At 41.4% G+C, this 72,089-nt stretch overlaps 2 protein-coding genes across 4 annotated transcripts; one reads left to right on the plus strand and one right to left on the minus strand.

Annotated features, from left to right (window-relative positions):
- Positions 1 to 13,070: 13,070 nt before the first annotated feature.
- On the minus strand, positions 13,071 to 53,992 carry SEL1L3 (SEL1L family member 3). Its single transcript, XM_072861408.1, has 24 exons — positions 53,753 to 53,992; positions 48,912 to 49,479; positions 47,188 to 47,314; positions 44,068 to 44,189; positions 42,524 to 42,639; positions 38,427 to 38,482; positions 37,274 to 37,406; positions 36,538 to 36,670; positions 35,651 to 35,797; positions 35,023 to 35,234; positions 33,277 to 33,456; positions 31,977 to 32,096; positions 31,193 to 31,333; positions 30,024 to 30,086; positions 27,647 to 27,823; positions 24,753 to 24,880; positions 24,020 to 24,103; positions 21,500 to 21,590; positions 21,306 to 21,390; positions 19,050 to 19,159; positions 17,635 to 17,762; positions 15,836 to 15,938; positions 15,670 to 15,742; positions 13,071 to 14,356 (listed from the first exon to the last, which is right to left on the minus strand). Exons 1-24 carry the CDS (start codon positions 53,819 to 53,821, stop codon positions 14,190 to 14,192), a joined length of 3,333 nt encoding a protein of 1,110 aa, XP_072717509.1. The 5' UTR covers positions 53,822 to 53,992; the 3' UTR covers positions 13,071 to 14,189.
- A 480-nt stretch (positions 53,993 to 54,472) lies between these two features.
- On the plus strand, positions 54,473 to 60,578 carry SMIM20 (small integral membrane protein 20). 3 transcript variants are annotated; one of them, XR_012042473.1, is made up of 4 exons: positions 54,473 to 54,760; positions 58,681 to 58,737; positions 58,886 to 59,177; positions 60,054 to 60,578. XR_012042473.1 is itself a non-coding variant. In XM_072861410.1 (3 exons), exons 1-3 carry the CDS (start codon positions 54,652 to 54,654, stop codon positions 60,020 to 60,022), a joined length of 171 nt encoding a protein of 56 aa, XP_072717511.1. In that variant the 5' UTR covers positions 54,474 to 54,651; the 3' UTR covers positions 60,023 to 60,578. The 3 variants fall into 3 exon arrangements, 2 of the variants coding, with proteins under 2 accessions (XP_072717511.1, XP_072717510.1); XM_072861410.1 differs by lacking the exon at positions 58,886 to 59,177 and having other exon boundaries at positions 54,474 to 54,760; positions 60,018 to 60,578; XM_072861409.1 differs by lacking the exon at positions 58,886 to 59,177 and having other exon boundaries at positions 54,509 to 54,760.
- Positions 60,579 to 72,089: the final 11,511 nt, after the last annotated feature.

Consider the following 72,089-nt stretch of genomic DNA (forward strand, 5'->3'; position numbering starts at 1 on the left):
ACCATCGTTGTGTGCCAACTCATTGGCAATACTGACCTGGAAAGATGGAGAGGGACCAACGGTGGATGAATTGGCTGGCCAACTCTGGGAATACGAAGAAAATCTCTCTTCCTCCCCTATTTCGGCTGTCCGGGGAGGTCCAGCAACTCAAGGAGGATAGGTCCTACTCCCCACCTGTACAAACCAGTATCTCTGCTATTAGGAGTCAGTGTTCTTCTGCTCAAGGGAGAGGATATAGAGGGTACACACCATGGGACACCCTATGGCTTTACCTGCATCACTATGGAAATGACATGAGGAAGTGGGATGGAAAACCTACCCATGCCTCTAGAGTCAAGGTATGTGAGTTGCAAGGAAAAAAAATCACCAAAGGGGGTTCTTCCAGGAAAACTGCTGCTCTGGTTACCAGTGGGCCGTTCCCCAGACAGAGTAGAAGGGCTGGTCTTACTCCTGACTTTAATGAAGGAACTCCTGACTCATATTTACAAAAAGTGGGTAACGAATACTGTGACCAGGACTAGAGGGGCCCTGCCTCCAGCCAGGTGGAGGAAAGGGACAACCCGGTTTACTGGACTGTGTGGATTCCATGGCCTGGCACATCAGACCCACAAGAGTATAAGGCTCTAGTGGACACCGGTGCACAGTGTACCCTAATGTCATCAAGCTATATAGGGGCAGAACCCATCTGTATTTCTGGAGTGGCAGGGGGATCCCAACAGCTGACTGTACTGGAGGCCAAAGTGAGCCTAACTGGGAATGAGTGGCAAAAGCACCCCATTGTGACTGGCTCAGAGGCTCCATGCATCCTTGGCATAGACTCCCTCAGGAGAGGGTATTTCAAGGACCCAAAAGGGTACCGGTGGGCTTTTGGTATAGCTGCCTTGGAGATGGAGGAAATTAAAACAGCTGTCCACCTTGCCTGGTCTCTCAGAGGACCCTTCTATTGTGGGGTTGCTGAGGGTCGAAGAACAGGTGCCGATCACTACCACAACGGTGCACCAGAGGCAATCTCACACCGACCAAGACTCCCTGATTCCCATCCATAAACCAATTCATCGACTGGAGAGCCATGGAGTGATCAGCAAGACTTGCTCACCCTTTAACAGTCCTATATGGCCAGTGCAAAAATCTAATGGAGAGCGGAGACTAACAGTAGAGTATCGTGGCCTGAATGAAGTCACACCGCTGCTGAGTGCTGCTGTGCTGGATATGCTGGAACTTCAGTACGAATTGGAGTCAAAGGCAGCCAAATGGTATGCCACAATTGATATTGCTAATGCGTTTTTCTCAATCCCTTTGGCAGCAGAGTGCAGGCCACAGTTTGCTTTCACTTGGAGGGGCATTCAGTACACCTGGAATCGACTGCCCCAGGGGTGGAAACACAGCCCCACCATTTGCCATGGACTGATCCAGACTGCACTGGGACTGGGTGAGGCTCCGGAATATCTGCGATACATTGATGACATCATCGTGTGGGGCAACACAGCAGAAGAAGCCCTTGAGAAAGGGAAGAAAATAGTCCACGTCCTCCTGAAAGCTGGTTTTGCCATAAAACAAAGTAAGGTCAAGGGACCTGCACAGGAGATCCAGTTTTTAGGAATGAAATGGCAAGATGGACGTCATCAGATCACAGTGGATATGATTAACAAAATAACAGCCATGTCTCCACCAACTAGTAAAAAGGAAACACAAGCTTTCTTAGGTGTTGTGGGTTTTTGGAGAATCCATATTCCAAACTACAGTCTGATCGTAAGCCCTCTTTATCAAGTGACCCAGAAGAAGAACGATTCCAAATGGGGCCCTGAGCAATGACAAGCCTTTGAAGAAATTAAACAGGAGATAGTTCATGCAGTAGCCCTTGGGCCCGTCCAGGCAGGACAAGATGTCAAAAACATGCTCTACACCCCAGCCAGGGAGAACGGCCCTACCTGGAGCCTCTGGCAGAAAGCACCAGGGGAAACTGGAGGTGGACCCCCAGGGTTTTGGAGTTGGGGATGCAGAGGACCTGAGGCCCACTACACTCCAACTGAAAAAGAGATATTGGTAGCACATGAAGGGGTTCAAGCTGCTTCAGAAGTGGTTGGTACTGAAGCACAGCTCTTCCTGGCACCCCGACTGCTGGTGCTGGGCTGGATGTTCAAAGGGAGGGTCCTCTCTACACATCATGCAGCTGATGCTACATGGAGTAAGTGGGTTGCACTGATCACACAACGGGCTCAAATAGGAAACCCCAGTCACCCAGGAATCTTGGAAGTGATCATGGATTGGCCGGAAGGCAAAGATTTTGGAATATCACCAGAGAAGGAGGTGATGCGTGCTGAGGAGGCCCCACTGTACAAGAAACTATGAGAAAATGAGAAGCAGTATGCCCTGTTCACTGATGGGTCCTGTTGTATTGTGGGAAAGCATTGGAGGTGGAAGGCTGCTGTATGGAGTCCTGTATGACAAGTGGTAGAAACTGCTGAAGGAGAAGGTGAATCGAGACAATTTGCAGAAGTAAAGGCTATCCAGCTAGCTTTAGAAATTGCTGAAAGAGAAAAGTGGCCAGTGCTCTATCTCTATACTGACTCATGGATGGTGGGAAATGCCTTGTGGGGGTGGTTTCAGCAATGGAAGCAGAGTAACTGGCAGTGCAGAGGCAAACCCATCTGGGTTGCCACATCATGGCAAGATATTGCTGCCCGGGTGGAGAACCTGGTTGTAAAAGTACGTCACGTAGATGCTCGTGTACCCAAGACTCGGGCCACTGAAGAACATCAGAACAGCCAGCAGGTGGATGAGGCTGCTAAGATTGAAGTGGCTCAGGTGGACCTGGACTGGCAACAGAAGGGTGAATTATTTATGGCTCAGTGGGCCCATGACACCTCAGGCCATCAAGGAAGAGATGCAACATATAAATGGGCTCATGACTGAGGCGTGGACTTTGACCATGGACACTATTGCACAGGTTATCCATGAATGTGAAACATGCGCTGCAATCAAGCAAGCCAAGCGGTTAAAGCCTCTCTGGTATGGAGGATGATGGCTAAATATCAGTATGGGGAGGCCTGGCAGATCGATTACATCACACTCCCACAAACCCGCCAAGGCAAGCACCATGTGTTCACCATGGTGGAAGCAACGACCGCATGGCTGGAAACATATCCTGTGCCCCATGCCACTGCCCGGAACACTATCCTGGCCCTTGAAAAGCAAGTCCTGTGGCAACATGGAACCCCAGAGAGAACTGAGTCAGACAATGGGACTCATTTCTGAAACAACCTCAGACACCTGGGCCAAAGAGCACAGCATTGAGTGGGTGTATCACATCCCCTAGCATGCACCAGACTCCAGGAAAATCAAATGATAAAATGGACTGTTAAAGACTGCACTGAGAGCAATGGGTGGTGGGACATCCAAACATTGGGATACACATCTAGCAAAGGCCACCTGGTTAGTCAACACTAGGGGATCTGCCAATTGAGCTGGCCCTGCCCAATTAAAACCCTTATGTACTGTAGAAGGGGATAAAGTCCCTGTAGTGCACATAAAAAATATGCTGGGGAAGACAGTCTGGATTATTCCTGCCTTGGGCAAAGGCAAGCCCATTCGTGGGATTGCTTTTGCTCAAGGACCTGGGTGCACTTGGTGGGTGATGCGGAAGGAAGAAGTCCAATGTGTACCTCAAGGGGATTTGATTTTGGGTGAGAATAGCCAATGAACTGAATGGTATGATGTTAATTGCTATATAATACAGTATGTCATCACTACTATAGTTGCTACATGCCATATCAACGGTATTACAGTGAGAATCACCCAGATTAATGAAGAATGAACTTTGATGAAACTGAGCAAAGTGCAGTGGTGATGGAATCAGAACTGGCTTCAGCATGCAACAATCCAACACCACACACCAGCTCTCCTGCCCTGAAGGACTGTTATGACAGATGGAGCCCAAAGGCACGGACTAAATGAACTCAATGGACACTTTAGAGGGATGGCCCATAGACTCAGGGCCCAATGATATCTGTGTGTATATATCAAAAGACAGGGAAAGTGGTGGTGATTAATTGGAATGTATTGGAAAGAATGGGACCTGGGCATGACGGGGATGGTATAGAATAAGGGGTGGATACTGTCCTGGTTTCAGCTGGGATACAGTTATTTTTCTTCCTAGTAGCTGGTATAGTGCTGTGTTTTGGATTTTACTATGAGAATAATATTGATAACACACTGATGTTTTAGTTATTGCTAAGTGGTGTTTACACTGGTCAAGGACTCTTCAGCTTCCCATGCTCTGCCAGGCGCACAAGAAGCTGGGAGGGGGCACAGCCAAGACAGTTGACCCAAACTGCCCAAAGGGCTATTCCATACCATATGACATCATGCTCAGTATAGAAACTGGGGGGAGTTGGCTGGGGGGTAGCGGTCGCTGCTTGGGGACTGGCTGGGCGTCGGTCAGTGGGTGGTGCGCGGTTGTGTCACTTCATTTTTCCTAGGTTTTGTTTCTCTCTCTTTTGTTGTTTTCCTTTTCATTACAGTTTATTATTATTTTATTTCAATCACAAAACTGTTCTTATCTCCACCCATGAGTTTTTTTACCTTTGCCCTTCTGATTGTCTCCCGCATCCCACCACGGGGGGAGGGTGAGCGAGCAGCCGTGTGGTGCTGGTTGCCGACTGGGGTTAAACCACGAGAACAGATTGCACACCGAGACAAACGTGCAGAAAATATTACTGTAGCACAGGTCTTGACATGCTGGAGGAGCATAACCTGTTATTTACTACCTGAAAGTCTTTCCACTAAAAATGTATGCGGTCTACTGGATTACAGAAACAAAATGGAGTTGACAAACACTACATTATGGTTAACTCAAGTTTGTGAGCCAATACAGTGTGTAATAATGGCAAAAATCCTGCCTGTTTTGGCTTTGCCTTGAGCGGCAGAATTCTTGTCCTGGAAGGAAAGCTGAAGCACGGCAGTTTTTGGCATTACGCTGCCTAGCTTCAGGGATTTGAATGCCTCTGTGCAAAGGAAGAAAAGTTAGGCAGCTGAGAGAGGAACCACCACGTGGCATGGGAAGCCACACATTGGAGAGGATAATAAGGTGAGGGTTAGTGCAATGCGATGCTGAGATCCTCCACCCTCGTGCCAGGTAGGCAGTCCTGGAGCTGCAAGTGGTATAGTCTATATATTGCGTGGCAATACTGTGTGTGTGGATTCTCAGTTCCATGATGTGAGGTGGCAATACTGCTTCAGGGACTTGATCTTACTGTGAGCTAGCCTGCGTGTCTTCAGCCTAGGGCTGGCTCAAAATTCTAAGCAGGAAAGAGATATGAATTGAGATTGCCGAATTTAGGAGCTATTGGTGTAACCAGCAGGTGGTGGCTGCTTTTTTTTCCTGTTAGTCTTTTAGGAAAAGCAGTAGGTGCATGTGTCCCAGATCATGCACCACCAGTAAAGAAAACCCCCAAAAAAACCTCCAACCCAAAAATCAAACCCCAAAAGATGGGAAGTCATCCTGCTGGGGCCATGCGTGAGGTGGCTGCTAGGCTGAGAAGCCTCGCACATCTCTTTGGCACCTTCAGCAAGCTGATGGTTCTGCATATAGCCACCTGTAGAAATCTTAGCCCTGTAGTGGTTTCCACAGGACTAGGTAGCCACTGAGAGAACACTCATGAATACCAGCAGTACCCAAAATGCTGGTTCTGGATTAGAATAGCACTGGAGTGTAAAACAACTCTTGAGAATGCTTATGGAATAGATATGTTATGAAGCCAAGCTCCCATTCTTATCTCCTGTGGCATAAATACAGGTGATGGTGACAGGACTTTCACACTTATCTCTGATGTATCAATACTTTGTAGGAGCAGGGCCGTTTTCTGTGGCATGAGATATGTAGATATGAACCTCCTTGGACTAAGAGGCTGTTGAATGCTGCTTCATCCTGGGTAGGTTCTCCAGTCGCAAAGCTGTTTTTGATAATAAAGCTGCCTTTTTATGCAAAGACAGTAGTATAATCACACAGCCCTATCAGTGCATTAGGTATACATCTTTTATATATATATATAAAATTATATATATAAATAAAAGGCAGCAGTAGAGTAGCAGATTCTTGGACATGCTAGGCATTGGGACACCTTTCACGGACCGTTTTTTGGCACTTACCGTTACCAGAAGCTGTAACCAAAGTTAGTCAAAAAGATGTACCACAAATACCTTGGAGTCTTGCATTTTTTTTATTGCTATTTCTCTGAGTCTTAAAGAGTGTGGAGCAAATTAGGCAAAAGTAAGGACAGGTATTTCAAATGGATTTGGGGGCTTATAATTGCAGACATCAACAAAAATTAGGTGTCTAAAGTCCAGCTTGTAAGGCAGGAAAAGGCTTGTATTGAGAATGTAACTATTCTGAATCCTTAAAAATCAACTGAGTCTTACCTTCATGTGGAAGAAACTGTTAGAAGTATTAATTTTTAATGAAGTTGGACATTCAGCTCCCAAATTTGCCCTTTATCTCCTGAATACTCACTCTTGCCAAGGCCTGTAGGCCTTTCTCCCATGGCCTTTGAATAGGAAAAAGGTTCCTGTAAAGGCTCATATTTACAGTCAGGTCTAGCAGAGTAATTCAGTTTTCTGTCATAAAACACAAGGGCAGTCATGTGATATTTCTTTCTACAGTGAGGGGAACTGCTCAGGAGCACTCTGTTTTATTTGCGTGGTGGTACAAAGTCCAGTCTTTCTGCAACAATAACCTATTTCTATCAGAAACTGTCCTGCTGAATGTGTACAATATTTCATCTGGAAGTCAAATGTCCAAGGGAACAGTCTAATTCATTACTTTGTGTGAGACACAAATCCGGAGGACACACTCTTACGTTTGCTTCTAGCAAGCAGAAGCCTTGAAGGAGGACACTGAGAGTGACTCAATGTTCTTAATCTGATGGAGGTAAAATAAATTTGTCTTGCAGTGTAGATTATGCACCTCACGAGTTTACTTCACCTGTGCCAGTAAACGTACATGGGCGTGGACTAGCCTTGAGTGGTTGAGATGTATGTTTGGGCTGGTGGAACGGAAACTATGGCAAGGCCAACAGTATGGAAAATTTACGGGGTACAAGCCCCAGATCACAGTCTAGCCATGCCCTGGACCAGTTATAGGTGTTCAAATGCTGTGCTGCTAGGTGTGGAATTACCACTCGACATCAGTGATCTAACATGGTTTATAAACTCAAGCAGGGTTCAAGTACTACTGCTGTCTGGACCTTTGCCCAGTACTGTTGGGTGAAAAGGGACAGTTATCTCTGCATTGAAGAGCAAGTAGAGGTTAACTTGCTGATAGCACCTGGGATAGCCCATGCAAGGAACTAACCCGAAGAATCATTATTGACCTACTCTGCCTTGACTAGTGCTACATATGGACTTGCGTGAGAATATTCTAAGCCCTTCTGTGCTGTTGTAAACAAAGTCATTGCATTTATCAGAGAACTGCAGTAAAGGCCCAGAGAACTGCTCTTTTTTTCTGGACAGAAGAGTGATGGAGACTGCAAAAGGCTTTAGAAGACTCTCCGGATTCCAGTGATTGTGGGGTTTGGGGGTTTCTTTGTGTGTCCTTCTCCCTTCTTTTTCCCTTGCTTCAGTTTATTCATAGCCAAGCAAAAATGTCCTTCTCTTTCAACTAGCCTCAATTTAAAGCACAAGACTCTGGCATGATGGTTTTGTGTGTGGAAGAGATCAAGGGTGAGACAAATATCCAAGAGTTTTTAGATGAATGCTGCTTCAGTTAAGTAGCATTGATATTGTGTATCTTCAAAAGTTGCACCTTATAAGCTGAATTTCTCTTTGTCCTAGGAGTGTAGTTGTTAACACTAGCACAATCTTTTAAATGTTTAAAAGAAAATCCATTTACTGGATTCAGTAAAAGAATAGATTGTATGTATCTTTATGTATTTACCGTAGGGGCCTTTATTAAACCCAGCCTCCCATCTTCAGCCCTTCAAATAGTTCTGGAATTGTATAAGGCAGGTACACAAAGTGGCAGGCAGATATCTAAATTTCTGCTTTCATCTGCAAGTGGTGGTGGGGTAGGTGGGTGCCTGGGGAATTTACCTGTTATGTTTTTATAGGCAGACTTACAACCATAAAAATTATCCCAACTGAAAGAGGAATTTTATTTTATGCACGTACCCTTAACAAGCATTTAATGCAGCACAAGAGAATCTAAATATTCCCAGGATAATTGTATTGGGGCACAAGGTATAAATAGGCACAATGTAGGGGTTTGGAGGGTAGCCTGATTTCCGCGCCTGCCCCCCCCTTGAACTAGCACATGGAGTAATAAAGCTTTCTTGGAAAGGTGCATGGGTGTCTTCTACTCAAAATGCCGAACAAGGTGTTTCCTATTCCCAATACCAGCATCAGTGTAACTGACTCTGTTCCTCTGTGCAAACCTGTGTGGTGCTGATAGTACCCAAGCGCCAAGGATCTCTAGCGTATACTCACCGGATACGCAAGATATGGAAGTGAAGCCTTTTATCTCCTTTAATATTGGAAAGGCACAGAGGGTATGTTTGCAGAGCACAATAATACAGTGCCACGTGGGGCAGAAGAGTTTGCCCTAGGAGAGCCCGAGAAACAGGCTGTGCAGCAACACCGCTGCCAGACTGCCTCTGGACCCTGACCCCGAGAGCCTCTGAGGCTGCGTCTGAACTCGCCACAGTTATGTCTGCATGGCTGTCATTTCTGTTGTGGATAGCAGCCTCTCTAAGGACATCTACATGCTTTTAATGAGTGTGAGAGATCACTTTTAATACTGTTAGTCCGAGTTGGGTAGCTGAAGAACTTGGCCAGAATTACTCTAGGCTATGGAAAATTTGGATTCATGTATCTATTTTATGGCAGCTTTCCAGGTCAGTAAATTAACTCATAAATATTGGCCTATTGGTGCTTCTGAAGGCTGCTGGTGATTTTGATATGTAACTTCTTATTGCTTGGGACTAGACACAGCTGAGCAGTAAAGATCTAAAAATAGCTGGAGGAAAGATTTCCGATTCTCCACAATTCCTCATATGTGTTTAATGTAGACAACTCTGCTATTTTCATTACAATAGGTGTACCTGGGTTTCCCCTGTTGGTATTGCAACCAACTGAATTGAAATGGTTAACTTGTTTTCTGGGAATAGCATGCTGTGGTTGACTCAAAAATGAAATTGGAAGAGCTGTCCATGTGCAACTGGAGCTGGCTTGGAAGGGCAATGTACCACCAATGAGCCTTTAAACCGATGAGGGCAATGTCACCCCGATGAGCAGATGTGAGCCTCTAAACCTTGGCAGCTGGGTAGGACAGCAGATGGAGTTGGTAGGGGATGAGGTGGCAGGAACAGCATTGTCGCCACTAACCAACTCTGCAGAGCAGAGGGGAACACTACACTTTGGTCTTCCTGGAATGAGGTAAAGCATGAGTGAAGACTTAGACTTATTTCAGTTGGTCAGTACTGGTGTGTTTTGGAAAGGCTGTCCTGTGGTCTACAAACACCTGCTGAGCACACTGATCCCTGGAAAGCAAGCCTTCAAACCAGCTCTGAACATGTGTGGGCTGCTGGAAGGCACACATTGAGAAACAGGCTGGTGAAATCAGAAGGACTGATCTTAGAGCAGTTGCTTGGGGGATGGGGGTGGAACAGAGCCTCGGAGCCTAAATCAGAGGCCAGCAGTCTCAGTTTGTCTGCACAGCTAATCTAAACAAGGCCTAAAGGTTATGCTGCTTGGGCACTGGCCATGATCTTCTCCACTATTTGGCAGTGTGCTTCCTGGCCCAACTTGAGCCTGTTCAAGTAGTACCCTCGTAGGCAATGGCCTGGCACCATTTGGGGGAATTTATGGGCCAGGACTGGTCCCAACAAGCAGTGCACGAGGCAACTGGATTCTCAGGAAGAGTTTAATTACTCACTGCCAGATAGTGGAGCCTGGCCTTCATTAGTTTATTAATACAATCTAGCCAGGGAGATTTGCTTCTGGCTTGGACAACTAAAAGTACTTGCTGTGCAAATCCATGGCTCAAGGCCATGCCATAATGAACAGACAGAAAATGCTGTGCAGGTTATCTTGGTTCCTACTTTGGCAGACTGTTATAAAATGGTGCTAGGCTCTGCTAATGACTTCTGCTTTTTCCTGTTCACTTGACAGAACTGATGGGTGCCTGATAGCACAAAACAACCCAAGGCACTTAAGTTAATGGGCACATAGGTCTGGAGCAAGTTTGGAACCTCAATGCTTCAGAATATCTTATCTACAGGGAGTGTGGGGTTTTATTTGTTTGTTTGTTTGTTTTTGTTTTCCCAAACACATCTCATGCTTACTGTAACGTAAGCATGTACTGCAATTCTGCAAGTGATCTTTTCCTGTCCGTTTTGGTTAGTCATTACTCCCGGTCTTTTCCGGTTCTGAAGCTGACTTACATGAACCTGTATGCAGCTGCTTTTAACACAGATACCTCGTATTTAGGCAGAGACTTGCTGTTACTTTCTTTACTGTAAATAATAATTTGGCCTTCTGGCACAGGAATTAGGTCTTTTCATAAACATCCAAGCTGCGATGCATTTTCAGCACGTCTATATCCAAGTGACTGCTCTTTGTCCACTTACAATGCTCTGTTGATTATTGAGGAATTGCTCCTTCCACCTAGATCTTAGAAGACAGCATGGCAAATTGCTCCATGCTCAGACTTCCCTCATTGTTCTTTAGCTTACACTTGGGCTTGTTCTTCAAAAATTCCAGCTGTTTCTTTCCCTTCTGTTCTTTTCTAGATCCCAGCTTCTTAATATAGTTCATGCATATATGGGAGGGAGGAGAGGGCATGTGAGTGAAATGCCTCAGCTGAAGCTTATTCAACCTGTTTCATACCTTTGTGCTGCATTTCATCCAAGATAAGGGTCAACAGCCAGTGTTAAATGCCATAGTCCATTAGTCAATGAGGACATCTGACAGACAAGAGTCTGTAATAAAATAAATCTCTTCACAGATAATCCAGGTTTCCCACATGTTTTGAAAGACCATCTATCCTTCCCCTGTAGCTCAAATAGGAATACAAAAGTCCCAATAGGGGATACACTTATAATCATATATATAATCATCATATAGTAATAATCATCAATGTACCAGGACTAATTTCCATGAATTGGGCCCCTTCTTTATCACTGAATAAATTTCTGTTGCAAGGTATGAATTTTCAACATGTATTAATACATAACTTTAAGCATGCACTCATGCCTGTATATGGGGATATAATATTTGTCACTGTATGGACCAGGAAACAGCATCATGCAGTGGTCACAAAATCATCCACATAAGGATGCCCACTTCTTTTTCTGTTTGGTGGTTTGGTTTTGTTTTTTTCTTGTGGCTGTAGTAGAACTGTGTAGCTGCTTTGCTTAACTAGCCATCCTCTCTTTCTCTCCAGGAATTGTTTGATTCTCTAGGCTGTCAAATAATAGCCTCCTAGATCTTATAAGAAGTGAAGGATAGTAATGTAACTATTATTATTTCAGCCTTAAGTATTGCCAGTTTATTGTTAAGAGTTGCTTATCTTAACATACTTTAACTATTCTTTGGTGCAACTTCTGATGTAAGAGATAACAACAAACAAAGACCTAACTATTAACTGCTGGCATCAAGAAATATATTGCAGCTTCAGCAATTGTCTTCTGAAATACAGATGTGAAATCACACTTCCAGCAAACCTTCTCAAATTAGTTAATTACTAAAGTTGAGAACATGGGCTTACTTTTGGAGGGGAAAATGCAGTCAGCGTGACTGCTAACACTTAACTGTGACCCATATGTACACAACCTAAACCACCGCTGCTCTAAGAACCCCAAGATTTCAACACATGGGTTGCAATCATGCCACCACCACCAAACTTCCCTGGGATTAATATTTTGCTAGGGGCTTCAAAAAAAGGAGCACTCTCCATGTAGAGACTGTCACTGATGTAGATATGACATATGTAGTAAAATCCATCTTACATGTGTGGCTTACAATCAAGATTTGCCGTATGCATGTCCCAATAGTTAGGGTTTTTTGCGACCACGCTATGTGCCATGTTGTGCCTAATGTCATGGCTATCTTGTGAAAACTGTCTACTCATCTTCAAAGGATACACTTGACTTTCTGCAATACCTCAGGGTTCACCAGCTGACCCTGCCAGCTTTACTACAAATGCACACTGTTTTGGTTTTTTTTAAGTGATAAATGTAAAGGTGAGAGGATTCTTAAAATATCCATACATTTATGTTAAGGAACTTGATATGATCAAATTTAGCTGCACAAGGTTTTGCAACTCAAAACAGACTCAGAAAATGCTGGTGATCCATTTGCAATGGATGCCAAAAGCACAGCATATAACCTCTGCAAGTCAACAACTGTTTAGGATGTAAAAGTGAAGCTCCTTTGTAACACTTCAAAATACTTAGTAAAAAGGAATACCAAGCTATGCATAAAAAGCACAACAACATGTGCTACGTGGCCTCTATATACAACTGTACTAAGACCAAAAAGTGCTCTATTTGCACTGTTCTTGCTCAAATAATGAAAAAAATCAGTAACATGGCACACTTAATTAACTTGGTCATTATATGTGTGGAGAGGAAAAAAAAGGTTCAATATCTGGATTCCCCCCCCCCTTGCTTACTCAATGGAACTGCTGTCTTGAAGTATCAACTCTTCTCCAAACACTTTTGAATCTTCAGTTTTCTGCAAGAGAAACATACCCTGATGGTATGTGTATACATACATTTATATATATATTTTAATCTCTTGAAAGTGCTGTGTGGTTTTTTTTTTTTCCCTCCTTTTAATTAATTCCTTTCTTACTGAAAAATTCCATGTCTTGATTGAAAAACAAAAGAAAAATTCTTCCAGGTCTGCTCTGTGAAAATGCTGTATTCCCCAAAGAAAGCAGAGGTTGATTGTCCCATCTGAAGCTAAGAAAAACAAACACCTAAATAATGTTCTTGAGAATTTGCAACAGCAAGATATTATGATGAGATAATTTCATCTGACAGGTGCTTTAAAAAACAAATCCTTCACATACAGGCTGAATTAGAAAAATATTTTTATTTACAAGAGTAAATAATGTAGTGCAAGGAGAGTGGATTTAACCCTCAATAATGCATAGATTGATGCAATTTATCATCGGTGATCTACATCATTTTGCAGAGGTACATGCACACCTGCTTTAAAGGTCAGACCTTGCCAGAGCCACTTACCTGACAGCTTTAAATCAGACAGAAGGCATTTGCACTCTATACTTATTATCCATATATCCCATCTAACATTTACCAAATAAACTGTCATTTATACAGGTGTCTTTAAGAGTTACTGAGAACATGAAATAAATCCTTTCCAATGTTATCTATGTAAGAATCCAAAAATAAATTATTCATTCACTTTGTGACACCTGTTCACACTTAAATTTCCTTTTATTTATTCATTAGGGAAGCTACTTTCTTTGGCAGAGCGGGAAACATTAACTGTTGTGTCCAGGGAATTGCTGACACTTGTGAAACTTTGACATTTCAAGGGTTAGCCAGCAGAACTACTGTGTTATGAGCACATTGCAAATCTTCCTGGTGTTTTTCTTTCAAACAAAACACTTTTCACGTCAAAGAGTTTGGTTGGAATACAAAATGCCAAAAAAGTAATTGTTATCATTGCATGTACCGAAGTCCTGGCGGGTGTGCCATGGAACTTGGAAAGTGCTGGTGACTGGGTTTCCCTTTTGTGTCACTTCCATGCTTCCAACTCAGAAAACTCTGGTGACTTCACCAGTAAAATAAGCTGAAATGCAGTAAAGACAATTTAATAAGATATTAGATATGTGAGTAAAATTTATTCTTCATCAAAACTAGTGTGAGGTTTGCTCATTCTTCAATCAGGCAAAGACTTTCATGTTTTCTTCCAGTCCTTCAATGAAATACAGTATGATCATATGTTGGGCATATGAGATAATCTGCATTATCTGTTTGGAGTGTTAAATAAATTGTAGAGGTGGTTTTCCTCTATAGTGGAAAAATTAGATCAGTGAATTCCCCTATGATTTTGGCTGTTGGACTGCATTATTAATGCCACTAATAGGGTGGGTTGCCAGTTCTTAGATTTGTAGTTGTTCATATCCCATCTTCCCGATGGGTGGTCAACCTTAAGAAAACTACACTTCAGCTCGTGGCAAGAGGATTCTGAGGGTTTGAATCCTGCTGTGCTAAATCGTTTGAAAAAGTAGATTCATCTTGCTGTACTAGTCTGGTAGCATCCTCGTTGCTATTCCCTGAGGAAGAAGGTTCATCTGATGATGGTTCTGATCTTGTTCCAGGATAATTACGGGCTTTGGAAAAATATCAAAAGAAATGGTTAAAAAAGACCCCACTGTGTCTAGGAAGTCTATCCAGCAATATTTAAATATTATGTGGATATAAAATCACAATATAAAGATAATACTCAAAGGTTATGAAATATTGAAAGAAGAATATCTGTAACTTTAACTATGTACTTTGTACATATGTAGTATGATTCCCAAGTTATATCAATTATAGCTAGTAAGAAAGGAAAGCGGGGTTTAAGAATTATCTCCATAGTCAGCATATTATTCACAGCTACATGTCTTAAATGCTATCTAGGAATTATAAAATTCAAATAATCTTTTTATATTTAAGGGGGTTTTTTTAAATACTATTCCCTATAGGTGTGGGTTGGCAATGTGGAAAGTAAATTTTTCTGTATTTTATTACAGAAATATGTCAGAAAACAGTATTTTCTGACATAGGCTTAAGCTGCCTCCTGGGATTAAACCACAATGCAAGAAAATGTATTTAGTGGAAGAAATTATTTTCATAACTGGTAATATTAATTTCACGACTTTCCAATCAAGACCCTGTCTTGCAATTTAAAGTGAAACACTTGGTTGAAGCTGGCAATGCTTTTTAAATGATGACTCATTATTTTTGCATGTGATGGTAGGAGGTTTTTTCCCCTTTCCTGAGCAATGTAATTTTGTCTCTGATATCTCTTTCAATACGGTGAGAAAATAATGGGAGTTTTAAGAGACCGAAGTCTGGCATTTGCTTTTCTGTCCCTTAATATTCTGTCCCATCAGAACAAAGAACATACAGCAAACCCTTCTAGTTTAGGACAGGAGGAGTCTGCAAGTGCTGGTTGAATGTATTTACTGATTCTGTTACTGGTCTGAAGAGGCTGAACTGCCTCCAATGTAGCAGCTCTCTGAACCTCACTTTTTGTCCCACCTTGTACCTGAACAGATCCAGTCATATGAAACAGGGAACACAGTCTTATCGCATATTGCAGAGACAACATATGAAATCAAAGTCATATAATTACTCTAACAATACTACATGCTGAGACATGGGAAATAATCTCTTATTTCCAGTCATAATCTCCTGCAGTTAATGTTTTTATTTATTATACCTCCTTTATCAAGGGAAATTCTCCAGAAACCAACAGGTTTAAACTATGCCTCACTTCATCCACCCCTTTACAATGATCAAAAAAATGACTTGTGTGTCAAAGAAGTTGCTGTTCAGAGGTAGCTCTACCAAATCTAGAATTCCTGCTTTTATTTTTGAAGTTTTTACTGAAATAAAAAGATCATTCCTCTTCGGTTTTACTATGACAAATACTTACCAGATAAAGACTGAAAATACTGCACTGCAAATGCAACCAGAATCGATAAAAGAAAGGTTCTCATGAAGTAGATCTGTGACAGTAAGTTTAAAAACATATATTAGAGCAGTGCAAAGCCAAGGTAGTGCTCCAAATAAACTGTGCATACCAAAGGAGCAATACATACCAGAGTAGATTGTAAAATATAGTTCCAGAAAACTCTCATGTAAAAATAAAGCAATGCTAATGAGCATGGACTAATTGATTCTTGGTTACTATTATTCCAGCACCTACAACAAGAAGATTAAAACAACTAATTAGTCCTGCTCTACAATTTTGTGGCATCTGTTGTCTGGGAATCTCAAGTGGGTTTGCAGCAAATCTCAGTAACACAGAAAAACAAGCAGATATTATCATCGCTGTCTCACAGATTGTGAAGTAAACATTCATAGAAATACCAGATTAACCTCATTAAGCACAGAATACCTTACCCTAGGAGTATATTTTTATTTTCTTATTAGTCAACAATGGGTCTAAGCATCCAGGCTACCCTTGCCAAGCAGTCACAGCACAAGGTCATACCCAAGATACTTTGTTCTAACTAATGTGAGTCAACAGCAGTAGGGCTTGATTCAAGATCAGACGTACAAAATCTAGTTGCCTATGCAGAAGACTGGTGCCTAAACCCCCTTTAGAGAAAATGGAGTACTACATAATGCAGTCAGAGCTTAAAGCGCGCTTTAGCTGACTAGCTATGAGGTATCTGTTGTGGGGTGAGCTGAGTTGCTTCTCAGTTCCATCAGTTAGGACTTCACCAACTAGGGGAGTTTGGACAGCTAAATCACAGGCACCTATTTTAAGCTACAATTGATTATTTTCTACCAACCTGAGAAGAGAGGTGGGGGTGTGTGTGTGTATGTAAAAGTATGTGCCCTTCTGGACAAAAGTGTATGATGATGAGAAATCCCTGCAGCACTGTCAGCTCTGGAGTTTTTCTCACTGCAAAGCAGATGGATTCAGCCCAGTGAAGGCAGAATTCAGACTCAAACTTACAGTCCCAGATGGACCAGCTGGTCCAGAAGCCCTATTTATCTGACTGGTACTTTCATGTGGAGTGGAGGTAATTTAGGGTACAAGTTCAGGCTAACTGCAGTGAAGAACAATTTCAGCGGATTGTTGGTGAATTGACAAATGAGGTTTTAATGTTGATATCATCTCCACTTTTTTTGGGTCACAAAACACTCAGTAGCAAAACAGAAGATAAACCACTCATTCTTGGTTCACAGCCTCATGTATTAACCATCAACTCCTCCTTCTTCAAATATCTGAAAGGCAATTCCACAAATCCACCAAATATTGTGTAAGCTTCCCATTCCCACTGTGCTTTTCAACACATGTTGCTTTACCCAGGTAAAGGAAACCTAAGTTCTGTACCAGAACCAGAGGTCTTTAGGTGGTTTGTGCATGAACAGTGCTGGCACAGGCAGTTCAGACATCAGACCTGTAACCTTCTCACATATCTAATATTCTGTGCCCCAACATCTGTGCCCGGATGCTCTGTGTGAGCAGAAACAGGCTGGAACATCTTTGCAGAATAAATAGGAAGGATTGCTATTATCCCAATTACATACTTCTAAATTCCTCATTAAAATTATGCTATATTTATCATTAAAAGATTGTTTTGGACAGTATACAAATTGTCAGTGCCTAACTTAGGAACTGAAATATACAGAATGGGAGAAGACCTCCTGGATCATTAAATCTAGTCCCTGCTATTTCAGGTAACCACATATAATCAGGTCTCTCAAAACAGGCATAAACTTAAACACATTTAGGCAGTTTAAGCATTTCGAGCATGTTGACCTTAACCTGCCTTAAATCATACAAGTGAACAAAGTTAATAATTACAGGAGTTGCTGTTCTCCAGAGTAAATGCTACTTACATGGAAAAACAGAAGATGCTGATTAAGGGGAAAAGAGACTCACCTGTAATAAAGTTCCTGAAGAAGTGAAGTGTTACTAGAATGCAATGCCTGATCAATTTCCAAGTGATCCAGAATGTAGGAAGGTATGGAGTTGCCCTCTTCTAAGACAAGGGCCAAATTAAAGAAACCCTAACAATAAAAAACATATACACACTTTATAACCATTACATTTTCACATGTGTATTTAAGGTCTAATGTAACCATCAAGTATCTAAATAATTATAACTGTCTTCTGTAAATTCATTTAGTATAATGGGATCTTCACTGAATAATTACAAGAGCCTTCTCTCCTAACCATATACCCAGGTAAATACTGAAAATGCAAAAGAATTAGCATTCATTTGTTGTGACACTGTTTTCTTAGAAACCATCTGGAAAAAGATCTGAGCTTTCTCATTTTTAGTTGCTGTTTAAACACAGCCACCGTATCACACTGTAATCTTTTATCTATTAGGGAAATATAGACAGAAAGCAGAAATGTTCCATTACGATTTAATTCCCCTCCACCTAGCTCTATAGATCAATAGCAATCTGAATAGTGAAACTGAGAGCAGAAATTTGCTCCATGCAATTTAAATCCTTAATCTTACATTTTGACAAGTCTTAGGCATCCGTATGTCTTTTGAGAGCCATGAAGATGAACACATAGGAGATGTATTACAGGATTCCCCATCAGTTTAGCTTTCATACTTTAAAGTAACTGTTTTACCCCTCTCCTTTGCTAGTTTAGCAGTAATGTTTTGTCCCAATATCCTCAAAACAGGACCCAACTATGCCACCTCCAATAAATTCACATACAAGATACTGTCTGGGGACATTGTCATAGGCACAGGGAGAACAGAATATTGCACTGAGGACGCTTCAGGAAGGTCTGAAGGCAGGGCACTTAGTGTTGAAAGACTCCATATCTTTGGTAACGTGACATGGTGTATCTTTTCATTATAAAACCTTTTAAGATGAAGCTTTTGTTAGTGGAGTGAACAAAATTCACCCTAGGATTCACTCAATATACGAAGGGAAGCAGACCAGTCTTCTTGATTTTTCCTAAAATAGCAGAGGATAGGACTGGAATAAAACTCAGCAGTCTATTAATTCTTCCCCTTGCAGAGGCACAAATACCAAGGTCACAACAGAATCAACTTTGTCAAGGTAGGGTAGCACTGAATTAGGCCATTCACCTTTAGCTTTCAAAACAGCCTAATTCTAGGACTGTCCATCTATGCTAAGTTTACCTTCTATTATCATGAAACAGCAACTACTGACTCACATGGTATTTTGAAATAATTATACTTTATTCTAGCAGGTCTCTTCAGTGCACAGATGTAGACAAGCAGAATAACCAGTCTCATGTGAATCCTCAGATTGTTCTAAACTCCGATTTTTTTTTTTTAAAACACAATACAACTGCAGACCCACCTGTGAATCTCCCTCTAATGCAGCTTGTGCGTACATCCGCATTGAGAGCTCAAGGTCTTTAGACTGGTTCTGGTAACCATAGTAGTAGAAATCACCCATCTTCAAATAAGCTGTGGAGGAAACCAGTAGCAGATCATTTAGAGTATTTGTAGAGATAGAATTAACCAACTATTAATGTGATGGAGAAGTTAATAGTAATTCTATTTAAAGCAGCATATTAAAAAAAAAAAAAGGTACTCTCTCTCTCTGGTTGTCTCTGTGGCTACTTTACATCAAACTGACTACTGGAAATATTTATCCTGGCTGAAATTTCTCATGGTTTCTCTTTAATGAATTTAGTGAACGATATTGCTACTTTTACAAAAACTAAGACTTAGAGACTTTAATACTGTTTTCCTTCTTCACCTGTTGAATCTGTCTTTGGGCAACCTGTAGCCTTATTATTCAGGTTAGCCCTACTAACTTGATGAGACCTAAAAACATGCTGCCTAAGTGCTTGTTCTGTACCTGTCACTACGGTGGCTGAACCTACCCCAAAAGTTACAGAACTTTGCTGATGATAATTTCATTAGTTTCAAATGCAATCCAACTCAGGACAATGATAGGTATAGAATTTTCCTGGACTAGAAGGAAGCAAAGCCCAGGAAACATTTTACAAACATCTTTCTGTGATATTGCACAGTAATGAAATGTGCCAACAGAGTGGGCATTGACCCAGACACGAGTAAGCATAACATTGCACTAATCTATGCTAAAGAGTTTAAAAACTCCCATGACCATGTCTACACTTATCTGACCTAAGCTTTTCCCAAATGGTTTGAAACACTTCTACACCTTGTCTTGGGTGTCTATGGCAGCTACCTAGAAATCCCACCTGTTTTTACAGTGGACTATAGCAGAGCTCTTCCAGGAAGCAAGTCAGTCACTGACCCAACAGCAAAGGCAGAAAGACTACGTGGACGGGCTGGCACAGATGCAGAGTGGAAGGCCATGAACACTGTAGTGAATCATCAAGAAGAGAGTTCCCCTCAACCATACCAACTGCATCATTCCAGCCCTGACCCAGAGAGCACTCCCGTAACAGGCAGTAGCCCTGAGAATCTCTGCTACCAGGGTTAGACTCTCTGTCCCAGGGCCTACACTGGGGATTTGATCCTCCAGTACTGCAGAGAGGAGTCTGAGATAAAACTCCCCTTATGTTACTCATGTGAGGAAGAGATAAAGTAATAAAATCCTTCCCCTGTTCAAGCCAGCAAGTCATCTCTCCTTTACTTGAATGGAATCACAGTCTCACCCCATGAGTCTGACGTTCAGAAGCTTTTCTAATGCAAGATTGTACCAGTGGATCTACCAAAAGGTCATCCAAACTGCACCTTGCTAAGGCATCTACAAACTCTTCATGAAAGCTAACGGGGTTTGTCAGGTCCTGTAGCTTCAGGCTGCATCAATGTGGTATTCAGTTTCCACGCTGCTGTGTATTTAAATTAATAGCTTGAATTATTTTTACACTCCACTTTTCCACGTGCTTATTACCACGTGCTTATTATTAAAGCACTTAAACCTTCTTGTGAGACAATCAGATCAATGTTTTCAAATACTGAATAACTCTTTCAAAGACACCAAAATGACTTGGTCACTAAAGTCACAGATGTAGTAAAATTTAAGGCCGGAGGAATGTAACTTATATGTAAATAAACCTTCTCTTCCAGAAAGGCTTTTTTTTTAACAGAGAATCCTTTAGTTCCTCAAGGTAAGCTGTGCCAATGTTGATAAACTCTGTACCCTAACAGAAAAACTCATAATAAATTACATAAGGAATCTTTAACCTTCATTAGTTTCTCATGACTCAATTAAGATATGGAATTATATTTGCTTTTGGATTTTCTCTTTGATAAACTAAACAGCATGAACTCCTAAAGTCTACTGCTGTTTTTTTTTTTTCTTAAACCTTGAGTCAATTGCTCAGGCTCCTAAATATCTAGCCCCTTCTCAGGGCTTAGCTTTTTTCTTTTATTCAAATTTTATCCATTTTATGCCATAAAAAGGAAATTCTCAGAAAAGCTGTGCTGAAACACAACACTTAAAATACCTTTTTTCCTGCTGATATTCCTATCAAAACACTAAAAAGGAAATGTATGATAAGCAGGGATTACTCTTCCCTTAACTTGCTCGCTCACATAGAAGTTGTAACAAACGTAGTTTTTGAAATTAAAAAAAAGGTAAAATTAAATTTCAGAAAGAATTCTGTATACATACCAAATGAGGGTGCATTGACTTGAGAAACAGAGAAATTGTAGTATCTCCAAACACAATCAGTTGCTAGGTATTTCCTTGCTAGGTCCTGGAAAGAAAATAATTGATCCATTCATATCACAGATAAGAGATTAGGATCACATTATTATTAACAAGTGTTCCTTTTAGGATAATGAGTTGTGAATACATTTACTTACTGGTCTTTCTTCACAGATGTGTGCTAAATTTGACTGTGACACTTCAATCCCAGTTTCAGCTGCTAAAACGTAATGCAGCAGAGCTTCATGCCTAATGTTAGATAAAATAAATTAGTGAAAAACCTAACAAAAATAACATTAATTTTAGTTCTAGTTAAAAAAACCACTAAATAAATTGATAAAATCACCTAGGAGCAAAATTTTGGTACAAGGTTTAAAAGCAAGAGGCTGGCAAACCCATGCAACAGCTACATCTACTGGCAATGCTTGGTGTAACAAGCCACGCTGGATCTCAAGAATGTGCGGTGTTTTCTCTCTTGCATTGAAGCTAGATTGGCTCCAGTGTGCACTTAGAGTAAGTCCAAGATGGATGATAAAGTTGAATTGATATTAAGCCAAATTATCTATTTAAATGTTTCAGATAAAACATTCTTAAAAGACTCTTACCTCCTCCACTGAAAAAAACCCCGTGATTAACTTAGCTGTGTATATGTCTGTCAAACATCCGAGTACTTCTCTGGTATGCTTTATCCTTTTATCTCTATGACTTGTTTGTCTTATCTTTTTAGACTATGGGCTCTTTGGAACAGGAATTGTCTCTCATTATATTTGAATGTGTGAATAAAATAACAGTCTCAGTCTCTCTATGCACTCTAGGAACCTCACTGACTGTAAAGCAAGTAATAAAGGCTAATTTTACATTTGCAGTATAGCAATTCAGTATTGCAGTACAGTGGTACTGCTCATGATTCCAGAGGAGAGCATCTCTCATGTTCTCTGTCACTCATCTACTCAATATTATGAAGACTAAGCATTCAAAATTAAAAGGAAGTCTTTAAAATTATGTGTTTGGTTTTAAAATTATAAGATAAACTTATACCAAGATAACAAGATAAACACCAAGTACACTTAGTGTACTTTTTTCCTACTAAAGATTCCTATTAAAGGGTCATGCTTCCAGTGGTTTTCTCCACAACACAAAGCTAAAACCATGGCAAGTTTCAGGGTTCAATGATTTGGTTAACTGGAAGCAAATATGGTTAAATACGCATTTGACTTCAAGAGTAGGTGCTTAAGCAAAGAAACTTTAAATGAAATTGTGAAAGCAGTTGCCCTTACAGAATTAGCAGGTGTAACCTCCTGTTTCCCAACTGCTTCTGCAAGATTACAAATTCTTCCTTGTACTCGCCCTGTAAAAACATCTGGGACAATGGAGACGTGGCACCACAGAAGGAATTCAGGGTACCTAAGCTGGGAAGTTAGTTCTTCTGGTCCTTAAGTCTCAAAGGGCAATTCAGAAAAGAAACTACATTTAAGGCCTTTAAATCAGTCTCTGAAGATCAAATTACCATGACTAACAGGTGTGTAGAACACGTGGCTGCTAACACCAATGACTGAGGAACACATATTACTTGGTCTGCTTGGCAGTGTAACAATTTACACCTGTGCAAGATACATGAAGAAGTATTCAGAAGCAAAGATTTCAACATGAACATACTCCTGAAACCAGACATGACTAGGACCAGTATTTATAAGTAACCAGCCATACACTCCCAGTCACTAGCATCTCAAGTGGGACTCCAGCAGATTTTTCCTCCTAGCTGTTGAGACCAGACCTTCTGGGATCTTAATGCTCTACCTGTCATGTCCACAGGACTTTCATGTGACTGTATGCAGAGTGAGCTGGGCAGAGTCACAGGCTCATACATCAGAACATGCTACAAAAATATTAACTGAGAGTTTTTCTGCATTGAAAAGTGAGGTCAAGTCTCAGGAGAAATGTCTGTGACAGACTGAATAAAAAGAAACAACTTCTAGGAATGGGCTACTCCAGAACAGTCCACTGATAGTTGCTTGTAGATCTCCTAAGCCTGAAGCACTAATTAAGTGCTAACAGGGGGAGGCTGCAGGACTAAATGAGCCATTGTCTTAATCACATATGACAGTTTAATGCCTGCACATACAGTACCTGATGCTCATGCCTACAGGTCACTGCAAAAATGGAGCATTAACCTGGAGGCTATTTTGAAACCTCTTGGTTGGCTCATTGGATATTGTAGCCTCCTATTATACTTTACAGAAAAGATAATATTAACCATAAAAAAAAAGAACAAATCTAATCCAGCAGCCTGAGTTTTCATCACATGGAATAATGCAGAAGACAGAAAGCAAAGTATGGGTTTTGGAACAGAAGGAATATTAAAAGCAAAAGGCACTCCTCTGGCTAATCCAGTGCACATTACATGCTACAGTACTGTGGGATGAAAATCATGGACAGCAGATACAACACTATTTCACTCTACAAACTCCCTCTTTTTCACTTGATTCTGTCAGAACTGTTGAATTATGCCTGGGGTCAACTCCTCCTTCCCTTTATGTCAATGAGTGTTTTGCTAATGATTTCAGTGGTGCTGCTATTTGTGGGTTTTTTGAGGTGATGGTCCAATGTTGATTATTTTATCATGCTATGAAGTAAGTGAAAAATAGAAAATGAACTTGAAAAGAACAGAACAAACATACCATGAAAGTTCCAGATAAGCATTGAGAGCTTTTCTGATGACGTGACCTAAGTAGCCATTCTTCTCTGCAATGTGTTTTGCCCAGCTGTAGAAAAGAACAACAACAAAATAATAGAAAAAAATGAACAGCCACGCTCCAGTAATGTTATCCCAGCTCACACTGACTCAAAGGACACAAAAGGATATGAGATCACCTTCTCACTTCTTCCATAAGGCAAACTATGGGATTTCACAGTAATTGCTGCATCAGCCTTGTAACTGTTGACTGAATGAGAACATTTTGTCCATTCATCTCCATAAGCATATCAGAGGCATCCTATGTTTTTTCTTGGCAAAATTACTTACCTTTTTTTTTTTTAAAGAAAACAAACATAAGTTAATAAGTGCTATAACTAATTATCTGTCTTTTTCTTGATGCAAAATACCAGTCCTACCACATCAGGAGCCTGATATTTCTTGAAAATCAAATAAGCATGGCTTTGTTAGATACAACCTCTCCAAGATGTTCCAGAAAAAAAAGTACTAAAAGTACTCAGCATCTCCCAAAATCTACTGGTCATTTAAATAATCCACATATTCATGTGGATCAAACTTTACTACAGAAGAACCTTTTGTCGAGGAGATAAGCACCATGAAGTACAAGATATTTAGACTATGGACTTAAAAAATCACCAATAATCAAAATAATCCCACCAGAAATATATTCTCCTTTAACAAATGGTTTAATTCCTTACATTACAGCTTTTTCTGGATCTCTAGGGAAGTCTTCCATATTTCCTGTGATGTAGTATAGAGAACATCGTAAAGTCCCTTCTATGTGTCCTCCTTGGGCAGCTTTATAGAAATAGCGTGCAGCAACTGTCTGTGAAGAAACAAGACACAGTTAGCAACTCTGCATTATTAATATTTATTGAGTTTTATTTCCCGGGACTCATCAAATGACTTAAAAGAGGCAATTGGCTAATGAGGGCAAGCCAGTTTAACTACTTTTAATGTACTTAAAAAGTTTCTTCTAACTTTTCAATAGTTTAGGCTGGAAAACGGTTTTTGAAAACATAAATTCTGGTAATACATTGAGTGTCAAATAGAAAAGTGTCTAAATGTCTAACTAACATCTGGTAGCATACAAGTCTTGTGTGCACTGACAAAAGTAAAATCAGTTATTCACTAGTAGGGAGATTAATAAGGAATCATGGAGAAGAGACACAGAATGGGACTTTTACACCGGCAATGCCTAAGTGAAGGCTGGGGAGCAGTGGCAACGCTCAGTATGCCCAGCAGTGCACAACCACAGTGCTCAAGCCTCTGAAACTGGCTTATAAATGATAACACAGGCTGAGTAGGCAGGGCCAGGGCCACAGAAGCAGGAGGGCTGTGTGACTCTCCATGTTTTACACTCAGAAACAGTAATCTGTAATGTAAACCAAAGCAGCATACAGCCTGAAATCACGGAATCGTATAGGTTGGAAAAGACCTTTAAGATCATCGAGCCCAACCATAAACCTAACGCTACCAAGACCACCACTACACCATGTCCCTAAGCACCTCATCCAAACGTCTTTTAAATACTTCCAGGGATGGTGACTCAACCACTTCCCTGGGCAGCCTGTTCCAATGCTTGATAACTCTTTCAGTGAAGAAATTTTTCCTAATATCCAGTCTAAGCCTCCCCTGGTGCAACTTGAGGCCATTTCCTCTCGTCCTATGGCTTGTTACCTGGGAGAAGAGACCGACCCCCACCTCTCTACAACCTCCTTTCAGGGAGTTGTAGAGAGCAATAAGGTCTCCCCTCAGCTTCCTTTTCTCCAGGCTAAACAATCACAGTTCCCTCAGCTGCTCCTCATCAGACTTGTGCTCTAGACCCTTCACCAGCTTCGTTGCCCTCCTCTGGACACGCTCCAGCACCTCAATGTCTCTCTTGTAGTGAGGGGCCCAAAACTGAACACAGTATTCGAGGTGCGGCCTCACCAGTGCCGAGTACAGGGGCACGATCACTTCCCTAGTCCTGCTGGCCACACTATTTCTGATACAAGCCAGGATGCCATTGGTTTTCTTGGCCACCTGGGCACACTGCTGGCTCATATTCAGGCGGCTGTCAACCAACACCCCCAGGTCCTTCTCTGCTGGGCAGCTTTCCAGCCACTCTTCCCCAAGCCTGTAGTGTTGCATGGGGTTGCTGTGGCCCAAGTGCAGGACCTTGCACTTGGCCTTGTTGAACCCCATACAATTGGCCCCAGCCCATCGATCCAGCCTGTCCAGGTCCCTCTGCAGAGCCTTCCTACCCTCAAGCAGATCAACAGTCTCGCACAACTTGGTGTTGTCTGCAAATTTAGTGAGGGTGCACTTGATCCCTTTGTCTAGATCATTGATAAAGATATTAAACAGAACTGGCCCCAACACAGAGCCCTGGGGAACACCGCTTGTGACCGGCCGCCAACTGGAGTAAACTCCATTCACCACCACTCTTTGGGCCCGGCCATCCAGCCAGTTCTTTACCCAGTGAAGAGTACACCCGTCCAAGCCATGAGCAGCCAGTTAATAATTTATTTAATAAATTATTAATAAATAAATTTATTTATTAATAAAAAATTATTTATTTCAGGAAATTTTTAACCATCGATATATGTTTTCTGTGAGTGAGCATGGACTTCAGAATATCCATCACAGCCATAACTTCTTTCCCATGGCTTTGGTGAATAAAGAAACCTGGGCACTTTTAGGTGTACTCTTATAATCAGTCCACTCTGAAATGTGTATTTTGGTCCCCGGGGAAGGAAAACGTGTCTGTCAAATGCATGTGTTGGTGGGCGCTGCTGCTGTTGGCAGCAGAAATGCTCGCTGTCTGGAGTATATGCAGATTTCAGAACTTAAATGCCACACTGGAAACATCTTTTAGCTCCAAGCAGAAGGTCTGCTTGCATTTATTACAGCCTACTTCACTATGTTTGTGCTGTCGGTCGTGAACTACCTACACAAAGCATTTTTTGCGAAGTTAATTAAAAAAAACATAACCAAAGTAGACCCTTCCTATTAGGGGAAAATAACTTTTCTCATTGACACATGCAAAATTAAATAAATGGACCATGTCACAGAAAGACAAATCAAAATAGTGCAGTTTATCAGGACTATATTAAAACAGTTATATATGGAAGTGTGGCTTGAAGGTGTTTTACCACAGTTCTGAGGTTCACAGAAGCTATGTGAATGTAGCTGATTACAAGTTCAGTAACAAGGTACTGCTGCTTTCATCTGTTGTGGAAAGCATCCTTTCCCTACATCCTTTCCAATCTAAAACTGAGAGAAACCGAAAGGATCACATGATGTGAGAGTACACACTATCCTGGCTGGCATCACTGGAAGGAGGAAAGCAAAGGCAGTCCCTGGAGCTAAACCTGCACCTGCTTCATTTCTCAATTAAAGGAACACAAACACATGCACATAAGTATGACTGAGATATTTGAGTAACATCTCTCTCTAAGCAATCTGGCTGAATTCTCCATGACACCTTTCTTTGTGATAAAAGGTATCAAAATCCAACTCAGAGTGAACACAGCAGTCTCAAGAATGAAGCAAAAACTTCTAAACTGGGCCCATACATAAGAAATAGTACTATTAAATATTTACTCACTTGATTTCTACCAGGTACTCCAGGGTAAATCCCATCTAAATAAAGGACACCAAGGTTGTACGACGCATCTGGATTTCCCAATTCTTCAGCAATTAACCAGTGTTCGGCTGCTTTTCTGTAGTCTCTTTTAAAATTGTGGTAATACCATCCCAATCCATTCACTGCCTGGGGCAAGCCCTTAGGGAAGGAGAAGAGCAGTCTCAGCTCACACGTTTGATTCTGCTTGGGGTCACTTCGCAATTCCAACCTGCTGCTCGACTTTGGGTGCTCTCGTGAACTTGCCAATCTAGATGCCTGGCACAAGGATGCCGCCAAAATTACACTGGTCTCGGACTAAGGAATATAAAGGTTTGCTGTCTTTTTTCACACTGTTCTTCTTTGTGGCCTCATATCGAGAGCAAGGAGTAAGACCCCAGTGTCGTCTTATTCTCTAGAGTCTCAGCCGTGTCTACATTCAGATTTGTACTTGTTGACAAGAACAAACTACGACTGTTTTTCACCTGTTTCCTCTGCAAAGCCAAAATGGGACACCTATTCTTGTGAACTCCCAGAACCTGGTTGACAGCATAAGCAATCCAAAAAACCACTTCTTTTAAACTAGAACATTTCCCTAAGAATAAATAGGAAGCAATGAACACAGAACTTTGTGATGCTGTTTTCAAAATGTACGTGACCAGCACCATACATATCTGTGTAAGATAGTGCTACATGCTATTACTAAGTTGCATCTTTGCATCAATAATTATGGATCAAGAGGAGAAAATCTTCCTGGGACAGTTTTTATTTTGGTTGCAATGAGTCACCGTCTCCTTGCATAAACTTGTGGATCATACGGTGGCTCTAAGTATGCTAGCAATTCAAATTAATCCATACCAACAAACGTGAACATGCTATTTACTCTTATTTTATAATATATGTTTAATAGCAACCATGCCAGAACAGTGACATAAGGTAAAAGCTACCTAAAAAAATCTCAGTGCACAAATACAAGTTATTTGCTTGCTACTGTTGGCTTCTACACTGCACAGTCTCTTCTGTAATCTCTGTAGAAAGAACTGCATACTACTGGCACTTACAAAGGCCCCCTGGAAAAGGATTCCTCTTCCTTTCAGATTTGAACAGTGTTACTAGCTTACCCATTAAAATGCAAAAGCAGTTAAACTTTTCAATAATTACGGTGTTATTCTTGTATAGAAAATGTGCACCGGAGCATAAAAACGTAAGTATCTGGGTTCAGGGAGAGTAAGGAAATTGTTGTCTCTAGGATGCTTCCTGGAATCTGTTCCTCAGATCCTGAGTCAAGGGAATTTTGATCACACTGTGAAAACCACTCACTTTATTCAAGCCTTTCCCAAACAGTAGAACAGGTAGTCTCTCCTGTTTCAAAGGAATTATAGAACTGGCATAATTCTTTTCTGATGGTGGTCAGCAGTGAAGTCCTATTGCATTGTCAGTAATTAAACTAGTTCTGGTTCTAGAACTAGGAAGGTACTCAAGGTCTAGGTACTCTCTTATTTTTATACTAAGGACCAGATCATGGCCTGGGTAATCTGACTGTACTAGATCATTAAATGGAGTGAGGCTCCTCTTCTCTGTGGTGCCTGTCAATGTTTCCCCCTGCTATGGAAAAAATCAGAAGGCTTTGGGACATCCAGGTCTTCTCCCCAAAAGTAGAAGAGCTGGCCAGAGAGAGCACATACAGTCTTTTTCCAGTCACCAGCATACCCTGGCAGACTTCTAACTCTAAGCAGAGAGAACTAGCTATAAACCACCACAGCTCAGGGGTGGTGGGACAGGAAGCCGCCATTCTTCTGCATTCAGCTCCTGTGCTGCAGGAATGCACCATCACTCAGTGCAGACTGCAGAAGTACAATCCAGACCTCGGTCTTTACTCTTTTTCATTCACATTACAACTTAAAGACGCTCTGTTATTATAGCAAAGACTGCTGGCGTGGATTTTCAAAGACGGCAGTTATCTCTACCTGACTGGAGAGATCACCATGTCAAAAGCTCAAGCCTGGTAGGCACTCCTATGAAAAAACATACCTAGCATGGTCTAGAAGAAAATGTTCAGGAACATGAGGCAAAAACATACTCCTGAATCAACTATTCACTCTGTAAGTCCCTTAAGTATCAAGTTCCAAAAGATGTAAGTAGAGAGAATTCTTTTTCTTCCTTAGAAATTTTGGCTGATTTTGAGTGGTCTAGTCTCCCAGTATGGGGAAACAACGCTTTCACCATTCACGGTGAAGACACTGGGAGAAACAACTAGTATTTACACTAAATTATGGTAATAGGCATTTTATATAAATCAGAGTTAATTATTATTAGGCACCTGGTATAGAACTTTTACAATAAAATATTTATTACATTTTACCTTGGCTGCTGCTTTCTTCATCAATTCCAAAGCAAGTTTTGTATTCTTTTTCACACCTTGGCCCTAGGAAACAGATAGGTGAAACAATAATTGTTTACATATACAGTATACTGGCTGATGAAAATTCACATATACACATTCAAAATGCATTTTAACATTGATACTATTATTTACTAGGTGTTATTCAGCTTTGAACACCTACAACAAAAAAAAGCAGCTTTGTGCTCATCCTTCATTTACAGCTTTACAAAATCTCAATGATTCAGTCTAGCAAAAATTATTTCACCAGTCGATTGCAGTGATTTTTATGGGTAAATAATATCACAGATCTTTAATTTTTGGCAACTAAGGAAGAATGAATAGCATTCAAAGGTGCACAGATTGTTCACGATTTGGCAATGAGTATGAGCTCTCAGCTCAGAAGAGGGATATCAAGAGTGTCTCCAGAGGAAATACACAGATGTTATGCTGATGATGTCCATATAAATTAATTCCAGACACGGGTCAAACAGACTATGGGTGCTCAAAATTAACACAAGCAAAACTTAAGCAAGCCTTTTGTAGAGAACAGCAATCCACTATCAAAGGAACAAGATGAAGACCTAACAGTTATTCACTAATATCTCTAACCTTTAGTACTGTTGAATGTCTTACGGGTGACACCGCTTAGCTGATAAAACATATTTGACTCAGGTGGGGTTATGCCTGAGTTTAGCCTCTGCTGTCTACTGCTTCTAGCAGGGAAAAACTAACTGCATGCAGAGACTATTTAATTCCTACTAAAAAAAAATTCCCAGAGATCTAATAAAGGTTATTCTAAGAAAGGATCGAAGTTTCACCTATATCTCTACACCAAGGCCTATGCCTACTAGCTGGTTAGATTTTTGAGGTGACAAGCCGTTAGGAAAAATTAGGATCCACAATTTAGGTGGTATTTTGATCCTGAATCCAGCTAGGAACAAAGTGACTAAACTGCTTTTAACTTGCTCTTTTTAAAATTTTTGTGCATATCTGGTAAAAATCAACATTAGCTTTATAACTATTGATTGATTTTCAGAGTAAATCTAAAAGCACTTGTATACACTTTCACAGTGTCACTGCAGATAACTTACAAACCTCCATGTCATAGGAATGATTTTTTTGAAGTGAAAATATGAAAAGTTACTTACCTTAAATAACACAATGGAATAATCATATATTAACACTGGATCTTCTGTTTCTATTGCACCCTTTGCATACCATTCTATTGCAGCTTCAGGATTTTTTGCCACTCCTTGTTGGCCCCAAAACAGCATCTGAGCCAGCCGTTGCTAAAAGAAAACAACATAAGCACTAATGTTGTAACTGCTAGTATTGAAACTGGAATTGCAGGAGCAGATTTTTGCAGGCTTAAATGGATTTTAAATATGTGAAGAAACTAGTTATACATCCTCAACAGTTTGAAAACAATTGGTTATCAGGAATATTCAGAGGGCTTCCCAGTGGTGAAATGTACTGATATCAAATCTACAGCAGGGTTTTTTTTTTTTTTACAGCTATCAGTACCACAAAAGTCTGGCTTGATTTAAGTGCAGAGGTAAGTGATAAAGGCAGATTTCATGCATGCAAATGGCTCAGTATTACAACATATTGCTGCTGGTCTCAGATCAGCAGCAATAACTGCACCATGTCAAATACAAACCCAGGGAAAATGATCAGAGAAGGAGGTTGCTAAGTCTTGACAAGTCTTCCCTTTTGCCTTACATCATTGTTACAGCTTTTTGCGTGATCACTGGATATTATCAGGCAGAAACATGGGAAATAGTTCAAGCTCACAAGAAAGAAGCAATTCTGGGCGCAAAGTGAAAGCATCTGTCCGCTTCACTCTCCTCCACAACTTTCCTACATAGTCTATAGATGTACACACATCATGTGTGTATAAAACCAAGAAAGGGGAAATGTATTACTTTATACCTGTGCAGCTGCATTTCCTCTTGTTGCTTCATGTTTTAACCACATAAAGACATCACCATTTTCTTTTGTTTGAGCTTTTAGCAGTTCATCATCCATCAGCCTTATAGTTTCAACAAATGCCTGAAGAGTAGGTGAACAGAAAAAAAATTATTACACAATGAATTCATACATCTGCCACCAAAATAAAAATGTTGCCCATTTCCTGTTTATCCCTAAAAATTTGTGACCAATTCTGGGTTTTAAAATTCTCACCACCCCTCTGCTGGCCAGTGCATTAAAAACCATCCTTATATCCAGTGTAAAAACTATTTACTGCTTCGTTACAGTACAAAACTGTAAGTCCACTCTACACTGGAAAGATATGCCAAGATGTCAACAACTGAACTCCCCCCACACACACACCCCTTTGCAGTTTTAAATGCACTTAATAATGGTAAAGAAGTGCTTTTAAGCCTTTTAAGGCTTTTTAGTTTCTATAGAAATCTCTCTTAAAAGATTAAAAAAAAGGCTGGCAGAAAGCTTGATGAAGACCTGCCCTACACCACTCTTATCTAGGTGGCTGTCTGCTGATTTTTAGTTCTTCAGCAATCAAAAGGTCTCTATTTTTCGTACAATAATCATTCTTTCTGATAAGCCAGGATTCTGGTACTGGCCTACCGTAATTATTTTTTACAGATAAAGTTGTGTTACCTCCTGTTTAGCAGCTCATTCTAAAATCTTTCTAACCTTAATCTAACCATTCTAATTAGAATCTAATCATTCTAACCTTATCTCATCAGATAGCTATCTAACAGCCAAATCTTTACATTTGATTATAGAAAAGGCATAAGTACGAAGAGGACAATTCATCTTTTGCATGAACTTCATGATGTTTGGCTATTGAAACAGCTGATCAGTTGCTTAATAAACACATCAAATTATATTAATAATTAAAAAATCTGAGTGAGGAATTAAGGCCTAAGAATAAGACTTAGACTTTACTGAAAGACAGACATGTGGACAATTCTGAGGATTTGAGCCTAACTTTGATTTAGTTTCTCCCTTGCTAAGAAACGGAGTAATGATACCTACATATAATTTGGGGGATTTTGTAACAATCATAGAATCATTGAATGGTTTAGGTTGGAAGGGACCTTTAAAGATCATTTAGTCCAACACCCCTGCCATGGGCAGGGACATCAATCTGATGAGCTAGTATTTGTAAAGCAAGACAAAAACGTTCTGGCCACGTAATTAATATTAATATATGAAAACTCATTTGCACAGAAAACAAATTCAGATACACTTATAACTCTTTTACCTGTTCCCCTTTTATAGTGTGTTGATCCAACGATGTCTTTATTGCAATATTACTGTAATAAGCATACGACAGCTCCAAATCAAGTGGATAGTTATTAATGCCTTGGTAATGTTTATAGCCAAGATTCATCACAGCAAGTCTCTCATTCCCCTGAGCGCCAACCAAACTATACAGCAGTCCCTGGCAAAAATCAACAGACATAAACAAGAGTGAATTCACTGCACATCTCACAAGTTTAGCACTTTGGTGGAGATTTATAGGGAACAGAGTGTTCATACTGGTAGCTGATATACTAGCTGTACCATGTAAACACAGTCATAGATTCAAGCACAGCCCTAAAGTAGTTAAAATGTCTTCTATGTATAGAAAGATTTGAAAGAAAAACTAGACTCTCTAAATACTTTTCAGGTATTGCACTTATTCTGCCACCACTAAGTGTGCAGCAATTTTTTAATGTAACTTTATTATAGTGTTAATTATACTCTGACACTTTTTATACTCAGCAGTGACTTAACTAGACTCACTGATGTCAACTGGAGTTTTTGCACTGAATTCAGTAGAAACATATGGAAGTTAACAAACAGCACTTGAAAATCTTTTCCTAAGGATCTGACAGGACTAGAAGGATGGGACTTGTGGCTGACAAGGTTTCAGCACAAAGCTCCCTTGAGATACACGTTAATTGGTGCTAGAAATAGTCTAGGTACCGCACATTTGCCAAAACCATTTTCAGCACTACTATTATTTTTCACCTGCACAGTAATAAAAACAGTGGTGTCCCATCTGCACTGGATATTAAATTATTTCCTATATTATCTGAAGCAGATCCAATAATGAAATTACTTAGCCTCCATAATTAGCACTAGGTATACTCCATAATTAGGGTATAAAAAAGGCTCCTGTCTAAGGCTTCTTGTATTTGAGAAACTAGAGTGAGCTTGGTCTCAGATTGGCCTCTCAGGGGTTCTTCTTATTTAGTATCCTGTAACCACATCAGGCAGATCTGCTATTCTTTATGAGCATTTTATATTACACTATTATATCACGATTAAGTATCTGTTAGCAATTTCAGTATAGCCCTCTTCCAGTGATATATAAACACCTCCCCTTTATTTGACCTTGCAATGGAATCGCATGGAAACATTTCAGTTATTTGCAACCTGCCTAAAAGGTCAGGAGTTCACAGGCTCTGCAGTTGCTCAACTGAAGCACGGTCAGTTTTTTCCCAAAACAAAACTGTTCTACCTTGGTTACCTTTAATCAATTGACCATAATATACTCAGTGCCGCATTTTTGCACACTGTGAAATGGGACTTCTTTCCTGACTGTACTATGCAACCTTTCCACTTTAGGAGATTTGCCTGACGTGAGGCTTTTTTCATACTCATCTACAAATGACTGTGGGTGACTCAAGGGTTATTACCTCATCCTACCTCCTCAGTAACTGGGAAAAGCAGTATGTTCCATGCTGTTCACTTTACCATCATTTTTAGGTCTTACTAAATAATTGATTTCCTTGTTCTGGAAGAGCAGGCTAAAGATTCCCACCATCAGGACTTCATAAAGACTTCACTGCCATCGGGCTATTTAGGAGTAGCTGTATTGGGGAATCCCTTCAACCACAGCCTGGATCTGGAGGACATTTCACATTTTTTAATTCAACTGATCATGAATTCATCCCATTTCTAAATTGCCTTTAAAGGTAATTAATTTCACAAACATAACCAAACATATTAAATATACTACCTTTGTATGATCCACAGACACACTGAGCCCCGTTTCAAATATAACTGCAAGGAAATAGGAAGCCTTATGGTATCCACAACAACTGGAATCCACCAAGAGAGGGACAGAGGAGCCCATATTGCTGAGGCCATTGGCACTGGACAGACTCTTTGCAACCTTCTCAAATATCCTCCGGCCAACTTCTAGAACTGTATCACTTCCATCTTCTAACACTAAAAATAAAACATAGGATGCACAGTTATTGAAAAAGTTAAAATCAGGAATTGATTTCCCCTCCTTAATTTAATGGGACTGAGAGAGATTCTGTTATTTCTCATGCTGAATGGTATTCTCAATGCAGACAACCAAAATTGCTAGAGATACAAGGTATTACTGAATAGGAAGGGTGAATAAAAATCCAAAAGACCGTTTCAAAGTAAATAACCACTAAAAATGTAAGGATATTTCTATTTCCTTCTACATAATAAGCCATCCTTCATTTGCAGCACATATAAGACACGACACTCCTTTACTAAGTTAGCTGATATGAAAAACAAATTTATAAAACATGAACTGAAGTGAAAACATACTAACTTACATGACATATATGGTGGAGTTATTTAAGAACAATAAAATAAAATATGATTACCGTCTGGAGCACTGAAATCCATCTCTTGTAACAGTTTGAACAAAATGTGGTACTTTTCCCTGAGCTCTTTTCCCCACATGAAGGCATCACATTTGGATTTTTCTCCATATTTGTGAATCAGCTCCAAATAATAGTTTTCATAGTAACCTAAAGGAAACAACATATTTAAGACATGAAAGCTGACTTAGCTGGTCTTCAAAACAAGCTTCTGGTTGCTGTTTCTAGGGTAAACTAAAAATTCATGGACAAGATGAGCACATCCTTAACACAAAGCAGTGCTAAAAACTCACACAGCTAGCACAGGCCACTTACAAATACGTAAGATTTCTTCTACTCTCCTCCATACTTTAGTCACAATGCATGCAATCGAATTCTAACTGGAAACATAAGCTAGTTTTCAGCACACATTTATGCTATGTTACTCTTCTTTCACTAAAGGGGTTGCTTTGGTATAAACCTGTCAATTACTGCACATTAGGCAACTGTGGCAGAGACATTATAGCAAAAAACACCTATTTTTGGGAAAGGGCTTAAAATACATGTGCCTTTAGGGTCATTTGGGAAGGAAACGGGAGAAAGACAATTGAATAGCTTACATGTAAGCTTGAAAGTGTTTCTTTGTCCCTTTATGTACCTGTCTTATTAGAGAAGAAATATCAAGAACACGATTTAAGTTTGTATTCCATGGCACAAAAGTCTTGGCAGGGACAAAACCAAAGTTTTAACTACCAGTAAACAAGGCTAAACTCTTCAAATTGCCTTTTTTCTTGTTATGGCTGAATTTAAGCCAACTTTTGATAATCATTATCGAGATTCTGGTAAAAGGAAAGAAAACAGGTCTCCAAAGATGACAGTTTAAAATTCGTATCTCATAGATCAACACTTACAATTTCTTTGCGCTTTTTCACCTTGCCTTACAATATATCCGTACTCATAAACTATTTCTTGAATGTCCATACATCTCTCGTAGTAGAGTTCAATTTGTTCCACTGTTTCTTCGTCATGAAGAGGATTAGAAATCTATAAAAAGGCAAATGATGGATAAATGGCATGTACAGTATCTGTTGTTGTCTATGCTTGGCTAGAAAGAAGTGGTGCGGGCAAATAACAAAAGGAAACAGATTGTTTACTACAATCAGCTTATCTGGCACATCATGTTAATATGCCAGACAACCTGATGCTGGCCACAATAGACTATGACTTTAAACAGAATAATCCAAGAAACCATGGATGAACTTCCAAAATTGACCAAGTCTATATGACTTTTACCACTGATATCAACAAAACCATAAATAAATCAAATGTGTTCAATACTGTATCATCAAAAACTCTGGGAAACAAAGCAATACTGAAAATAAGTCCTTACTTAAATATAGATTTAGAAACATTGCTTTACATACTCACTTCTAGAAGTCTTACCTTTTAGCATTTGAAGTGGTAACTAACATTCCTAGATTTCAACAGAAAATGATCATATTTTGGTTATATATTCCCAAGCACTATTATGCTTCATAGCAAGTTTATCACTTGGTAAGAGCTTCAGTTTAAAAAAAAAAAAAAAAAAAATACAGCCATAGCTGGCTGCTTAATATTTAAATATTTCCAAATACTGCTTTGGTTTACCTGTTCTGTTTCCAACACATTGAGACGATAGTATTTCACAGGTCCAAAGAACGCTTCAATACCATTTACATATCCACTGCCTCCAAGAACAAAGTATCCAGCAGTGTCATCATAATATAAATCTTCCCTAAAACTTGAGAACATGAAAGAGAAGTAAGCTGGCTATCAAGAGGTACTATGAAAGAAAACAAGAAATTTGTATCTCAGAATTTCCATAACTGACAGCCTTAAACTCATTATCAGTTCTCTTTTTCTTTTCCCATCTGTTTCCTCTCAAAATCTACACTGCAATTTAGTGTGATAAATTCTGGAGTAAATTTAACAAAACCCTTGCCTACAAACATATTAAACCAGCAGGGTGTTTTATTTTTCTGACCTGTAGGTATCTTCTGGTGTTTTATGCATCATTACACAACCTCAAAGATTTCATTTCCACCTGTCCTTCGCACTTTTCTAAAATTGGTATATGAAAATTTAAGTTAAGTTATCTGTCTCCTAGAGTTACTATCTACAAATCACAATTTCTGGTTTGTAAACCGTAGCAGAGAAGGAACAACACTGAAGTCTGCCATGCAATTTACTGTTACATAGTTTCCATATTAAAAGTTTTTTTTTTTTATTATTTGCACAAGAAAGAGTCAATCTTAAATTACAGTGAAAGAGAACAATTAAAGATCCATTTAAAAAAAATAATTCAGTTGCTTAGAATAAAGGATAGAGCAAGAACATTTTTGGCAGAAATTTTGCTCTCTACCTAAGCAAAGCAGATAACAATTTTACCAGTGAAATCCTAACTCTCTCATGGCAAAAGCAAAACTTCCCTTGACTTCAGTAAGGCCAAGACTTCATTTGAAGACTGGTCTTAATGCCACTGACCTTCCAATCAGTTTTCAGTGAGGGTTATCAGACTCTAGTACTAGATCACGCAGCATGTTAACTCAACTAGCTCATGGCATTAACAAAATTATTCATCTCATGCTCAATGTAAGCACAGCAATGCAAACTGTTTTTGAAAGCACAGAGTGGAAAAAGACCACAGACATTTTGAAAATCATCTGGAATCTCAGTTACAAACTTGGGCTCTCCTTCTCCCATTTTCCATATCTGAACACATACACCCGTATTAGTCAGCAAAGGGGAAAATACTGCTTACGTAAAAGACTGATGATGATGTATTTTCAAATTCTTCCCAACGCTGCTTACTTCTATCTAAAAGAACATAAAATATTAATTATAATAAATGAAATATTACAAGGTACATTTCTTAAGCCATTTGAACTCATAGTTCAGAAGATTACAGCTGCAGCTTGTTCCATCTCCTCTGCACTAAAGAGGATGGTGTCACTATCTGATATATATCAGAAAAGTTTAATGGAAAGCATTGTCACTGGTCTGTCCTGGCCAACCATGAGCAATGAAAAATAGCAAAAATAGCACAGATGTTGCCTATTTCAGCTATTTTATTCCTGTATTCAGTTACAAGACATCTGCACTTTGCTGAAGCTTTTATTCTTCCAAAGTGTGAAAGGCTGTTTTCCTTGTATATAGCAGAGATGCTAAATGAAGAGAATATTGATCTCCTCAAGAAATTGCAGCTTACAGGTGAAGAATGGCCATAAAGCTAATGTAACAGGCCATGATTTAAAAAATCTGGGTTCAACTCCTACTTCTACAGGACATGTACTCTCAGTAGACTTACAGTGCCAGAATGGTTAAAGGAATTCAGATGCCTGAGAAAGAAGACAAGATAGGATTTTCACACATGTTGGTATTGTAAAAAGTTGCCTAAGGACTCACAAAACAACCCTGCAAAATTTCCTCAAGTATTTTTAGGGATTCATCTGCATCTTCAGATGCTTTTAAAATCTGGCTCTGAATTTCTCGATGCCTCAATGTCCCAACCTTCCCTAATTTATACATTTTGTCTCAGATCATGCTGGACTAAATGTATCTGAATCAATGGAACTGAAATAATCATAGAATCATTTAGGTTGGAAAAGACCTTTAAGATCATCAAGTCCAACCGTTAACCTAGCACTGCCAAGTTCACCACTACACTATGTCCCTAAGCACCACATCTACACGTCTTTTGAATACTTCCAGGGATGGCGACTCAACCACTTCCCTGGGCAGCCTGTTCCAATGCTTGATAACCCTTTCAGTGAAGAAATTTTTCCTAATATCCAGTCTAAACCTCCCCGGTATAACTTGAGGCCATTTCCTCTCGTCCTATGGCTTGTTACCTGGGAGAAGAGACCGACCCCCACCTCTCTACAACCTCCTTTCAGGTAGTTGTAGAGAGCAATAAGGTCTCCCCTCAGCCTCCTTTTCTCCAGGCTAAACAACCCCAGTTCTCTCAGCCGCTCCTTGTAAGACTTGTGCTCTAGACCCTTCACAGCTTTGTTGTTCTCTTTTGGATATGAAGTGCTTAAATAAGGAGATTCTTCTGTACCTTTTGAGGATCGTAGCATTTAAAAACTTGTTACACAAAGACGTGTCAGTAAGATGGAGCTGCACCACAGCTTTATCTGTTCCAGAGAATGGCTCTAAGTACTGAAATGTTTTTAAGTTTGGTCCTATTTCCTCTTTTTTTTCCCCACAGGAGTGCTCATTAAACTCTTCATGGATCCCTTACTTTGGCCAGAAGTAGAAATTTATTGACCACAGGTTTTATCTCACACCTGAGTAAATTCACTCTGCTCTGTGATGGAAGAGTATTTTTTCTTAATCTAATCATACAAGCAATCCTCAAATTTCCAACATTGGTGGGATGGTTGCATCCAGAGGGTAGGGGTCAACGGCTCAATGTCCAGATGGAGATCAGTGACGAATGGTGCCCCTCAGGGGTCCGTACTGGGACCAGTACTGTTTAATATCTTCATCAATGACATTGACAGTGGAATCAAGTGCACCCTCAGCAAGTTTGCAAATGACACCAAGCTGAGTGGTGCAGTCGACACACCAGAAGGACAGGATGTCATCCAGAGGGACCTGGACAAGCTGGACAAGTGGGCCTGTGTGAACCTCATGAGGTTCAACAAGGCCAAGTGCAGGGTCCTGCACCTGGGTCGGGGCAACCCCTGGTATCAATACAGGCTGGGGGATGAAGGGATTGAGAGAAGACCTGTGGAGAAGGACTTGGGGATACTGGTGGATGAAAAGCTGGACGTGAGCCGACAATGTGCGCTCGCAGCCCAGAAAGCCAATCATATCCTGAGCTGCATCAGAAGAAGCGCGGTCAGCAGGTCGAGGGAGGCGACTCTGCCTCTCTACTCCACTTTGGTGAGACCCACCAAGAATACTGTGTCCAGCTCTGGAGCCCTCAGCACAGGAAAGACATGGACCTGTTGGAGCGGGTCTAGAGGAGGGCCACGAAAATGATCCGAGGGCTGGAGCACCTCTCCTACGAGGACAGGCTGAGAGAGTTGGGGTTATTCAGCCTGGAGAAGAGAAGGCTGTGGGGAGACCTTATTGCAGCCTTCCAGTAGTTAAAGGGGGCTTATAAGAAGGATGGGAACAGACTTTTTGGCAGAGCCTGTAGCAATAGGACAAGGGGTAATGGTTTTAAACTAAAAGAGGGTAGATTCAGACTGGATATAAGGAAGAAATTTTTTACAAGGGTGGTGAAACACTGGAACAGGTTGCCCAGAGAGGTGGTAGTTGCCCCATCCCTAGAAACATTCAAGGTCAGGTTGGACAGGGCTCTGAGCAACGTGATCTAGTGGAAGATGTCCCTGCTCCTTGCAGGGGGATTGGACTAGATGACCTTTAGAGGTCCCTTCCAACCCAAACTACTCTATGATTCTATGAGTATACTCTGTAGCAATAATGACAGTAACTTTCACATTTGCACCTGAAGCTGAGCTTCAAAAGCCATAGGCTCTTCCCTTTCCCATGAACTTAAATTATAACTTGTGGTTTAGCCCCAGTCAGCAATTAAGTACCACACAGCCGCTTGCTCACCCTCCCCACCCCGGTGGGATGGAGGAGAGAATCAGAAGAGCAAAAGTAAGAAAACTTGTGGGTTGAGATAAGAACACTTTAATAATTGGAACAACAACAACAAAAATTGTAATGAGAAGGAAAACAACAAGAGAGCGAGAGAGGAACAAAACCCAGGAGAAAAAAAAACAAGTGATACAACCGCTCACCACCCGCCGACCAACGCCCAGCCTCAAATCCTCTGTATCCCTGACTCCAAAACCCTAGGGTCGACCTTGAGTCTCCTCTGCACTATACCAGCTACTAGGAAGAAAATTAACTCTATTCCAGCCGAAACCAGGACAAACTACAACTTAAACAAGCAGAAAAAGACATTTCTGATTCTATAAAACACTTTTTTCACTTTTCCTTTTAACAATATATTTTAAAGCATATTATATTAAAAGCAAATACACATTGCTACCTGATTTTCTTGCAAGACAATCAATCTGCTCACCACTTACATACTTAAAAAAAGGTGAGGTGCAAAAGAAACAGCAGTAGTTTAGCCTGTACACTCTCTCAGTACAGCATTGTTTCAGCTTTAGCAGTCATTTACCTCATACTTTAAATTTGCTTAGTCGCTCTCGCCATTAATTAGCAATTATTTTTACAATTCAGAATGTAATCTATTCAACCATTTTCAAGGAGAAAGAAGTTGAGAAATAGAAGACTAAGGTTTTTGATTATTTTCACATCCTAATATCTCAATAGCTGGAGGTTCAGACAAGAACTTGGGCAGGGAGCCTGCATTTTCAGGCTATGCCACTTTGTCAAATATGCAAAACTTGGAAACCGCACATGCCTCCTGTTAGCTAACACATCTAGGTGAGAGGCATGCTACTGTACAGAAGCCCAGACACTTAAATTTTCCTATCAGAATGGTAAAAACTCCTAAGCCTCCAAGTGCAAAGTCCCTCTGAGCTATTCACACCACGTAACTTAAAGTATCTAGATAAGGTATCTAAGCCAGGAGTCCTGGTTGCCTGCACAGCCAATAAAGTCTCTGGAGAGCAACATGCGCCAAAATAGCCACTGAATACACAGTCATTCTAGGCTCTTATCTTAAGCATCTAAGTTGATTTCCCAAAGTTGGATAGTCTGAACATCCCCGGATAATTTCTAGTTTTAGGTTTTTCAGTCTTTTGCTATGTGAGCATGCACAAATTACAGTATTTCTCTCAGCCTCAGCTATTAAGGGGTTTGTCAGAGGCATAATCAAATTAGACAAATCTCAGCCTTGATCCTGTGATTCAGTAGCATGCATACCTGTCCACCCTTAAAAGAGAGATCCAGTCGAAACCACTGCTTCAGAGGAAGGCTGAAGCTAGTTTTCACTGCAAGGTCATCTCCTCTCATGAGGTGCATCTGAATATGTACATAACCTGACAGAGCAACAAAAGAAGAAAAAGGAAATAAACACCACAGAAATATCAATATTAAGAATGGGCTTCCTAATGTATTATTCACAGTGATTCTGTCTTCTTCATCCTCTTCATCACCAATGGAGATCTGGGTGCTTGCCAAGCCATACAGCGGCTCTCACAGAATCCCAGGGAAACATGCTCCACATTTCAATTACGCACCTCAGATCCTAATGCCCAGGCATCCTAATGCCCAGGCTCCCACATGAAACCACAGACTCAAAACCAACTGTCTGAAGGATAAACACACTAAACGCAAGGCAAACAGGGAGGGTGCCACAGCTGATTTCAAACACCAGAAAGCAGACATGACTTGCAGCAAACAGCAGAGGGGAACAGCAGACAATGGTATCTACTCAACACTCAACTGCTAGCACGTGAGAGTGCAATGACCAAGTACAAGATGACTCTACCCTCCGCTACTTGGACCTGCAGAAGCTAGACTCATGGTCTGAGCTCTTAAGACCAGAACAGACTATTATGATAATCTAGTCTAACACTGAGAATAAAATTGGCCCTAAAACCTCTCCAAGCAAATCTCATATCAAGCTGATAACTTCCAGTTGAGCTGCCATTTTTGTTTGCTCTTCAAAGAAAATCATCCAGTTTATAATGGATAGATTAATTATCTAGATTGGTTACAAGACAGAGAAAATAGAAATAGCAAAAATAACAGAGAGGAAAAGATTAGTTGTGAAACTTGCAAAGAAGGGGAAAAAATGTAATGTCTTATGAGAAAGCCAGATGTGCACTTTTAGAACTCTGCACACTTACTTCCTCTGTGAGCCTGCAAGCCAGCCCCCAGCTGCTGAATTTCATTCTCTATCAGAGGCTGAAGAGCCGTCTTCTGGCAGGAATGTTCCTCTACTGTAAGTGTTGCTAGACTAAGACAGTGCTACCTCTTAACTTTTTTTTGGATCAGGGCAATAGACTGTGCTTCTTGAACTGCAATATAGGCAAGACCTTGAATCCTTTGGACTTCTTCTGAGGCTATTTCAAATTTTCAAAAATTTTCATGTAGTATGCATATAAGAATTGAGAACAATATTAAAAAAATACTTCAATAATAATAACAAAGGTTGTTCATTGAGATACGACTGTTTAATCCCAGTGTATGTTCCTGACTGGTAAGATTCAGTCTATTCTTCTGACAAAGCAGACATTTTCTGAAGTTAGCCAAGACTAGATGCTATGCAACTATTTCTGAGTTTTACCTATTAATTTAGTAGGTACTTTCCTATTGAGACACTATAGTCAAAAAGAAGCATTTTGCAAGGGATCAGTTTCACAAAATAGGTCTGATAATATATTTATAAATGTTATTCCTAGGCACAGATCTATAAAGACTATATTAGACCCCTTCTGAAGGCCGTTAATAATATCCCTTACCTTCCTCATTTAGAAATACAGCAGGAGTACTATACATTTCTTTCGGATCAATAAAATAGAGTATACCACACAGATCCTTTTCACAGTGATGGAGTAAATATAGCCAGATTGAAACGGTGAACCTGCATGAGCAAAAATAAACAAAAAATCCACTCCTGATGAGAAATCTCCCTACATAATTTGAAAAGCATGCATTTCACTTTAATTTAGCAAACCTGTTTCACACATGTAGTCTTCAGAACAGAACACATCCTCTGCAGTGAAAACCTTCAGAGCAACAGTACTTAAGACTCTTGGATCTGTGATCTCCTTTTAACTGCACACTTTTGTGGTAACAACATGAGAGGAGAGTAAGGCAGTGTTATCTGAATCAATTCCAGAATGGTGGGTCAAGGCTACTGCCAGATCCCCTATCAACGGGGAACTGAAAACACGATTGAGACAACTTGGAGCCAACCTCCCGCATGCAGGCTATAGCACAAAATCCCCAAATGCACAGTCTTATAATCTTGATTGCGGAAGCCAGTAAAAACTAAGCTGTGTCTTCTATACTAAATGCCAACTGTGAAAATGTGCTTGGGAGAAGCAGTTAAAAATGAATCCAGCCTCTAGGTAGTACAGATAGGTATGAATAGCTGTCACAGAACTACCACAGGATAAATAAAGGTGGAGCCTGTGCAAACTATGGAGCAGTGCAAAATAAAAAACCAAAGACCCGACAACGCTATCTACTTAGAAATTTCTGTACAAAGCTGGCTGAGGCACTAAAAGCAGAATTTATACCACAGTATCTAATTTTAAGGAGTTCCTCCGTGCCAGACTAAATCTGCTTCAGTGCTCTTAACAGAAACTTGACCACTTATTTCCGTAATGTTTCCATAGCAGTTAGGCCAATACTGAACGCCTTTGAAAATCATACCTCCAATGTACAACCCAGCAAAGCATTATGATTATTATAATCTCTGATAAAGAAGTTCTCTTTTCTTTGTGACTTTTAGAAGGAGATATTATTTGGTTTTTTGTATTTCTATAATTAAGAAAAAAATGTCAATATTTGTTTTTAATACTTTGGAATTGGGTCAGCTTGCCTTGCTTCTCTCTCAAGAAGCTGCTGAACAAAGAGTACCTTCTATCTTTTCCGAAACTAAACCAATATAGGTCTGAAAGCCTAACACCTGCTCTGCTGCTTAAAAAAAAGCAAGGGTGGTGAGGTTTTCCCCAACAGAGTCTACACCTTAAATAGCTAATAACACCATATCCTCCAGAGATGGTACATGGGTGAGGTGGAAGGGTTTATAAATCATAATCACTTGTATATTGATTGTTATGACCTACAGGCAAACACTGTGCTTCCAGAAAGACTGCTTATGCTTATATATTGCTCTTTTCATCTTTCTGGCAATATAGCAAACTTAAATGCCGCAGTCTCCATTTAATCCTTGATTGCTAGTCTGAGCACATAACTGTTCTGGGCAAATTTCTTGGGACAGAGTTTGGGACAATGCTGACTCATTTCACATCCCCCATTGCTGCAGAATGCCATACACAGTGAGTAGTCCCTTACAGTCCCAGCCTATCGTTGCTGCAGGCTGTCCACTGATAGCTACCAGTGGCAATGACAGTTGTAGCAATGACAATGTAGCAATGACAGCTGTCTATCTCCAGTCCTCTTTCTTTACAAATCCCCGACTGAAGTCAATGACAGCTGTCTATCTCCAGTCCTCTTTCTTTACAAATCCCCGACTGAAGTCAATGACAGCTGTCTATCTCCAGTCCTCTTTCTTTACAAATCCCTGACTGAAGTCAAACAAGTAACTTCAGTTAGATCCACCTGCTTCTGCTGGCCTTTTGGTGCAGCAGGGAACCACCGCTCACATACAGAGAGCTGAAGGAAAACTCTCTTCCTCTTCTTAACAGAGCTACCCCAGCCTGGCACGCAACCGCAACACACAGGCAACGCTTTATATTAACACCGGAAACACCACCCGAAGGCAAGAGAGGGTGGAACCATGTGGAACAGGTAAAGAGCTGCATAAATTCATGCCATATATTCTCAACCAGAGCTTGAGCACCTCAGTGCCAGAAGCAGAATGCAACTGTGCTGGTGAGCAAAGGGCAGCAGGCTGTGCAAACCAGGCTGTCACCCATCCTGAAGAGGCCAGGAGCTAAAAATTGCTCTGTACGTATGACTTCAGAGCTATAGTTTGAGGGCTAGTAATTTGTGCGCAACCTGCGCTATCTGGCACGTCTTCTTTGGCACTCTTCTTGTGGTCACAGGCCAAACACAAACCAGCAGGCAAGTTCCAGTTCCTGCAATCATTTCCTATTTCTGTAATAATGTTGCCGGGGTAGCAGCATCTGGTAGAAGTGAGATATATTTATATATCTGTATATATACTTTTTCCTCTAAAGTTGCAAGATATGACTGAAGAGTTGTGACAGTTTTGGGAAGAATTGTGACAGTTTTGGGAAGGGGGAGAACAGTAGAGAAAGATGATCTTCCCAGAATGATTCCTCTGTAACTGAATAGTGTGCAGGGTTTTACTCCTGTCCAACTAGGAGAGTTTACACAGGGATGAGGGAAGGAAATAGTGTAAGCTCAAGCTGGAAGACTTATCTAGGCAGAGGACTCTATCACTAAGGGCTTGTCAGCTGCAAAATAAACGAGAGTGTGAATTTATAGGGAAAAAGCTGCTCCACACTGCTTGCCCTTGCAAGAAACCCTACTCTGCACTTGGTCTGCAAATGACGTTTGAAATGCAGATCTCTTCGTAATGCAGAAAACTGCAGGCTAGCTAGTCATGAGACAGTGGTCTCATCATGACAGCACATAACAGCTAACTTACCCTCCTAACTGTACCTAACCAGCTCAGTTACACCTACTATTGTACACAGCACTGTACCAACACGTACTGTAAGTATCTTTCTGAGGTTCAGCTTAATCCTCTCGAAAACTGAAATCAGAGAACAGAAGGAATTGCTAACTAGTTTCCTTCTGAGCCTTTTCTCAAATTAATAGGCACTATTCCTTTAATTTGTGGTATAGCCTAAGAGCTTAAGTACATTCTATAGCCTTCAATAATCAATTAAAGCCCTCTTCAATTATTTGCCTATACTTACATGGGATAATCAATCCTATGTTGTCTGACTGTCTCAAGTTCTCTGTTTTCAAATTGTTCGAATTTCTTCACAATTCCTGTTTTCTCCCCACTGGAAGCATATATAAAGTTGAGAATCTGGACGCCATCTGCAAAAAACAATCTTTCTTAATCTGCCAGACAACAAGCATTGATAACTAATTAATTAGCTCACACTCATATAGTCAAACATTTGAATCACATAACAGATTAAAAATTAACACAAATCTTCAATAAGTCCTTAAATACAAGTTCACTTGCTGTTATTAAATACATTACAATCTTGGACTGAATAACCCATGGAAAGTAAAATGGAGTCCATTTCCAGCTGGTATTAGAAGCAGAGAAAGAACAGACTCATTTAAATCTAAGATACTTAAAGAACCAGTTAGTAAGGAAGAAAACTTCATTTATGCTATTCGCTTAAATCTCATCCTATCTTTGGTTATGCCTACGTGACATTACTCCACAGCTCTTGGACTTGCTTTCCATTTTCACCTCTCCAGTTTATACTGTATGTATGGATAGATACCAATTCTGTTCTTAACGGATATGCATAATCCTGTAATAAATCTGATAAAGCTGCCCCTGCTAAGAAACGGGAAGAAGATCTTAAAGGCCATGACATATCATCAGCTTTCCTACAGAAAACCCCAAACCAAAACAAAAAAAAACCCAAAACCAAAAAAAAAACCCAAACCCCAAGCAATTTGTTACAAGCTTATTTTTAAAAATAAATTTGAATGTTATTTCCTCCTATTTCTTGTTATACTGTTTTCATCTATAATATAATTAGATAATACATAAGATGTTTCACACTGTTGTCAGAGATCATATGCTGTCTCCAACAAGTATTTTAGAAAGCTCCTGAAGGCAGCAACATCATTGCTTCCTTGTTTGTCTTCAGAGCATTTACATGCCAATGTAGTGAAAATAAATGACACAAATACCATTATGGGATTTTCTAGGAGAGAACCCTTTAGAAGAAAATAACCTTTTTCCTTTTAGGTTCTGCATTGAATATATATTGAGGACAAAAAGAATTGTCAGCAGGTGTAAAGCTAGAGATAGGCAGACAGAAAAAAAATCAGAACTCTGAGAAAATCTAGAAAGCAGAGTTGTGAGTTTCAGTAATTTATACAGTTGGCAAGACTTTTTTTTTTTTAAAAACTATTAATTTTTAAAACAAAAGTGCTTGTCCATAATGGTTTTGGGCAAAAAAAAGAAGTACTATAAAGTTTATTGCACTATAAAGACTTAAAAATATGTTTCTGAGTGTGTGGCCATCACCTTAAGCAGAAGTAGACTGTGTGAGAATTATGTATGTAAGAACTGCAGGACTGACACTGAAATAACACAGTATGGGACTGAACAACTCTCTCTGAAGACAAAGGACTGATTTCCACTGACATCAGTGGGTTTTAAATAAAGTTGTTTGAATACACTTAGAAAATAGAAGGCCACGCTGCTACCAATCTCCAGGCTGGCTGTGACGAAACAAGCCAGCTCTGAAGGACATGATGGCTTCAGTAATTTGCAACTTTAACCCCACAGTTACGAAGCTTACATATTCAACAATGTTTGCCAAGTACATCATTCTACAGAACATTTACTATTTACTACAGGTATGCACTTTGCAGCTTACCAAAGATGTTATTTGGGTTGCATTAGTTTCCTTGGGGAAAAAAAAAGTGACATTACACCTACCACTTTCATGAGGGCACTGAGGTATCCTGTTTGCTTGGAGCATCCACAAATAGTCAGCACCCCACTGAAGACAAACTTTGTGGTCCTTATATGGGCGTTCAAAAGGTGGAACTGCTTCTAAAAATGTGTAATTCTTGGCAACTGCATCCTGGTAGTCTTCACTCTGCTCAACATCATAGCTGCTAACTGATTTGTGACTAATCCATGCATATAGTATCACACTGTGCACTATTATTGAGTTTCTGATGATATAATCATCTCTGTAAACCATGATGCTCGGAAATTTCAAATGTACTTGTCGAGTTCTGCTAACATAAAGGTTTTTCTCATCCTTCCATCTCCTTCTATACACTGGTACACCAGTCCTGAAGTCGGAGGAAGCTACTGCTTCCAAGTTGACAATACAAGGCTTTGAACATAAATACTGAACTGAAACCTCAGAATTGTTAAGAACTTTCTTTTCTAAAATGTTTAAATGAATAAAGTCCACATAATCCATGTTTTGTTCAAACTGTGGAGTAACTGCTGTTGTCCGTAATGTCTCCTTTCCAAAGGATGGCACAAAATTCTGGAAAAAAAAACCAAAACATGTTAACCAGACAATCTAAGGTTATGTGATTACTAATATACTCACAGCAATAACAGAACCCTGCACAAGCAGAAGGTCTGTATACCATACTTGAACGCCAAAATACCAGGATTCTTTCACACAGCAAGTAAATGTGGATTACTGAAGAGCTACCATCAAGGTTCTAATGGTAACAACTCCCCTACATCAAGTTCTCAAAGTTACATACGCGTCTACAAACAAACTGTATTTACAGGGCGTATCCTTCAGCCCTTCCGCAAGTGGAATCCGGTCTAAGATACTGACTTACACGTCATGCTATTTACACATGCTCCTAGGATCAGGCCTAAAGAGTATATACTAAAATGTACCAGCATTTATTCATTATGTTGTTGTTCACTTGCGCTGCCACAGCCTGATGTTTCTTTATCTTTTTAAAGTGAGCTAATTTTGTTACCTCTTATGCAGGTACCTGAAGAGCAGAATAACAACTAAGGCAGCTCACAATGGTTTCCTGAGAATGAATTCATGTTCACAAAATGTTTAGGAGCTTATTACAGAAACATTCCTGTCCTGAAGATGGACTTACAAATCTGAGCAGCAAGACCAGCAGGCAGCATTTGCTCAGTTTTTGCTCTCCATAGCTACGTACATTATAATGTATTTTGAGAGTGAATGCTTGCACATACACCAGGATTATCTTCCATGCTGAAATTCTTGTCTCTAAGGCTTCAAACAGGTTCTTTTCTTTCTGCTCTGCAGTCAGTGTCCGCATTGATGCACTGCCAAGGATACTGAGGATTACTCAGCTCAGAGGGCCAGCCACCAGCACGGCACTTCTGCCAGGTCCTCTGATCCGTCTAAAATACTCAGAATTGTCCCTTAGGATTACCAGGGAAGCTGGTCGTTAAGATTGTTTAGCTTGAGAAGATCTGTCTTGGGTGACTTCTAACTTTGCTAAGCTTGAACAAATCGAACTGAGATTTGTCATGGATAGCTACCTTGAATTGATGGCTTTTTCACTGTGATTCTCAAAATATTTAAAAACTTCAGCCAAGTCGTTAGTACATTTCTAATTATCGGAATTATGTGTCATGCACCTGGAGGACAAGACCTTGCCCACGATCCAATATGGGGATCAGTAAAAGTCCCCAATGATAAACTGTTTTGCTTTTTATTTAAGAATATGTTGACAGTCCTTGAGAGCTACACTGAAAAAACATAAAGCCAGCAAAACCTGTGAAGGTGCAAATATTAGGAAAAGTCAGAACTAAGTTTACCCATACTACTTCCTTGTTCCTATAGATGAGGATTTTGGATTTAACTATGGGATCAAATGCTATTTTTCCCCCTAGTTCCCTGCCTCCTTAAAGGCACAAAAGAGCTCTAGGGCTGCAAGTGGAACACAACTGTGCATAGAGGAGACTATTTACCCCAAGACCTTGACTTTATTTAAGGCAGAAGCTGGAAGACATAACTGAATGAGGGAACTTTTGGATGAGAAAGCTGGGTATCATTGCTAGCAGCTGGGTAACTCTAGATAACTAGATTCATTTAGTTTTCCTAGGTCTTTCTGAACTTGTCACTTAAACCACTTTCCACAAGAACAACCGAGTACTTTTTAATCTTCTTGTGTCTGACAAGAGATGCTGGAAGCCAGATGTGCAGTGATGCTGAACACACATAAACACATGTGTAAACACCAAGATATACACTTTGAACAAATAAAAGGCTATAAAAATGCAAAACACTCCACAATGTCAGTATCTAGGCTTTCTACAATAGGTAGTCTCTTCAGAGGGACAGCCTTCCCTCTCTGCCTCATTTCCCATTCTATAAAATGGATATTGTAAAAATGATGCATACTGAAGGGGCTAAAAAAGGAACACCAATAGGAGGCTGGCGTCCATTGGAAAAGTTACCACCATATCATGTAATAACCCACATGCACAAATACTGATATAAAAGTTGATGAGAGAATCTTAATTTTAATACTAATTTCAGTATCTTTCAGAGCTTGACTCGGTTATGGATACCTCTAAAAGCATTAAAAGCACACAGCAGCAACCACAAATTATTCTAAACCTCTTCTACTTGATGGTCATCATTCATATTTCTTACATATTTTTTTATCTTACAATAAAGAGTACTTGTAAACAGCTTAATCCTTGTGATATGGGGGCTGTGTCATGAGGAAGATGGTAATATATTATGAAAGTAATGCCATGTGGTTATCACAAAATGTAGAAGTCTACCAGGTAGACACTACAAAGCATTGTGGTACCACTGTGTGCTTACCACATAAACACATTTACTGTCAAAATACACACAGCCAGCTCCCAATTTTCTCAGGGGTTTATCCAACACAGAGATATGACAGCTGGCCTCCAGCAAAGACAGCTTGGGTCTGGCAAGGTTCATTGACAAAGATGCAGCAGCATATGAATGTGGCCATCTGACTTACAGTGAATGGCAGAAATTTTGTGGTGGGGATCCCAAGGTAGTAAGTTCTGCAACCCAAAGCCAGTTCCTTGTAGAACAAACTCCATGATGTTCCTAGAGCACTTAAGCATGATGTACCATGACTGCTGATGCATAAGGTTAGCTTCAGCCGTGCTGGTCTTACTGCCTTTCCCTTAGTGCCTGTTCTGCTAAATGGCTTCCACGGAGTTAGTCAAGAAACTTTTCTTTGTATTCTTTGGTGCATGGGTATTAGTTGAGACACGTGCTGCAAAAATGCATGAAGCATGTTTGGGTCTGCTGTTACAGCACACCTAACAAACCCTTCAGGAGCTCATCCAGTAAGGGGCATGGTGCAAAGATCCCTGAGCAACCCCACACTGATGCAGCCATGGCAGACACTGCAGACCGTAAACTCTTCCAGACCATAGCTGAGGCTCTGTAACCACTTGACTGCCTCTACACAGTGCTCCCCAGCGCACTCCATAGCATGCGTATTATCTAAATGTTCCTACTCGGTGAGGAACCCTACTTCTTCCTTCCCTGTTACCTCAGACAAGGCAGAGTTAATTGTGCATAATCTCTGACTACAGAAAGTGAGGATGAACGGATTACACAATCAGTGTGATTATAAGATTTAAATATAAAAGTTTCCCAGCACAGTAAAGAGGCCAGCTATGCTGGATTCAAAATGTTACCGTAAACTAGGTAGTGTTCAACAAGAAAGACACAGAGGCTTTGTTGTGTGGGGCAACTTAAACACAAAAGCTGTAAAAGTTTTTTTCTTAAAACCTGCTGCATCTGAACGAGTTAGCCCAAGTCATTCCATCAGATGTTGGGATAAAAATCACTGTGGGAGGCAATCACAACAACTGGTAGGAAAGTTAAAATTTTCAGTAGTGTAATATTACAGAAATGATGAGAAACCGTTCTTTCTCTCACTGGAGTAAGATCTCAGCAGGACCCTCCCTGAGTTCACCCCTGCAGAAATTCCACCTAACCCTATGAAACTGCACCTGTTTGCACAAAGTCTGAAGATAACCGTAGTCCTCTGCCTGCCACGTCATGCTAGATTTTAAGATGTGTGAAAAGGAAACATGCCAAAAACGGTGTTGATCTGCTCCCAGTCAGCATCAGTATTGTACAGGCGTACAAAGACTTTAACCAGTTTGTGTTTAGCAGCATAAAAGAGGAAAAAGTAGTTTAGTAGATGCCCCTAAAATGCAGTCGTTTCCGTAAGCCAGTGCAGCACCATACTCCCACGTGCATCTCTGAGTAGATGTCAAAGGCACCCCCCTTCTTTCAAACCCAGAAATTTAACGTCACCTAGGACGGAGAGCTTTTTAACACTTTGATTTAACGACCTGACGTTTCCTAACTCGATAAGGCAGCGTAACCCTGGGGCTGGAGAGGGGGGAGCCGGGCCAGGCCGGACAACCGCCGGGCTGGCTCCGAGAGGCGGCCCCGGGCTCGGCCAGGCGGCCGGAGCGGGCCCGGGCCCGAGCCCGAGCCCAGGCCGGGCGGCCGCGGCCCCCCGCGCACCCCCCGCACACCCGCTCCGGCACCCGGCCGGCGGCCGCGCCTCCCTCTCCGCCCCGCGCTTACAGTCTGCAGCCCCACACCGGCCCGGCCGAGCGCGGAGCACCGCCGTGAAGCCGCGGGGTGCCGGGCAGTCCCCGCCCGCGGGGCTCGGCGCTCAGCCGGGGGCCGCCGCCCGGCCCGGGCCCTCGCCGCGGCCACCATCTTCCGCCGCGACGGCGGCAGCGGGCACGGTCGGGGCCCGGGGACAGGTGCGGGGCCGGCCGCCACTCACCGTGAGGAGAAGGAGGAGGAGCAGCGGGGGGCGGCGGGGCACGGCGCGGGGCTCAGCCGGGGGCCGCATGCTGCCGCGGAGGCGGCGGCGGCGGCGCTGCCCAGCACGGCCGGGAGTGCGCGGCCGACACCGCCGACAAGGATGCGGCAGATCCGGCTTCCTGGAGGAGGGGCCGCCGCCCGGGCAGGGCAAGGCCGCGCCTGGCCCCGCGCCGCCGCCGCCGCAGGTGCAGAGGGAAGCGGAGGGCGCGGAGGGGCCGGGCCGGGCGACACCCGGGGGCCGAGGCCCCCCAGGGGGTGCCGAGTCGCCCGGCCGTGCCGTGAGGCTCCTCAGAGCCCGCCGCGCTCCCCCGAAAAAGAGGCACCGGGCGGCGCCCCGGGAGCGGCGCGCCCCGGGCGGGACCTCGGCGCAGGGCCGCGTCCTCCCTTCTGGCGTGGCTCGGGGGCTCCGCGGTGGCTCTCCCCGCCCTCGCCCCCACCCTCACGCCTCGGCTCTGCGCTGCCAGCGCGGCCCCCGCCCGGGACAGCTCCCCGCTCCCACTGGCGGGCGACGCGGGGCGGCGGGGTGGCTTCAGGGCGGTACGGCGGGGCAGGGCCTCCTCGCAGCTGCCGTGCGCGGCGCGGCGGGCGCCGGGGCTGCGCGGGAGGCGCCGCCGTTCGCCTGGTCAGGCGTGACACGGCGAAGCGCGGCGGGTGTGTAACGGCACCGTGCCCACCTCAGGGGGGGACGCCGGCACCGGGCTGTGTCCCGCCGCCCGCGCGGGGGCGCTGCCCGCCGCCGCGCCGCTCCTGCCGGGCCGGGCCGGAGGGGGCGGAGTCCGCAGGTGTCTGACCGCTCTGCTTCCGGTGTGTCCCGGAAGCGGGATCCGCGTAGCTTCCGGGTTGTGGCCACCGGCGGCGATGGCCGGGCTGTCCCGCACGCTCGGTATCTTCGGCGGCTTCGTGGCTGTAGTGGGGGCGGCCTTTTACCCCATCTACTTCCGGCCGCTGCTGCTGCCGGAGGAGTACAGTGAGTCCCTGCGCGGGGGGGCAGGGCGGGGAGCGGCCCGGGGCCGGGGTCTGGCTGTGCCCGGGTCTGTGGCCCCGCCGGGCTGCGGGAGCGCAGGCGGGCGTGCCCGGGCTGAGGGTGTGCTGGGGGCTGCCGCTGGGTGGCTAACTCCCGAGAGGCTTTCTGCTCGTCTAAGGGATACTTTAAAAAATAATTATAAAACTCGTAGTACTCTTGTTTCAAGTTATTGGCCGGCAGGTGATTAAGAACGCCCTTTAGCTGTTCTCTGAAGTGATTAGGAGGATTTAGATGCAGTTAAAGAAGTTACGGTCAGAGGGCTGGAACACCTTTCTTACGAGGACAGGCTGAGAGAGTTGGGGTTGTTCAGCCTGGAGAAGAGAAGGCTCCAGGGAGACCTTATCGCAGCCTTCCAGTACTTAAAGGGGGCCTATAGGAAAGACGAGGACAGACTTTTTAGCAGGACCTGTTGTGATAGGACGAGGGGTAATGGTTTTAAACTAAAAGAAGGTAGATTCAGACTAGATATAAGGAAGAAATATTTTATGATGAGGGTGGTGAAACACTGGAACAGGTTGCCCAGAGCGGTGGTGGAGGCCCCATCCCTGGAAACATTCAAGATCAGGTTGGATGGGGTTCTGAGCAACGTGATCTAGTGGAAGATGTCCTTGCTTCTTGCAGGGGGATTGGACTAGATGACCTTTAGAGGTCCCTTCCAACCCTAACCATTCTATGATTCTATAAGTTGTTTGAGATGTTTTCCAGCCATAATTTAAAAGTTTAATTTAAAACACGGTAACAGATTCTTTACCAATTGCAATGATTTGCTAGAGCTGGTCTCAGTCTGCAGAGTTTTCTGTGAAACTGACTGCTGAGGAAAGCCCCACTTTCCTGCCAGAAACGCAGAAAACCTCCTAAAGCCCACAACCTAGTCTTGTAACCAGGGAGCTCTCAAGCACTCAAAGACACCTGAAGCTTCAGGTGCGAAGCTTCAGCAGCTCCAGGTGGGTGCTCCGTGCTGCAGGATTGGTAGCGGGAGCACGTGTTACTCCTAAACTTCTGTTAACTACTGCTGAAGGAAGTGGGGAAAAGTTTGGTGTAACCAGTCTCATTCCCTCGCTTGAACTTCTACAAAGCTAAGCGAGCTGTTGGCAATAACCTGAAGATGCATGTGGTTAATCTGCTGAGACAAGTGAAGAGATTTCTAGGAAGAAAAAAAAAAGGAAAAGGATAACAAACTTATTGATCTTCTTGGAGGGACTTTAGCCTTGCATCAAAGCTGAAGTAAAATTTAACTTGCAAGTTTTTATTCAAGGAAGCTATATTTGTGAAGCTGGAAGCTGCCCACAAAGATAGGTTTTTTGCTCTGTGCTCCCATTTGAAAACCTTATTCTTAACTCATTTTTGCTTATGGTGCACTTTCCAAAACTATAATATTAGAAGTGTGACTCAGCATTAAGGAAAGAACAGAACTAGTGGACAGCATCCTCTTTTGTACTTGTGAATTACATGAGCAAATGTTCCCCAGCAGCTTAGAGATTTTTTTTAACCTCCACTTAGCACATAAGATGAGCGATGTGCAGTTAGCAGGTGCTTCAACTTGCTATTTAATACCTGATTCTAAACTTTACTTATTGCATGCTGCTCAAACTCTCCTTTGATTGCACCTTTATTAATTTTCTATGTGCTTTTCTTGATGCTCATCGCTGCGGTATGAGAGAAGCACAAGCATTTGTTGTCATAATGCTTTAGACAAGAACATGGAATTTCACAGTTGTGGTACCTGAGCGGAAGTATTTTAACCTTTGGGGTACAAAGGATTTGATTTTTCAGAGTACAGTCTTGTAAGCTGTATGACAACTTCTGTAGAAGCTCACATCTCCCATTGGCTTGAGCTATGGGTGAATACTCGGTATTTCTGTGTATAGGGATGCTGGGTCTGAAGTCGGATCTTTGGATTAGCATCACAGTAATCCTGCAAAAGGCAAGAATGGATTTTATTTCTCTGGAGTGACATTCAACTCTGTAAACATGAAATGGTATCTTTTCTTTCTTCAGTCTTGTTTTTCTCCCAAATTCTACACAAATGAGGCACAATACATTCAGGAAGATGACTTTCCTGCACAATTCTCACACATCTTCAGAGGAGTTCCTAGTAGTTTAACAAATAAAATGGAAGATACTTGGAAAAACTGTATGTAATCAAATTGTTAATATGTACCTTAAATTGTGCACACAGGGGTTTGACTTTCATTTCATACAGAAGTGCTTCATTTCATACAGAAGTGCTATCATTGTATAGGTTTTTAGTACCTCAGTTTGTGGCATTGATGTTTCTAATATTTTCCTGTCTGTAACTAGCTTTAAAAAAGACTGTTTCCTCATATGAAACACATAGTTTAGTGTCAGTGTTGAAACTTTGAGGTCTTCAGCACAGACCTCTTCCACTTGGATTAATTAAAACAGTGGGTTGACAGCTGCTATTTGGATTGATATTGAGGCATTTTCACAGTAGATTTTGCAATTTTGCTGAACTGTGAGACTCAGTTCCTACCCTGTTGTGTGAGGTGGTTGTCCTCTCATCAAGACTGGCTCTTCCTCATTGTCCTTTTTTTGGCTTACCTGTTTTCCATGTTGTTTCCAGGCCCCACCCCAGTCTCCCTATTGACTGTTCCACATCCTATCTCCATAGTTCTCATCTGTTACTTCTCTGCACTCATTTCTTTGTCTGACCAGTTAACAGCTCTTTCTGTTCACCTCAAGTGTGTTCCCAGACCTCTCAGATTGATTCCCATTTGGTCTCTGCCTCTCTTCCAATCTTAGTCTCCACCTAAGACTAAATATCTTTCTCTTCCACGTCCTAGAATAAGTCTGATTCCTTGCCCTAATTTATTCTGTTTTCTCTCTCTGGGTTTTGTACCTTTTCCTTTGAAATTAGACAGTTCTCTGAGATTTTGCCTGCTAAAAAGGACAGAATGGCAATTACCATGCTCAGTGAACAGAAGTGGAGAAGCTGGATCTGCCTCTAGCTCCTGCCCCCTTGCAAGTAGAATCAATTATTGTGATATGCCTGCTAGCCTCTAGTAGCATTAGGCTTGTACCTAGACAGACTAATAACATGTAGTGCCTGTGCATTCTCAGTGGAATAGGATGCTGAAAAGTTTCAGTTTTAAGGTTAGCTTAGTTCTGAGTTTCCCCTGAGAATGTGCACTCTACAATTTTTTAAAGATTTATAAAGTTCAGTGGTATGGGCAAAAGGCTAATCCAGCTGAGCTTTGACTTCCTGCTTCAAAGTACCACAGTGGTAAAGTGTTTAACTGGAAGGGGAAAAAAAAGGAGGGGCATTTAATAAGAGAAAATAATATCGTTTTGTCCATTTCTCTTCTTGGAAGTGGTTGAATCTTTCAAACAAAAAAGAAAAGCCTGAGGCAGGCCCATTGTATGGAAAGTATCCCTCCTATACTTCATTTCACAAAGTTTACAAGCAGTAATTTTCTAGATGCTGTCATGAATTCTACTTGTGATAAGATGCAAGAACTTTCAGGGCCTGAAAATGGGGATCACTGATTCTGGAATAAATCTTTTGAAGAGTTTTATGTTGAGCATATGAGTCATAGCTCCTAAAAGTGCTAGTCATTCTTTAAGAGATGGGATCATGGCAGATATTTTGGCATCTTTTATTAAGCAGTAGTCATTACTTTAAGATGATTATGTTATTGCTTGTAATCTCTCAAAACAGATTAGCTGTTAGTTTCTTAGTGAAGTGCGAATACAACATTCACATTGTGTAGGTGGATACTCACCAGAATTTTACTGTGTAGCATCCAGAATGAACAAAATTTTCAGTATTATTTTATTGGGTGCAGTCAAGATGTGTGGTATTTTCTTTATTTTAGTAATGTCCTTTCTTGTCTGTTTTCCAGAGAAAGAACAGTCAATTAACCGAGCTGGTATTGTTCAAGAGGATATTCAGCCTGCAGGTATACTTCATTCATGTATTTGCATTGATTGTTTCAAAGACCTTCTTGAAGTAAGACCTGAATGTTTATATGGATTTAAATAATACAGTGAAGAATACATTCAAAGAATACATATATAATAAACTTACCATGAAAATGTTTTTTTCAGGCTAATTCTTCACTTGAAAATTACGGATTTAATGAAACTTGTTTTAAATTGACTTAACTGGCCAAATAAGTTGTAGAGATTGTTATCTTCACACTTTCTAAAATAGATGCCAGTTTCCACACCAGAAATTAACTTCTGAACCAGCTCAGAGCAAACAAGAACCATGGGTGGGCTGAGCTCTAATTGTAAAAAATACACTATTGCACCCTGGTTTTTGCACCTGCTTTACAACTCGGCTGAAGCACAAGTTATGAGCGGTTTGTCAGTACCTTCCAGCCTCATGGGTGGAGAGGTAAGGCAGAAGTCCACTACACATAAAGGAAAATTTGGAATGCAGTGCTTATAGCTTTTTGATCCCTGCTGTTACCAGTAGAAGGTGTAGAAAAGCATATGAGGGGAATAGAAATTAAAGTATGGCAGACCATCCTTTATAGTTCATTGTTTCATAGGTAATGGAACTAGCTATTCATTATGCAAGGTTGGCACTTCTTGTTTAAAGACATGAGAGTGCTTGTCTTGATGAAACAGTTCATATCTGAGTGTGTTAAACGGTAACTTATTCCTATTTTTAGAAAAGCCTAACATCAGCAGCAGGGGAAAACCAAATAGGGTTAATGCCATGTCCTTAGTACACATATCAGTTAAATCATCAGTGCAGGAATTACTTTCCAGGAAAGTGGTGAAATGCTGAAGAGGAGTAGGAAGGGTATTGTGAAATAGAAGTCTGTTAAACCTGCCTTTTTTATTAAACATTAAAAAGGACTGGACTGGCTCATCTATCCAAGATGCAGGTACTTGATGACCAGTTCTCCTCAGTATAACTTTTTCATCTAAATTTAGCTGCTGATGAGAAGTTATGAGATCCACTAGTTGAAAGTGAAAAGTAGACAAATTCAAGTGCAAGGTGCAATTCTAGATGGCTGTTCCAACAATATTAGAACACCTTACCTATGGGTGTGATAGATTTTTCCATTGTCTGAAGCTTAAGATCAAGATGAGGTTGTCTTTCTAAATATTTTTGCAAGCAGAAGCAGAGTTATGAGTTCAGTGCAGAAATTGTTAGGTTCTTTCATTGTTCCATACACAAGGCTGGAGTAGCAGACCTTTTTTTTTTTTTTTTTTTCTCCAACAGTCTAGTTATGAACTGCTGGTATTCTCTGATTTGTAGGGTTAAAAGTGTGGTCTGATCCATTTGGAAGAAAGTAATGATGGCGGCTGGGTGTATTGCAAGGCAAAACTGAAGATGGACATCTTCAGCCGTTTCTTCTTTCACTGAAGTGTGTCTTTGGGTGTCGCTGAAGAAGAATTCTGAATATGCTGTGTGGGCACGTGAGGAGCAACAAACGCTACTGGTTGGAATCCCAAGAGACAAAAACATGCTAGTTTTGACAGAGGATGCTGGGGCATAGTGCACAGACTATTAGAGAACTGAATGATTCTTGAGTTTAGAATTGAAATATTTATTTCCTTGAGAAAAGGGAAGAGGAATTATTTTTGTGGTTAATCTGTGAGCACGTGTAGAATAAATTATGAATAGAATAAATCATGCAGACTGCTTCAGTTTCCTCCCTAGTTTGAGAACTACTTTTTGTGGTTTTATTATGAAAACATAATAGACCGAGAGAGATCTGTGCAGAAAATATAACATGATGAGTGTAAATTTGTACATTAAAATTTCTTCCTTTTAAACCAACATGTATTTTTTTAATTTGTTTTGCAAGTAGTTTTTGCTGGTTAACCTTGGTCAGCTGCCAGGTTGCCCACCCAGCCGCTCTCTCACTTCCGCTCCTCAACAGGACAGGGGGAGAAAATAGGGCGACAAAGATCGTGGGTCTGGATAAACACAGGGAGATTGCTTACCAGTTACTGTTGCAGGCAAAACAGACTCAAGTTGGGGAAAATTAATGTAGTTTAGCGCCAATTAAAATAGATTTGGATAGTGAGAAACAAAAACAAAAATTAAAATAACACCTTCCCACTGCTTCCCTTTTTCCAGGATCGTCTTTACTCCCGAGTCCTCTATTTCCTCTCCCTCGGTCTCCTGAGCGGTGGATGGGGGTTACAGTTGGTTAGTAACAGTTCTGCTCCTTCCTTCACACATTTTTCCCATGCTCCTGTATGGGCTCTTCATAAGCTGCAATTCCTTCAGGAAATACCCAACTGTTCCAGTGTGGGCTCCTCCCCAGGCCACGGTGTGGATATTTGCTCCAACATGGTCTTCTCCATGGGCTGCAGGGGAATATCTGCTCTGGTGCCTGGAACACCTCCTCCCCCTCCTTCTTTTCTGACTTTGGTGTTCATGCTGCTGTTCCTCACGTGTTTTCCCCTTCATTCCTCTGCTTGTCTGGTGTTTTCACAAAGGTGCCACCCACTTGGCTGCTGGGCTGAGCTGTGTCTTGCAGGGGGTCCTTTGCAGAGCCAGCTGGAACTGTCTGTGGCCGACATGGGGCGACTCCTGCAGCCCGCCTTTCTTGCTGCCAAAACCTTGACTGATACACCTGATACAGGAGGTTAACACCAAATGTTGGGGTAGAAAAGCAGATACTTTAAAGAATCTTTTTTAAAAAGCACTTTTTCATGGTCAGCATAATGATCATTAGAACAGGTGAGTAAAGGATTGCCCCTACTGAAAATCTTTACCCAAATTGGATGTCTGTCTTAATAACAGCTTCTGAATAAACTATGTGTTTTCAAATTTCAAAAGAAACAAACAGTCTATAAGCTATAGCTACAGTCTATAACCTAACCAGTATTGTTCTTGAGTACAGGTGTAGCATGTACGTTTAACTTTAATATGCTATCTTCTTTTCTTGATGTATTTTTAGCACTTCATTATGGTACACAACATTTTAAAGACCATTGCAGGATCGTGTGTATTATGAAGCATGTATGTGCAGTGAGTGTTACTTATAAAGTTAGCAGATGTTAGTTTGTTACTTTTGTCGGACATCACACAGTTTTATTAAGACAGATGAAAGACTCTATGTTTACAGTGTTCTTTTCCAAACCGCTGTTCTGTTACTTGCTATTCCTTTTCCACCTGTCATCATTTCCTTCCCACCCAAAGGTTTCCTCTTGTGAGTTTATTTTTTTTTTTTTAGTCTCCTATTACCACTGTAAGCATTACAATTTTTTTGGTTTGCTTGCTGGGAAAATGTGACCATATTTGGTTCCTTTGAGTTCTCAGGTGATTTCGCTGATGGCTGAAGTCAGAGTGAGCGTACACATTCACTATAGGGATGTTGACAGAAGTTTCACTACATAGCACAGAGCAACACTGTCACAAAGCTAATTCAGTGTTTGCTAGGAAAAGAAGAATCAAACTGAAGAACAAAGAGGTTTTTATCACTTAAACCTTTCTTCAGTGAGACTGCGGAAATGAGGGAGCCTTGGTTTTTGTTTTCTTGAACAGAACGTTATACTGATGCATAAGACTATTTCAGCCAAATCGTTTCATCTAAAATATCTTTCCAGTGGAAATACAGCATTGCTTAAATGCAGATACTCCATCTATAGCTGACTAGCTGCAAAACAGTGAGTTTTAGGAGAAACTGGGAATTGTTCAGTAATGCTGCTTCTGTCACGTGGTGACATAAATGCTTAAAAAACATACGTCATGGTAGTGTGAAACAATTATTAAACCACTCTTTCAGGATGAATGATGTGACAGGATATTAAATTACTTAGTTTGGAGTTAGGAGATAAGACAATCTCTGCTACTCGTTTACTTTGTGAAGTTGAGCAATTTGGTGAGTGTGGATCTTGCCTAGAAAAATGTTAGATGGTATCAGAACAGTGGCTGTTGCTGGCAGGTGCTGAGCCTTTTGCCTTCATATTACTTAAACGTTGCAAAACATTTGAGTACATGAACTCAATTATTTAGCATTTATAGAACTGTACATGTCTGTTGGTCATGATCTCTAGTTTATTCCAGTGCAAAAAAGCTTGGTGAGTTTTGTAATTGCCTGTACAGAATTTGCAGCAGCGCGTATCTGTTGAATACTACTGAAGTGAATCTAAACTCTGAAAATGGTGTACATTGGTTTTAATGATCATCACTTCTCACTTACTGTGTTCCATCTAATAAAGTGGGCTGACTGGCCATGTCTTTAAAGTGTTAGGATAGTGAATGTCTTTTTCAAATCTTTGGTATTCTCTCTGGATAAAACTGTTAAGTCAACAAGGAACATACTGCAGTAACTCTCCAGAATTTACACTGAAAATTTCTGATTGCTCTGGCATTTGCCAGTTGCCTGGAGACTTGCCCGAGACTCATGTGGGAAGTCCTAGTCCTGCAGCTGGCTTACTGGGCTTTGTGACAATGCTTTGTTCTGCTCGTGGACACTGGACATAAGCCTCTCCTTCTCCCAGCTACCCAGTATCAGGTGAAGTTGAGTATAGCAATTTGTGCTCCCCAGGACTCTCCTTATCTTGCTCTGGAAGTAAGACTTTTTGCTACTTTTGTAGCCTGCAACAACTATTATTTTTCAACACAATCACACAAAGATGTTAGATGTGTTTATAATTATGCATAATTTTATATAATTATTAATACTTGGGAGGGACTAGTCTGCCTTTGCAGAGGAACCGATTTGCTACTTTTGCTGATTGTTCTGATAGAGAGGGTGGGACAAAACATTTGATAAAAATGCCTTCTTAGAATGTTTTTAAAATGGTTATTATATCTATTCTGTAATATGAATGCATTTTGCTTATTTATTCTAGGTGGAATATGAACAGCAACTATAACTTCAGCCTTTGGAGGACTGGAGAAAAGTTTTAAACAGTGCTTTGACATCCCAACAGAAAGATCTGGTTGTACTAAGTTTAGGCCTGCTATTGTATGCTGATAAGTTCTGAAATTATTAAAACTTGTGCTATGAAGAGCAAATCTGTCATTTTGGTCTAAACGCAGCTTAGTTTTGAAGCATCACATATAGATTGTTGATGATGCAATGAAACCCTCAAGCACAAACACTTCAGGAGGAGTAAGTATGGCAAAAGATACTGGCAAGTTACCAGATTATATGCATGATCAAGAAAGATGGGATTTTTCTTGCTGAATATTGTACTTCGTTCATTGAGATTGTTCCCACTGATGAGAGGGGATTTTTTTTTCTGTAGTACTTAAAGCATATTGAATAGCCTCAACTGATTGTCGCAAATTTTACTGTACATATGCCCTCCCACAAAAAACCAGTCCAGAAAAAGAAGCAGTTCTCCTGATTTGCAGTTTCTAAACCAAAATAAATCGTGTATTTTCCCTTCTTGCAGTCTAGCAATAATTAACTACTCATTTTCTCAGTACTGTGTACACTCCTACTGACCTTCTTCATGTTAACATGCAGACACAGCAGTAAATTAAAAGCTACATTGGCTTTTGCTGTGGTGCCACACAGCCCAAATAGTGTGTTTGCTAGCAGAAGGAAATTATTGTCCAGCTTCTGAGAAAGTGCTGCAGAGTATACGCTGTTTCCACGTGGACAATGTATAACAGGAGAGAGCAAAAAACAGAATGCAGGTCAAAGCATATTAAAACTCTAATTTTCACATATTAGCCTATGATCCAAGGTGTATTTGTGCATAGTGCAGACTGTGTGGGCCTTGCAAGAAAAATGGTGCAGTGTTTAAGACACTTTCTTGGAAATTAGGACTGTTGTGGTCAGTTACATGTTCCACCATGCTTTTGTCTGGCAGCAGGTAAGTAACCTAGCCTTTGAGCTTCAGCTCCATCTGTAAAATAGCAATAATAGTACTCCCCTTCCTTGCAAGGTGTGATGAAGGTAAATACAGGAGCGGGGGTTTTTTGATGCTCTAGAAAACATTTTTGGTTCTTGTTGGAGAAGTTTTCTTGATGGTTAGGAAAAATAGGTCTAGATTTGAGTGGGAAGCAGGTATTTTGGTTCCAAGAACTTGAAATGTTTTGAAGAATCTTTTCCAAAAGGAAATAACTTCTGAAATTTCCCAGGACTTTATACTGCTGAAATATTATGCTCTGGGTATGGAACTTCTATATTTTGGGAGTCAAACAGAAAACTCACCTCCTTTTCACAATACTAATGTTTTTTTTAGATCTCCAAATTTGCGTATAAACTTCTCCATGTAAGTTGAAATGCAACCCAATATGAATGTTACTACAGTTGCACAAAAAAGCAGAAAATTGGTCAGCTTTTGTTACTGGCCCAGGTGCCTCAGCAATTTTCTAAGACTCGGCAATTTTCAGTATTTTGACTTGCCACTTCCCTTGTCTTCTGTGACAATGAGTCCTCCCTTCTGACCTTTGTATGCCAAAAAAGTAGCTAAAAGTCTTCTAAGAGAGCTACAAGTACTGAGCAGGGGAAGCTGGGTAGCAGTTACAGGAGGCAAGGAAGAACTGGAGGTACTGCAGGGAAAAGTGTGTTCCTCCTGTAGCCCTGGAGGAACACCTTGGAGGTAGGGTGGTGGATACGAAGAGGAGACAGGGCATACTGGTCAGTTGAATGGGCAAGAGCATGAGGGACATGGGACATAAATCCATTGGAATAGAGCCTTCATAGGCTTTGCTGCTCACAGAGCAAATTGGGATACGTCTCTCCCTCTTTTCTGTTTCCTCCCCAGCAGATCAGAGGTAAACATTTCTAAAGAAAGTTCCTAGTCAAGACAAGGAGGTTATCATGAGAAGAGAGCTTCTAAGGAGAAATGATATAACTATCCTTCACTCTAGCCTACCTCGAGAGGTCAGGAATCATAGAATAACTTGGGTTGGAAGGAACCTCCTGCTGAAAAGTATCTTTCAGGCCCCAGGTCACAGGGAAAGGTGCCTCCTTCACTATCAACTTCTTCCGGTGATTCAGTACGGTGAATATCAGCAATACCAATCAGGGTAGAGGAGGAAGGTACTCCCATTGCTTCAGCAGAAATTCCTGTAGGAGGAGTCCTCCTCAGCCACCCATTCACTCCCAGAACTGGATGGCTCAGGCACAGTTTAGGAATGTATTTATTTTTTCCACCCTGGATGAAGAGAAACCACTGTGGATACTAATGAGAAGCATTTGCTCCCTGTTCTATTATCTGTGACTTTTGGGGTGCCAGTGATTGTAGAAGGCCAGCTCTAGATGCAGATCTCCTCCCATCTACAGATAAGAGGAAGGTTCATACAGGAACTCTAACTTGTGCCATTACTGGCTGAACAGCACAGTAGTCCTCTGAAAAACAGGAGTCCTCTGAAGCCTGGAAAGCAGGTAATCTTAGTAACAGAATCTTCACTGTCTGCTTGTAGCTTCCTCTGAAATGAGCTCCATTCCCCTGGTCCTTCTTACAGTCATCCTGTGTGTGGCTAACACAGGCTTGCTGGATGTCCCATATAACAAAGAATTTCTCATAGTTCAGTCCAAAATCCCGTGTCCCACATTAAGGACTTGTGGGGTATTACTTCACCCTGCATTTCTGTCTGGTTTTAATATGGGCTATGTGACTTTGTGGCCTCTGCTGCCTACTCCTTGCCTACCTACCTCTGCCTCTGGATCAAAGCAACAATGCCAGCAGCACCACTAGCTGAAGGAGCCTGTAAGGACCTGTGAGGATCTAAGGGAGGCATTCCCGGACATGAAGTCTGGCAATCCTACTAATATGTGTCAGAATTCCTCCTAGTTATTTTCAGCTGACAAGCTTTTGGTTCATAGCAAAACCTCTTGTTATTGTTCCCTATTGCACTTAGCCCAGTTAAATTTTGTCCCATAGCTACCATTCCAGCTATTCTTTTGCACTGACATTGCCTCCCAGGTTGTTTAATCAGAACATTTCATCAGTGTACTGCTATTTTTGTGCCAAACAATTACATTAAATTTGTCCCGGGACAGTTCTTTGAGGAGTGCCACCAGTGAAGTCTCTCCAGGCCAGTGACTTCCCGTTTGTCACTTCCGCTTTAGCTACTTCCATACTTGGCTTCCAATTTTTGCAGCTACTCATTGTTTCCCATGTGACATCGTTCCAAATGCTTTGCTAAAGTCCAGATGGAATATATCCCCTGAATTTTTGTCATGTTGACAAGCTGGTTACCCAATTAAGTAGCAAGATTAATACTCTGACATGTTTTGCTTTGGGAATTTTCATTTGTGTCCCCACTTTTCATTACTTCAGAGTTTGCCATGATTCTTGTGTGCTCTTCTGGAAAGAATAACAGCTAGGTAGATGTTTTCCAAAAGAAGTCCTAGAAGTACCCAGACATCCTCATACTCTTTCTGTCTGGACGCATCATAATGCACATAAAATGAACGACTGTGTCTGTTAGAACTACCTAAACATCGTCAGAGTGACCTGCCTCTCCAGCCCAGGCAGAAAGGAGAGATGTTTGCTGCTGTTGGTTCCTTTCAAAAGCTCAGAAGTTTATATTCAGCCTGTCTCTGTGTCATCGATTATTGCCTTATAAGAACCAGGCCCAGCTAACAGAAAATTACTGTAAACATAATACAAGAACACAAGGCTGGTTTTATTTAGTCAGAAAAACCATCACTCATCAAACTTGCAGAACAGTAAGGGCAGTTAGCAAGCCTTATTGACAAAATGCGGTTAAATGAATTTACACATCTGCATTCATTAGCAAAATTACTCAGGGGGGTGCAAAAGAATTTACACCTAGTTCTGGTTTCCGCAGATCATTGGGTGCATATCACTTAGGCTCCTGACAAGGCAGGTATGACATCCAGATAATGACTGCTTTCAAGAAGATAAGAAGTTTCCCTTTGCTTCAATCCTTTGGAATCACAGATAAAGGTAAAAATGTAATATTTCAATTGTGCCAATGGTTTTAGTGGAATGATACTAACAGCACTTTGTGATTCGTTTGTGAACTGTCACATCCTTTGGGAACTACCTGGAATATGATCTGTATGCTCTGTTGGATCCTAGAAATTCTAAAGATGACTGACTTTACCCAATTTCATGCCCTATTTACAGTCCGTCACTTCACCCCACCCTTTTCCAGGAATCTTCCCATGATGGCATGATCTAGCTAAAGTTCTGATCATCTCTAAGTCTCAGAAGAGTGAAAGATATTTTGTTCCTGTTATTTTCTGTCTTCTAAGATAAAAGAAGTTTGCATGCTACTCTCTGTTGAGACTATCATGAATCTTCAAGACCAGGTTCTAATTCTAGCCCTAAATCTATGGAAGATTTCTCATCTTCTAGATTATTTATCCCATCTACATTTGCAGGCAGATGGCTCCCATACTACAAGTGTCCATGTTAGGTGTTCTGCGGGTAGTATAGAAATACTTAATCACAGTCAATTTCATTCTGAAGAAGCATTTAGGATTACCTTGCTTAGGAACCTGACTCTTGGGGCAAATATCTACAACAGGTATGAGGCTCCTTACCACTTAATTCTTTCAGAATTCAGCAATTTTGTCTCCTCTGCAGGTTTTGAGATAAATCAAGGGAAATATTGTAGTTCCTATTTAGGGTATAGGAACCTTCTTCACTCATGGTCTATCTGTCCTGAAATAGATCCCGAGCGGGATTTTCAGATCCCAACTATCTGAAAATATCTTCTGATATTTTCAAGACTGTGTTCTGGGTGAATAGCCTTCTTTGTGTATGAAACAGCTTATGAAATGTTACCTCTACTGCATACAAGCAGTATGGTAATATTTATGTCTGTTTCACTGATATTACCTGGATGGGAACAGAAGTTGTACCCTCTGTTCTCTTGTGTTAGTTAATGTGTTGACTATACTGTTACCATTAAACTTCTCTCTCAGTAACAAGGCAGAGGAGAGCCCTTAAAACTATCTGCATATTCTAAGTGTGTATTCTTCATGGACAGCTTCATATGAGTATTTCTGAGTTGAATGCCAGCTGTTACGTTGAAAGTCTTCCTCATAATTCTAATGGATTTACCATCCTATATCATTGTAGAAAACATTACAGAGATACTTTATATAAAGTAATGAAGGAAAAGCCACATCAACGTAAATTTGCAGAGGCTGGACATCTGAGGAATTACTATAGTACAATGTTCCTCCATATATTTGCTGTTGTAGGAAGTGACAGGGAGTTTTTGAAGAGGAGTTATGCGTAGGAAAGGACCCGAGACATTCCTTGAGCAGGAGCACATGCCATTGACTGGATTTATCTGTCTTGCCAGGAGGCTCCATTCAGCCTGCAGTATTTTTAGGGAAGTGGAGGGTCATGGTGAAGTCTTAGTCTTTATCTGAGCAGGGGCCTGTCCAATGAACACACTCATTACGTGTCCATAGTGCAAAGAAAAGCTAGAGAGCTGTATTTGCTTTTCCCACCACAAATGAGGGAGTGATAACCAGCAGTTACTGCCTAGTGAGAGTATGGATGGAACAGGCTTTTGAAGAGGTGTTTGCGCTGCCGGGAGAGGTGAGGAGCTATTTCTGGGCAAACTGGCCAGCCATGCTCCCTTTTGAAGCATCACTGGCAGGACAGCTTTGGCAGCTGGAAGGCAGCCATGCAGTGGGGCATGAGTGATAACCACACCTCTCTCCACCCAGCAAAGCAAGACCCACAGTCACATTTGTGCAAACTCCTTTTACTCACCAGCAAAAGAATGGGGGCTGCTCAGCCCAGTCCAGGACAAGAAGAGAACCATCCCTCCAACACACCTCAAACAACGCAAACTGTCTATTGACCTTCAGCCTAGGCAGTATTCCTATTTCTCTAAAGGAGGGCTACTATCATTTGGAAGCCCTCTACGCAAGCTCTTTCCAAACACTCCTCTCTCATTTCCCTTGGGCTGGAAGTAATTTTAGGTTTGCCAGCTGGGACTCGGCCCCTGGGCTGCTTCCAGCACCTGAGTCTAGCTTTATGTCAGAGTGAACTGGCTGATCCCGTGGGACGTTACAGTGTGCCCTGACGCAGGTGGTGCTTGGAAAGGTGCTGCCGGACTTCTGCAAGGAGGTGGGAAGTGACAGTGTCAAAGCTGAGTGGTGGCAAAGCAGTGATTTCCAGCTCCTTCTGATGTTTGTTTCCTGGTGAGTGGCATGTTTAAGAATATTCTTAATGCTTGTGGTGGCAGCAAGAAGTGATACACTAGTTGCTTTGCCTATTCCTTTTGTTTTGAATTTTAGAATATCTGTGACTAAAGATATAGTTACCCCTGCACCCCAGAAGAACCCCCAAAACAGAGACTAATCAACTGGATGATTGCCCACTCCTAAGTGTCTGAATGTAAAATGAAACTTCTGGTTTAGTATTTTCTGTGCTGCTTATTTTCCAGTGAAAGCAAATTGCCTTTTGATATAAAATACATGGTTCTGTCTCTAGGGATCCCTGTCTTTGTATTCTTCTTGTGCATTACTATTTAAAAAAAACCCAACAAACCAGTAGCCTGAGTGATCACAGCTGAAGAATGCAGACTTTGTTCCCAGGAAAAAAGGTAAAAGGGAAGAAAAATTGCATTCAATTCTGTTATGTAACCAAGAAAATAAATTATTTCAGAGAAGAACAGTGTTAAGAGTTTCCCCCTCAAAGGTATTGTATATAACTAACATAATTAATTACAGAATTATTCACAACCAGGAACAAGGATGTTTGATTCACCTTGTTTTACAAAAAAAGAAAAAGTCCTTAATCTGTCGAGTGTCAGGCAAATAACAGCTGAAGATTGTTTCTGAACACAGATAATGGGGCAGAGATTGGGGAGTTACGCGGTGAGGAGGATTGTCTCACGTACATTGATGGCACCAGGAAAAGAAAGACTGAATGGTTTATCTGCCATCATGGTTGTAGCTTTCAGTTAAAGTCTGTTTTATATTCAAAGCCCTTGCCAAACATTTGCTTTTGCCAGTTTCTGGATTATTTATCAGCTCGGATTGACATAATAAGCTTTGGGCCCGTGATGTAAGTCAGATGTCTAAATCTGGCCTTGTACAGAGAACAGAGTGGGTTTTCCCAGCCTAACAAGCCAGAACTTGGCCTGTCAAAGGTGTCTGCCATGAGGGACTAGAGAATTAATGAAGTCTGACCCTTTTCTGTGGAGGCTGCTTTTGAGAGCGATACTACTCCATGGCTAGTGAAACTGTGCTGGCCATCTTTCTTCAGCAGGGTCGCCTCTTTCGCAACTACCTGTTATGGCTCCTTTTCCAGCAGCTTCCACCCAACCAGCTGGTCCCAGTGGGTCCCCCCCAGCACAACAGGGTTGAAGCTTTTGCTCTGGGGGTGGCTGCTTGGGGAGCTAAGCGCCGTGCATCCTCACAGGAGGGACGAAGCCTGAGCTGTTGGGAGGTACGCTTCTGTAGGTGGGTCTTCATGCCTGGGGAGTTGTGCATGAATTCACAAGCCCAGGCAACAGTTGGCACCTGTTTTCTCAGGTGTAAATTCTGGCCCCTCTTCCATCACTCAGTATTTTATAGGCTGAAGAATTGAAATACTCTTAAGTTGTGCTAGTGGCCCTGCGCAGCTGAGGAATTACTGAGGAAGCCAGGCGTGCTTAGCTACAGGACTCCCAAAGCACCTGCCCTTGAGGAAGCCAGCTTACACTGCAAGCCGTTCTTGGCACTGCCTGTAGTTCACATCTCTGTGCGCCGTCCTGGGTGACACCTTAGCCATCAGCTGTTTGCTTCCCCCGCTGCCTAGTGCAAGTATGCCAGGAGGTTGCGTCCCTGCCGAGTCTCCCAGCAGGCTTGTGATGTGCAGAGAACTCGGGGAGGTAGCCCTCAGGGCCTGTCTTCAGTGGACTATCCTTGCAGACACTTCTGGACACTGACAGTGTTTCTTCTACCCCATTCTCTGGGTAACTGAGGTGCTAGCTATTACATGCTTCATCTGAGAAATCTCTTGGCCATTTTGTGGCCTCTCTAGGGATGTCAGCTAGAAATGCTGGATCGCAGCTTACACTGCAGTTGTGAGGCTGTGCAAGCATTTGCTCCAAGACACTATCGTAGAATGCTTTGGATTGGAAGGGACCTTTACAGGTCATCTAGTCCAACCCCCTGCAAGAGCTGGGACATCTTTAACTAGATCAGGTTGCTCAGAGCCCTGTCCAACCTGACCTTGAATGTTTCCACAGATGGGGCATCTACCACCTCTCTGGGCAACCTGCTCCAGTGCCTCACCACCCTCATCGTAAAAAATTCCTTTATTAAATCCAGTCTAAATCTGCCCTCCCTTAGTTTAAAACCATTACTCCTTGTCCTATCACAACAGGCCTTGCTAAAAAGTCTGTCCCCATCTTTCCTATAGGCCCCCATTAAGTACTGGA

This window comes from Ciconia boyciana, chromosome 5 (genome assembly GCF_034638445.1).
Source record: "Ciconia boyciana chromosome 5, ASM3463844v1, whole genome shotgun sequence".
NCBI lineage: Eukaryota > Metazoa > Chordata > Aves > Ciconiiformes > Ciconiidae > Ciconia > Ciconia boyciana.

Coding starts and splice junctions, on each gene's coding strand:
- SEL1L3 (XM_072861408.1), bottom strand. CDS start 53,821: ATGCGGCCCCCGGCTGAGCCCCGCGCCGTGCCCCGCCGCCCCCCGCTG. Junction 42,640..44,067: donor TGTATTTCTAAATGAGGAAG/GTAAGGGATATT, acceptor TTGCTCTGTCAG/GTTATGTACATATTCAGATG. Junction 33,457..35,022: donor TGTCTGTGGATCATACAAAG/GTAGTATATTTA, acceptor GATTTTTGCCAG/GGACTGCTGTATAGTTTGGT.
- SMIM20 (XM_072861409.1), top strand. CDS start 54,652: ATGGCCGGGCTGTCCCGCACGCTCGGTATCTTCGGCGGCTTCGTGGCT. Junction 54,761..58,680: donor GCTGCTGCCGGAGGAGTACA/GTGAGTCCCTGC, acceptor TCTGTTTTCCAG/AGAAAGAACAGTCAATTAAC. Junction 58,738..60,053: donor AGAGGATATTCAGCCTGCAG/GTATACTTCATT, acceptor TCTGATTTGTAG/GGTTAAAAGTGTGGTCTGAT.